The sequence below is a fragment of the Harpegnathos saltator genome, unplaced genomic scaffold (genome assembly GCF_003227715.2).
Source record: "Harpegnathos saltator strain DR-91 unplaced genomic scaffold, Hsal_v8.6 scaffold113, whole genome shotgun sequence".
NCBI lineage: Eukaryota > Metazoa > Arthropoda > Insecta > Hymenoptera > Formicidae > Harpegnathos > Harpegnathos saltator.
In genome coordinates, this window is record NW_020229888.1 from 224,463 (window position 1) to 296,551 (window position 72,089).

The 72,089-nt window shown below is 44.1% G+C and overlaps 3 protein-coding genes and 1 pseudogene across 5 annotated transcripts; 2 read left to right on the forward strand and 2 right to left on the reverse strand.

Annotated features, from left to right (window-relative positions):
* The first annotated feature begins 2,551 nt into the window (after positions 1 to 2,551).
* On the forward strand, positions 2,552 to 5,338 carry LOC112589190 (putative nuclease HARBI1; annotated as a pseudogene).
* A 1,779-nt stretch (positions 5,339 to 7,117) lies between these two features.
* On the reverse strand, positions 7,118 to 9,240 carry LOC112588043 (uncharacterized). Of its 3 annotated transcripts, none has more exons than XM_025301491.1 (3): positions 8,707 to 9,240; positions 8,331 to 8,381; positions 7,118 to 8,082 (listed from the first exon to the last, which is right to left on the reverse strand). In XM_025301491.1, the coding sequence occupies exons 2-3, from the start codon at positions 8,359 to 8,361 to the stop codon at positions 7,163 to 7,165; spliced, it is 951 nt and encodes a 316-aa protein (XP_025157276.1). In that variant the 5' UTR covers positions 8,362 to 8,381; positions 8,707 to 9,240; the 3' UTR covers positions 7,118 to 7,162. The 3 variants fall into 3 exon arrangements, with proteins under 3 accessions (XP_025157276.1, XP_025157264.1, XP_025157273.1); XM_025301479.1 differs by having other exon boundaries at positions 7,118 to 8,215; positions 8,707 to 9,239; XM_025301488.1 differs by lacking the exon at positions 8,707 to 9,240 and having other exon boundaries at positions 7,118 to 8,215; positions 8,331 to 8,700.
* Positions 7,412 to 11,822, forward strand: LOC105184203 (4-coumarate--CoA ligase 1). Its single transcript, XM_025301466.1, has 3 exons — positions 7,412 to 7,471; positions 9,255 to 9,680; positions 10,221 to 11,822. The coding sequence occupies exons 2-3, from the start codon at positions 9,564 to 9,566 to the stop codon at positions 11,721 to 11,723; spliced, it is 1,620 nt and encodes a 539-aa protein (XP_025157251.1). The 5' UTR covers positions 7,412 to 7,471; positions 9,255 to 9,563; the 3' UTR covers positions 11,724 to 11,822.
* A 1,858-nt stretch (positions 11,823 to 13,680) lies between these two features.
* On the reverse strand, positions 13,681 to 15,756 carry LOC112588028 (TATA-box-binding protein-like). Its single transcript, XM_025301497.1, is given in 7 exon segments — positions 13,681 to 13,774; positions 14,034 to 14,232; positions 14,348 to 14,374; positions 14,376 to 14,592; positions 14,676 to 14,806; positions 14,932 to 15,305; positions 15,501 to 15,756. Coding segments are annotated over 6 exon segments (915 nt in total). The 5' UTR covers positions 15,196 to 15,305; positions 15,501 to 15,756; the 3' UTR covers positions 13,681 to 13,697.
* Positions 15,757 to 72,089: the final 56,333 nt, after the last annotated feature.

The window sequence follows — 72,089 nt, forward strand, 5'->3', positions numbered from 1 at the left end:
ACCATTTTCGGATCTCATCCACTGATTGGAAGTGTATATCGGACAAGGTGTGTTGCATCGACCGGAACAAGTGATAATCAGATGGAGCAATGTCTGGTGAAACCGGATGCTGCAAGACGTTCCAGCCAAGACTCATTATGGTGTCTTTTGTATTGGAAGCAATGTGTGGCCTGGCATTGTCATGCAACAATTTCACTGGACGTTCTCCTATGCCAGTATACGTTTTCGTTCCAATTCTTGACTCAAGCAGATTAATTGACGTTGGTAGTAGTCCGCAGTAACTGTTTCACCCGATTCTAACAACTCATAATAAAGCACGCCCTTGATATCCCACCAAATGCAGAGAAGAACCTTTTTTCCGAAGCGATTGGGTTTTGCGACCGATTTTGATGATTCGCCGGGATTTACCCATGACTTTCTGCGTTTCGGATTGTCATAGAGTATCCATTTCTCATCGCCCGTAACGATTTTCCACAAGAAAGCTGCTTTCGATGCTGCTTATTGAGAAGAGAAAGACACGCTGCCACTCGTTGATTTTTGTTGGTTTCAGTGAGTTCATGCGGTTAGGCATCCATTTTCCTTCTTTCTGGATCTTTCCCATCTCATGTAGGCGTTTGGAAATCGTTTGCTGCGTTACTCCCAACTGCTCTGCAAGCTCTTTTTGTGTTTGTGCCGAATTCTCAGCGAGCAGTTGTTCTAAATCATCATTATCGCACTTCAGAGGGCCTCCAGGGCGTTGTTTGTCGATTAGACTGAAATTACCGTTTTTAAACCGCTTAAACCAAAATGCGCACACATCGTACGATACAACATCTTCGCCGAGAAAGGAACAAATCGATTCGCACGCTCTTGCAGCATTTTTTCCTTGTTGGAATTCGTAAAGAATGCAGTGTCGGATATGCACCTTATCTGTTGCCATTTTCGACTGTACTGAACTGAATACTTTTGAAAGTTATATTGGGCCTTTCGCCAAACTATATGTTCTTTTTAATAGCTATATGTCAACATTGCATAATCACAAAAGAGCGGGAAAATCTATTCAATTTAAAATTGATTTCATAACTGCTTAAAATAACACGTCGCTGCGATCTATGTTTCCTGAGTTATTTGCCGCTGAGTTAATTGACGCCATCTATCGGGAAAAACGTCACTTTTTCCCAGACCCAATATAACATAATTATATTACAACTATGAAACTAAATTATATAACCTCATTATATAACTAGAGTATAACATATGTTATATTATATGTTATTCTTATGTTATATAACAGTTATATTCTGTGTTTGCTGGGTTATTTCTTTGTACAATATTATATTACGCCAATGTTTTAGTAACATTTTAATATTATTAAAACATTAACGTCAATGTTATTAAAACATTGGTATAATATCAGGTGTAGTAAAAATAAATCCATTACTTTTCCAATAGATGGCTTTAGTTATCTGTATCTCGCGTTGTATAAGTCCGATCAGGTTCCACCAGATGGCGTTAGAGAGATGAGATTTCATACTAAAAAAACTTTTGTGACAGTTTTGTGATTAGTTGACTCAGTTTTGTTTGAGCGCGCGTCAAAGATGGACACTAGCAAAGAGAAAATACGCTATATTTTACAGTTTTTCTTCGATAAAGGCGAAAACGCAAGTCAGGCGGCTGAAAATGTGAATAGTGTTTATGGTCCTGATACTGTAACAGCCAATCACGCGCAATTTTGATTTCGTCGATTCCGTTCCGGTAATTTCGATGTCAAAGATGCACCACGCACTGGAAGGCCAATTGTCGAAAATATCGATAAAATCATGGACATTGTCGAGTCCAACCGTCATGTAAGCACTGTTTCGATTGCTCAAGAGCTAAAGATTGCACAAAAAACCGTTTGGAACCATTTGAATAAGGCTGGATACAAAAAGAAGCTCGATGTATGGGTGCCACACGAGTTAACGCAAAAAAACCTCATGGACCGAATTTCCATCTGCGAATCGCTGCTGAATCGCAACAAAATCGACCCATTTCTGAAGCGGTTGGTCACTGGTGATGAAAAGTGGATCACTTACGACAACGTCAAGCGAAAACGGTCGTGATCGAATCGCGGTGAGCCGGCGGAAACGGTGGCCAAACCAGGATTGACGGCCAGGAAGGTTTTGCTGTGTGTTTGGTGGGATTGGCAGAGAATTATCTACTATGAGCTGCTCCCCTACGGCAAAACTCTTAACTCGGAACTGTACTGTCAACAATTGGACCGTCTGAAGGAAGCAATCACCCAGAAGCGGCCAGCTTTGGCCAATAGGAGAGGAATTGTGTTCCATCAGGCCACACACATCGATAATGACTCGCCAGAAGCTCCGGGAACTTGGTTGGGAGGTTCTTATGCATCCACCTTATAGTCCGGATCTGGCACCAAGTGATTATCATCTGTTCTTGTCCATGGCGAACAATTTTGTTGGTGAAAAATTCGCTTCAAGAAAAGCTTGTGAAAATCGACTGTCTCAATTTTTTGCCAATAGGGACGAGGGCTTCTATGAGAGAGCAAAATGAAATTACCTTCAAAATGGCAACAAGTTATCGAACAAAACGGCGCATATTTGACCTAAATCGGATCATTCTAACTATGGTAATTAAAGCTTTCAATTTCATGCAAAAATAATGGATTTCTTTTTACTACACCTAATATAATGGGCACGATCCATTACACACTGCAAAATCTTTCAAGTGGCGTACGGACCAATCCTGGCTTTCCTTCGGGTGTCTCGAAGCATTCGCAGCATTTAATTAATCGCATCCATAATTATATCAAGAAGTAATGCTAAGGTCATAAAAACATTGCCATCATGTTTATAAACGTAACATTACAATGATCTTCCTATATTAAAGTTAATATTAGTGTAAAATGTTTTGTGCTATTTGGAGATATCCAAGAGACGTCTAAAATGTGTCGCTGTGTATGCTTCTTCGTTCTCAGGACGTTCTTAAAATATCTTGTGCTGTATGGATATTTATATTATTTATATTATTGAATTTATATTATTGAATAGAACTTACGATATACTTTATAACACTGATAATATTACTGTTAGTGCTTACTGGGACGTGTATTACTGAAATGTAAATTTTCTGTTTTTAGGTATTAACAACGCTACACTTTTTTGCAAGTGGTAGCTATCAAACAAGTATTGGACACAATTTATATCTTGCGATAAATCAAGCAGTATCTGTATCCAGATGCATTCATGAAGTAATACATGCATTAAATCAGCAGAATATAATGAATAAATGGATAAAATTTCCCAGTATTTTATATGAATTAAAATATGCATGACGAAAGTTAATATTTAAATGTATTTAAATTTATACATCGTAATATATCCCAGACAGGGACATAATGTGTATAATGTTAATATATTTCCAGATTTCATGAGAAGCACAGATTTCCTAGAGTAATTGGATGCATAGATTGCACTCACGTTGCTATTTTCCCACTATAAAGTCACGGTGACGTTAATGTTGAACATTTATATATTAATCGAAAGGGATACCATTCTATAAATGTGCAACTAGTAAGTATATGTAATATCTCTTTACATATTATTATTATGGGTTTTATTTGTATATTAATATTACACACAATATTTTGATAGGTATGCGATTGGCGTTTAAAAATTTTAAATGTTAATTCACGATATCCTGGGAGCACACATGATTCTTATATTTGGAATAATTCCAACCTAAAAATGGGAATGGAAAGAATTCATATACTATGGCCAAATGTGTCAATCTTTTTTTCTGAGTGAGTTGACCGTATTAATATTACACATATGCATAATATTCCAGCAAACACAGAATATAACTGTTATATAACATAGGAGTAACATGTAATATAACATATGTTATACTCTAGTTATATTGAGGTTATATAATTTGGTTTCATAGTTGTAATATAATTCTGTTATATATCTGTTACACTGTTTTGTTATAAACTAGAGATAACATTATAATAATAATATAATAGTAATGTAACACGTTATATAACAATAATTACGTTCATATTACATTGATGTTATACAACACAATTATTCATGCAATCTATTAAAAGCTGCAAATGCTTTCTATTGCGAATAAAGGTGCATTTCGATAGAGAAAGAAATAGCAAAGCGGAACAGTAACAAATAAAAGAAATGGTGGAAAGTTAATCAATCAGAAATTTCGTTCCGCTTTCTTGTAAATGCTTTATTTTGTAGTTCTATGTTTTTATGTATTTTTAATGCCTTCATCGCGCTTAAGCAGACCATATTGCCTATTTATATTGACGTTTATATGCATACTGGTATGTATATTCCCACAAAAAAGTACATCGATTCCACGTAGAACGCATTCGTTACATTCACATGGAATCCACAAAACTACATGGATTTCACATGGACACAACGTTCTTATTTTCGTGGAGATATCCGCACTCATACTACTTAAACGTTTAAGAACGCTTATATATCATACAAAACTCAAAAAAGAAATAGAGAAAAATTTCTTTAAGTTTAATATTCTTACTTGTTCGATTTTGAGTTGTTTCATTAAAATATATTTTTACAATATTATTTTTAGAAAAAAAAACTCTATTTCATTGAAGAAAATCATATTGATAAAAAATAGGATTTGAGATAATATTTTTCAAAAATTTTTTTTAGATTTAGTAATTAAAATTTCTTATTTAAACTTCCTTGAATTTGTTTCAAACTATTTCTTTTGTGGGTTAACCATTATAATACATTATAATAATAAATTAGTAATTTTGAAACATAGTCTATATTGATATTCGTCGCATATCGAATGTTGTTGCGTTGTTTTAATTTTTGACATGAAAGGTTATAATGTTCTGTGAATACTATAAGGATACATTATATAAATACAGGTTACAAGAACATCGTTGGAGTCATTGGGATAATTGCGTGCCACTCAATCGTCAGGTTAAGTAAAGCGTAGAGTGTGGTCAGCACACGGGAGGGGTGACCGCTTGGAATCGAAGCTACCGACGGGACGCAAGACGCGAGAAAATTAAAAGCAAATTTTTTACATAACAATATTACAGTTATATAACAGCTATATAACATTTTAGTAACATGTGATATTTCTGTTATATAACTGCAACTTTCTATGAGTGGGAAATTACAACTAACATGTATATTGCTTGTAACGTACACGTTATATTACGTGTTACATTTCGTTACATTACGACAATGTAACTGTTACATAACTATGTTTACTGGGATACTATTAATATCTACAAATTTTATTTACGCTTTTAACCATGTACATTAATATATAATAATTAAATTTTTTAAATATATTGTTAATCAACAATATTTTAGGTGACTCAGGCTACCCTTTACGTCCTTGGTTATTCACTCCAGTCGCAAATGCAGAAATAGATAGTCCAGAGGACAGATACAACAAGAGACAAATATCTTGTCGAAGTTTAATAGAAAGGTGCAACGGGTTGTTGAAAATGCGATTTTGTTGTTTGTTGAAACACAGAATATTACATTATGCACCTGAAGTGGCAAGCAAAATTACAAACAGTTGTGCTGTTTTACATAATATCTGCATAGAGAGCAACGTTCCACTACTATATGATGATAATGATGGTCAGCAAGATGAATGGCAAAATGATATGTTTAACCAAGAAGCACCTAATAATAACGAAGAAGTAGCGATTTTTTTTATTTTTAAAGGCAGCCAAAGTTCTCCAAGTATCACTAATATCCGAGTTTCTATTCAGTGATTCGCAAAATGATCTATATTTAAACTTTTTAATGTTCTTGAGTTTCTTATTGGTCTCCTTAGAGGCCCTGTTATAATGCTCCAAGTTCTCCAAAGTAGGAGCATCTTTGAATAAAAGAAAAGTCTTTTTTTTAGCTTTTAGGATGCTCCTACATTCTTCATCCCACCAAGGAGAAGGAGGTCTACGCAAAGATGGTTTGTCCCTCATGATGGAAGCACCTGAATTAATCAGCGAGGAGTGTATCTTTTCTAGAATGTTGTTGTAAATAAAAACAGGGTTTGCCGAAAGTATAGATGCACTATCCTTTTTGTCATGAAGAAGTGACAGTTGTGACTCAAAACTATTGGAAAAATGATCCCAATCAATTTTGGAAACATTATAGTGGGGTCTGCAACCAAATTTGTCAGGAGTGAGATCAAGAAACTCAATGATAATTGGGTAATGATCGCTTCCGTAAAGATAAGGGAGCGTATGCCATTTTTCACAGGTTGATAAGGAATTTGAGGTAAGCGTGATATCAATGGCACTGTAATGGAGTAGGTTTTTGGAAGACCATGTAGGGTTACCGTTATTTAAAATTACTAAATTAGAATTGGAGATAGCATCAGCAAATTTTTTGCTGGCATTAACCGGATTAAAAACGTTATCACACCAGAGAGGGTGTCTATAGTTAAAATCTCCGGTAATGATCAAGTTATAATTACTCTTAACTTTGCAAAAAAGTTATCCCAGAAGAGCGGATCGTTATCAACTAATGTATTGTTAGGTGGATTATATACTGAGATCAACTGGTGCGGAATTTGCTTAATATTAAATTCAACGCAGCAGAAATTCACGTTGTAACTGGAAAGAAGCTCTTCACCAAGCGCAGTGTGTGAGACCACAAAATTGATGTCCGATCTAACTGCTATGGCTGCACCTCCTCCCGGATCTTCTCTGTTGCTGGTAATAAGAATGTAATTGTTAAGATTCATCCTATTAGTGTCTTTCAGCCAGGTCTCCGAAAGACAAATAAAAGCTGGTAACCCTGGGTATTTGTCAAGAAGAGCAATAAGGTCGTTGAACCTAGCTTTCAAAGATCTACAATTCCATTGCACTATGGAAAGAAAACTGTCCCGATTATTCTGAACCATTTTCTTTTTTTTATAACTATTTCAACAATTTCAACAGTAGACCGTGTTATAATTTTTGTTTGTTATTTTGGAATTGCAATACAAATTAATTCGCTTCTTGATTTGTTCTAAGATATTCTTCCTGATGTTTGACTATTAGAGACGACAATAAAGAACATAAACCCGATATCACGTTATGGGGACCAGAAATAATTAATTGCGGCGCCGTATCTTCAGAGGTAGGGTCTATTTTTTCACCATCAACCTGGTGATTTCATCACCAATCTGTGATAAAGTTGTTAAATTCCGACAGCAAAATCTGCTCTGTATTAGGATCCTGGACAACAGAAGGAACTATCTCCATATTTGGAGAGGAGGGGTAATCCCCCTCCACCTCCCCCACCTCTCCCAATCCACCCTGAGGTGAGGAGAGGCAAGGCAAACTTGTTGTAAGGAAAAGAGTATTACGATCTCCCCGCCCAGCCAGGGGTAAAGTTGGAGGAGGGGCTCCCAGATTTGGAGGGATTGGATTGTCATTTACGGGAATATCCTCAGATGGGGAAGGTGTCATCTGCTCCGAAGGAAGGTTGAAGCTTATCGATCTTTTCCTCTTGCGTGGTAGTGAGGTTCTGCGAGATTTATTAGACTTATGTGGATTTATCTTGTTTTTAGGTAAGTTGTCTTCCGGATGGCTTTTCAGGATGTTCTCTCCGCTAGTCGACAGTCCGGGGTCCAAGTCCGAAAAGTAGTCGCTCTCCTTAAACCAAGGGATAAAGTCCGCAAACGTAGCAGATTCTTCAGCACTGTTAATTTCGAACCATTTGTCTGGTAGACGATGCCCAGTGGATTTATAGAACGCCATGGCATCAGATGGATTCAGACCCAACTTCGCCATGACAATCTTCGCTCTTCGATTTTCAATGAAAGTCGGGCATATGTCCGAGCTGGTTCTATGATTAGGGAAGGGAAGTTTCCTCCGCAGGCAGTTTATACAAGCCAGATGAGATGATGAGCAACTTTTCGAATGATGTCCCTTGCTCGCACAGGTTGCACACATCATGGCTCTCGATCCACCTCTGCATTGAGCCTCAATATGACCGAAACGTTGGCAATTGTTGCATCTCTTTACTTTCTGTATATATGGTGCAAATCTGATCTTTTTCCCAAAATAGATAGCTGCTTTGGGAGCGGATAGGCCTGCAAATGTTATCATTATCATATTGGATGGAATATAAACGAACTTGGATTTATCGGCAGGATCAACTATCCTCTTGTGAATATGCTTGACTTCGAGTATTTCCGGTAGCTGGGTTATGTAATGAGGAGGTGCCTGTAAAAATTGTTTAATTTCCTCCGTTTTCAGAATAATCAATATCTCTGGTAACAACCCTGGAAGTGATACGATAATCCGGTACGCAAGCTATCCAAATGGTATCCCTAATTACCTTCTCCTCCATGACGGACGTTTTCCACCATTTTATTGGCCGCTACCCCGTCTGGGAAGGAGACTGAGAATTTATATGTTCCAATAGATTTCAGATTGATCGCGGATCTCCACAATGTCGGAAAAAGTCTAGCCATTATTTTGCCAATTTTTATTTCGCTCCTGATAATGTTTTTATCGATACGGTTGTCTACTACTTTGGATATATATATTTCGAAAGGACCTTTGGACGGAGGTCCGTATCTATTCTGCATGAGTCTTCTATGTGTTTCGGTCAATGAGTTACTAGACTTTTCCTTCACTCCCAACGAGGGATCAGAGGTCCCATTCGAATATGAAAATGTAGATGTAGAAGAATTATTGCGTTGATCTCTCACCGATTCCGCGTATAAAGAATACTGCGATCTGTCATCAAGGGTATTTAGAGGAGATTACGTGTCCTTATCAGAATCGAGGTTTCCTTTGTCTATATCCATGGTATAAAATTCCGAAGTGAGCCTTGCAGTGCGTGACGAAAAACCTTTCGACTCGAATGAATGTAATCAACAGTGGGATTAGCGATAAAACTTTGTGAGAATGCCAGGTCTAAAATATAAAATGAGAGGAATAGGTTATATTGACAAGGAGTAACTGATCGTTCTCGTTCCGTGTCCAGAACCGAATTCACTCCGTTTAAAGCAAGTTGTGGAATTTGGCCTAAGGCTAATATTACATTTGTCGTACGACAATCTTTTCGAATACGTTGATTGGTTAATAAATAGAATATTTCTAGGATTGCTTCGCGTACGCCAATCAATGTATCCGAAAAGCTTATCGTACGACATATGTAATATTAGGCTAATATTGTTTTCCATACGGACTAAGGTTATATTCACAATTCACTGTTACTCCTAACAATCTATAATATAAGTGACGTGAATTATAGGTTTTCAGTACTGAAGGTTTCAGAACACGGCTTACAACGTTACCACCAGTTACCACATGTAATATTCGTTCAAAAGAAACGTATACATATTCTAATACGAATATTCGCAAATTATTCAGAGAATACATATTAGCGATTACTTGAGAAACGTATACGCTTTCCGACCACTCGTAAATTACGTATACGCAACGTTGCGAGTGAGTTACAGAATCGAGCCCCTGCTTCACCCTGCTTGTGGCGGCTGAGCGAAGACGAGCTCGCGGGCGTCGCGGTAGATAGCGGGAGAGGGTCGACCGCTACATTTTCACCATGTCAGAAAAAGGGAATATTTTATATGAAGATGATGTGACATCTGAATGGAAAGATTTATCATTAGGACAATTATTGTTAAAACAACTAACACTGCATGGTACTTGTGTAGCACAAGTAAGTATATGCTTATTAATATAATTACATGATTTCTCCTGTTTATTGTTTTATTAAAATAATATTTTTATAATTTTATCTTGTATATACGTAAATTCAAAATATTTTGTATCGTAAATATAAAACCTATGTATTGTTTCATCCCAGCAAACAATATTACATGTAACATGAATGTTGTAATTTCCTACTCAACAATATAACAGTTATATTGTTGAGTAGGAAATTACAACTAACATGCATATTAAATGTAATATTGTCTTTGCTGGGTTTTTATATTGCAATTTTTTCAATACAAGACATCTATTTAATTAAATCTTCAAAAAATCTTTTAGTTTATCCATACTAACTGACATTTATAATTATTTTTATGTATTGTAATTTGTAGTATTTTATACAACAATTACACAATACTTCATTTTTGTAATATTTTATACAATTCAAGTTTATATGTTGCTTTATGTTTATACATATATATATATATATATATGATATATATGTGCATACATATGTACATATAATAACAATAAATATTTTTAACAGATAAACGCCCATACAGGCAAGGAACAAACTTTCGAACATATCTTAAACACTAGTCGTAAGTTGGCAATTTTCTTTCAGAAAAAAGGAGTGAAAGTAAATGATACAATTGCCATATCTCGGAATAACTTGGAATTTCATATTGTTATATGTGCTATATTTTATGTGGGTGCTACAGTCTGTCCATTAAATCCACTATATTCAGAAAGAGAATTCAAACATGCACTTGCCATTTCTAAGCCAAAATATTTATTTATTTCTGCAATAGCATTTAATAATATAAAAATGATAATCAAGGATTTATACTGGTCACCAAAAATATTAATATTAACTGAACATCACAATATCAGTACAACATGGATGAATTTAAGCAAAGCAATATCAAATATATCAAACAGTGATATGAATATGTTCCGAGCTATTTCTGTTGATATAAATAACCATGTAGCAGCAATTTTATGCTCGAGTGGAACTACAGGACTACCTAAAGGTGTCATGTTGACAGACAAAAATTTCATTACAGTCATAAAACATGTAATGGATATATATATACAGATTAATGAAGGAAAACTTACAGGTTTAGCATTGCTACCATTTTTTCATGTATATTCATTTACTATATTGCTGGTTAGACTCATAACTGGAAACACGTCTATAATCTTTTCACATTTTGATGAGGAATTGTTCCTACAATGTATTGAGAAATACAGAATTGAGAATTTAATATTGGTGCCACCACTTATGGTGTTCTTGGCTAAACATCCACTTGTAGATAAATATGATTTATCATCTGTTAAGGTAATAGCATGCGGAGCAGCACCTTTGTCAGAAGAGATTTATGAGGCTGTTACCAAGCGATTGAATGTTCCTGTAATTAAGCAGGGTTATGGATTAACAGAAACTACTCTAAGTGTGCTATGGTCAACAGGTGATAAGGCAAAACCAGGCAGTTTTATGTTAGCTCCAGGCATGTCTGCAAAAATCATACCACTGGGAGAATTTGAAACAGATAAAACTTTAGGGCCAAATTGCAGAGGAGAATTATGTTTCAAGGGAGATTTAATAATGAAAGGTTATTGTAACGATGAAGAATCTACTAGAGCAACAATTGATAAAGATGGTTGGTTACATACAGGAGATGTAGGATACTATGACAAAGAAAGATACTTTTACATTGTTGATCGTGTAAAGGAACTTATTAAATATAAGGGTTATCAAGTTCCCCCAGCTGAGCTTGAAGCGATTTTATTAACATATCCTGGTGTGAGAGACGCAGCTGTAATTGGCATTCCAGAAGAAATAGCTGGAGAATTGCCAATGGCTTTTATTGTAAAACAAGATAATTCCAACGTACGTGAAGAGGATATAATTCAGTATGTTAACGAGCGTGTGTCAAATCCTAAGCGACTCAGAGGTGGTATAAGATTCATAAATAGCATACCAAAGACTGCGTCTGGTAAAATTCTGCGTCGACTACTGCGCGATTCTTTACAATCAAAATTATAAGCATGTCAAATATCTACCTTTTATAATGTGTATTATTTGCTATATTTTTTTTAGTGATATTTTGCATAAGCAAAATTCATGATTATTATGATTAAATACAATTAATATAATAATTAATTAATACAAATAATATAACTTAATTCTTTAATAAAGATATTTATATTCATATTATATACAACAATGAATTCTACACAGGATGTCTGAAAACATAATAACATGAAGTATTTAATTTGATTTACAGGTTCATATCATGCTTTGGATTTGTTTCCGATGTTTCATGAACATTCAATTTATTTTTTCAGAGGGAGGAACACCTAGAAACATTTCTTTCTGAAGAAATAAATTGAAATATTCATGAAATATTAAAAACAAATCAAAGATAGATGCTGTGTATACACACACATATATATATATAAGCTTGGAAATTAAATAAAATATTTCTTTGTACTGCTAAAGCTTAAAATATGACAGAATGATTACAGAATAATATATTAAAAGTAGAGTTTTTTCTAGATAAAAATTTATATTAAAACGAAAAGCATATTCTTTTTCTATTTTTAACATTAAATTTTTTGCAATTGATCCATGATTATAATGTCAAACTGTTCACAAGGTTCATCAAAAATTAAAGTTTTTTTTTTAATATATTTTGACAGCTCAATAATTATAGAGAAATTCTATTATGCTCTTACAATTTTTGTCAAACATTCTATATATTTTCTATATATTTTCAATAACAAGGAAATAAGTACAAATTAACTTCTATAATATATTGGAAAACTAATTATGATTTTTTCTCTTATATTATATACATTTAAAATAGACTTACAAAAGTAGAGTTTCAACAAGTTGACTTGAGTGTAATTTTTGAGTTAATTGTGAGATACTATATTTACTAAGTCAAGAAAACATTTTTGTTTTCTTTTATATCTATTCAATTATATATATGTTGCCATTATCTATAAGGGAGGTAAAAAGGAAAAGACCGAAAATTTTGTAAAATTAGGATATATAATTGGTTGTAAAATTTGCTCCTTGTTCCTTATGTAATATACTAAACCTGTTCCTAATATACTATATGTGTATTTCTTATGTTGTCACTAATTTAATAATAAGTATAGTTAAAATAACGATTAGTTAGATCAAAATAAGCAAAATTATAAAAGTTATAAAATTACATAAGTTGCATTTGTATACTAATTTTTTAACTCATATTTTCATTATATTAAAAATTAATATTACTTAGAAACAAATATTTATAAAATTCATATAATTGAATCCAGATTGTTTAATTGCTTTAAAAAACATCAATCATTAAACAACAGAATGCTTTGAAATACTTTATCTTATGCACATACATGCACATATATATACACGGGTATTTCAAAATAAACGAATATATATTTAACTATAGTGACTATATGAATATATATATAATATATACATAGATTGCTTGATCAATTTAGAAATTTTCTCTGCTTAGATATATCACTATAGTTTTCATATTTTCCTAAATTTAAATAATAAAATGATAAATTTAAATAATAAAATGTTTAATGTTGAGTTCTTGAAAAGATCAAATATATATATGCTAAAGAATTCGTGATAGAAAATCTTCCAGTCCGTTGTGTATGTATGTATGCATGTGTATATGTGTGTATATATGATATCTACGCGCGTGCGCATGCAGGTAAGCATAAGTTTCTTTTATTTATTTTTTTTTAATAAAACCGTTTAACCAATCGGAAATTGTTCCCAAAAATTCGTGCTAGTCAATACACATAATGTATTATATTTGCGCGCATGTGTGTATTGGATATATAAACAGATATTTAACAAAATTACATACAATTCAGTAACAGTCTCCAATATTTCAATTTGCCTTTATATATCATTTACAGAAAAAAAAGAAATCAGGTCTGTACATCTATTTTAATAATGGAAATTAGGAAACAAATAAATTTTATATAAATATCACTGTTTTTTAAAGCTTTTCAGGATTGGATAAATGTTGTCAAAGGCTTCATAAATTTCCTTTCGAACCTTTGCACCTGGAAAAAATTAAAATTTTTTTTTAATTCTCGATAAATATGAAGTTAAAATATAGAATTAAAAATATGAGGATATAGATTTTGATAGCAATATACTATAACTTTATATACTATAATTTTATATTATAATTTTGATAACATGTTAACAGTTTGAAAACTTTTGTAACAGAAAATTAAAAAGTATTTTTTAAAACATTATGTGAGCTTTGTTGAGGTTACTATGATGCTATAGAATCTGAAAACATGGATAGATACTCACCTGTCAATACTACTTTTCCTGAAACAAATATGAGTAATACAATCCGAGGTTTCACCATTCTATATATCAATCCAGGAAATAATTCTGGTTCATATGATGAGAATTGCCCATGAGAAAGCACTAAACCCTCTAATCTAATTGGAAACTTAACGTCACAGCTACCGACCATATTCTGGATCTTAAAGTCTAAAAACTTTGCCTATTTATCAAATAATAATAACCAAAATTAACAATGGAATAAATTTATATTATCAATTAACATAAAAATTTACCAAATATATTATATCTTAATTACACAAATTGATTATACTCACAGGAAAACCTAGTTTCTGTATAATTCTTGGCATACTTTCTAGCTGCAAGACGCGAATCTGCTTCACTTTTTGCACCAGTACAAACCATTTTACCACTACTAAATATTAGTGCAGTAGTTCTGGGTTCTCTTATTCGCATAATGACAGCTGCAAATCTTTTTGGGTTGTATTCAGCGTTCCTAGCATGAAGTGCTATTTTCTTCAAGTCAAGTTTACAATTTAAATTAACAGTAGATACGATATTCCTAAGATAAAACAGAAACATGATATGTAAAGAAATAAAGTAGGAAAAACACATGTTAATATGTTAATTTCTCTATAAAATTACTGTAATTGTGGCAATATTCCAGGGTCAGCTGAAGCTGGTGTCATTGGTGTCATTGGTCCTGGAGTTGAAGGACCTATTGATGCTGGTGCGATTTGACTATTTTGTGGTACTATTGGAGACATCATATTTTGCTAAAAAATAAAAAACAAAACTAATAGAGCAACATTAATATATAATATTATATTTTATATATGTATATATATATTACATCTTTTTTCTAAATTGAAAATAATTTAACATATTGATATTGAATTACTGGTGTTTGTGGTTGCATGAGACTCTGAGGTGTTGCAAATGTTGGAGTTGGTGCATAGGTATGCATAGTTTTCTGCGGTGTTATCATCAGCATACTGCTCTGCATGTTAGGACTCATCGAATGTAACTGTTGTAGTTGATATTGTTGCGATTGTTGTTGTTGCTGCAAAGCATTAGGAAGGATTTGTTGATCCTCTTCTGGCTGATGCAGAGGTGTACCAATACTGGGTATGCTAAAACCTGGACTAGGAAGCATCTGATCCATCTTGAATGTTTATTCAATCTATATACATGTAACTGCAATCTTAAAATTACAGTTGGATATCCATGAGGTAGTTGATGTTTAACTTATATAAGATGCATATAATATACTACCTAAAACAATGTTGATTATTAATTTCAAAGTTTAGTTATCTTCTCTCAATTTAACGAAACAATCACCAAAATTGATATATGATCGATGATTGATGAAAATGATATATAAAATATATAGAAATAAACCTCAAAAATTTTCCCATGCATCATATATATAAAAACTTTGTTTTATAAGTTTAATTCATACACACATACACAAGTTATTCGTTGTTTGTTTATAAATGTAAATATACTGTGTTTAGAATCTTTGACAATAGCTCATTTATAGCATAGTTTATATTCAATAAATGTTTATACTTTTATTAACAATTAACTTCAGGACATATAGTATTTATGAAGTCATTGCTATTGATTTTCTTCTCTTTTCAAGTAGTTCCTTCTTGACTTATTAAGGGTCTACTCCTGTAGAGACAAATCCAGCGTTGACTTTGGAGGCCTCGTGCGGCGAGATCGCGAACCAACACCGTGCGCGCGAGTGCAAGAGCAGGTAGGTTGGATCAAGTCAGTTTGACAAGGACGAACAATCGATTGCACCGTCCTTGTCTTACTCACTCGGGCTTTCGCCGGCCGATACACGGCGAGAAAATGCTTTTCAGGCTTTTGGGTGAGTGAGCTAAGTGTCGCAGCGACTCACGTGCAATACCATTTTACAAATTGACGTATTTTGTCTAGCTGAAGTTATATGTCACCGCCAAATTATTATAGCATGTTCCTTATATTATTCCCGAGATCCCCACAAAGCCAGATTTTGCAATCCGGCCGTCTAAAATTTATGAAAAATAAATGAAGCGTCTGCCGTACCAAGCATCGCAGCGAATCACTCCAAAAATTATTTTACAAGATGCAAAATTTCGCCTCGTTGACGATACGTATAATTGCTAAACTGTTACAGCATATTCCTTGAACTATCCCTGAAGACCTTACACAGCCAGATTTTACAATCCGGCCGTCCAAATTTATAATATATAAATAAAGTATCAGCCGTACCAGGAGTTGCAGCGAGTCAGGTGGAATACCATTTTACAAGAAGCAATATTTTGCCTTGTTGATGTAATATATGAACTTGTTATAGCATCTTCCTACGACTATTCCCGAGATCTCTACAGAGTTAGATCTTACAAACAGGCCGTCAACAATTTATTATACATAATTAAATCATCAGCTGTACCAAATATCGCAGCGAATCAGGCGGAATACAATTTTACAAGAACAAATATATTGCCACGTTGACAATATATATAACTGCCAAATTATTATGGTATCTTCCTTGAACTATCCCTGAGAACTCTATAGAGCCAGATTTTGCAATCCGGCCGTCAAAAATTTATCATACATTAATAAAGCGTTCGCTGTACCAAGCGTCGCTGCGAGTCACTCGAAATATCATTTTACGAGATGCAATATTTCGTCTCTTTGACGATACGTATTATTACCAAATTGTTGCAGCATCTTCTTCGTACTATACCCGAGATCGGTGCAAAGCCGGATTTTGCAATCCGGTCGTCAAAAATGTATAATATATAAATAAAGCGCCCGTCGTACCAGGCGTTGGAGCGAATCAGTTGAAAAATCATTATAGAAGATGCAAAATTTCACCTCCTTGACGATATGTTTCACCACCAAATTGTTATGCATCTTTTTTTAACTATCCCCGAGAAACCTACAGAGCCAGATTTTGCAGTGAGGCTGTGAGAAATGTATCATAAATAAATAAAGATTTATGAAGCGTCGGAGCGGATCTAATCCAAGCTGGTTTGACTTTGGAGGGCCTCATGCGGCGAGATCGCGAACCAAACCCGTGCGCCCGAGCGCAAGAGCAGGAAGGTTGGGTCAAGTCAGTTTGACAAGGACGAACAATCGATCGTACCGTCATTGTCTTACTCACTCGGCGATTCGCCGGCCGATACACAGCGAGAAAATGCTTTTCAGGCTTTGGGTGGATGAGCTAAGTGTCGGCGAGCGACTCACGTCATTTTACAAATTGACGTATTTGTCTAGCTAACGTTATATACACCGCCAAATTATTATAGCATGTTCCTTATATTATTCCCGAGATCCCCACAAAAGCCAGATTTTGCAATCCGGCCGTCTAAAATTTATGGAAAAATAAATGAAGCGTCTGCCGTACCAAGCATCGCAGCGAATCACGCCAAAAATTATTTTACAAGATGCAAAATTTCGCCTCGTTGACGATATATACGATACGTATAATTGCTAAACTGTTACAGTATCTTCCTTGAATATCCCTGAGGACAGCCAGATTTTACAATCTGGCCGTCCAAAATTTATAATAATTAAATAAAGTATCAGCCGTACCAGGTTGCAGCGAGTCAGGTGGAATACCATTTTACAAGAAGCAATATTTTGCCTTATTGACGTAATATATGACCATGAACTTGTTATAGCATCTTCCTACAACTATTTCCGAGATCTGTACAGAGTTAGATTTTACAAATAGGCTATCAACAATTTATTATACATAAATAAAATGTCAGCTGTACCAAATCGCAGCGAGTCAGGCGGAATATAATTTTACAAGAACAGATATATTGCCTCGTTGACAATATATTGGTAAGTGCAAAAGTTTCGTGCGGAGTTTGTGAGTAAAAGTCACACAGTGATTAAGCAAACAAAAATCTTTATTCAATCAATGATATATCTCCATCGTTTTCTATAATCTTTTCCCAACGTTCTGGCAGCATACGGATGCCTCGATCATAAAAACTGCGCGGTTTAGATTCGAAGAACGAAGAGACGCCGTTTTTTAAGCCTCCAAAGAGTCAAAGTTTTTTCCATTTAAATAATTTTGCAATGACCGGAACAAGTGATAGTCAGATGGTGCAAATCAGGAGAATACGGTGGTATGCTAAGACATCCCATTCAGGATCTTCAGTTTGCGCAGCGTCTTTTTCGAAACGTGTGATCTGGCGTTGTCGTGATGAAAGACGATTCCCTTGCGATTTGAAAATCGACGTTTCTCTTTTATTTTCTCGATTCAGATTGGTTAATTGGCGACAGTACTTGTCCGAATCAATCGTTTCGCCAGCGGGAGAAGCTCAAATAGATTATGCCCTTGCAATCCACCAAACAGAAGCATCACCTTCATCGGTGCAAACTGGCCTTTGGCATTGCGTCACCATGCTCACCTGATTGTTTCCATGTCCGTTTGCGCTGAACATTGTTGTAGAGGACCCATTCTCATCGCCCGTCACTAGTCGATCCAAAAACGACTCTTATTGAGCCGCCCGAGTAAAGAAACGGCTGCAGAAATTCGCTTTGTATTTTCTTCCCGGTCAGCAAATGGCACCCATATATCGAGCTTCAAATCGAATCCCATCTTTTTTAAACGCCGAAAAGCGGTTGATCGGTCAACGTTTAGTGCTGTAGCGAACTTCTTCTGTTGAAATCGCGGATTATTGAGCACTAAAGTACGCAAAACATCGTCATCAATGTCAGAAGGTCACCAGAGCGTGGCCGTCTTCAAGGTTAAAATCTCCGCCCGAAATTTAGCAAACCATTTTTCCACAGTTGTTTAGTGCTGGTGCTTCATCCTGATAAACATCCTGAATGTTTTTTACGGCTGCGGCAACGTTTATTCTCTTCCGAAACTCGTAAAGCATAACATGCCGTATAATGCACCTTATCGATACTCATTTTTAAAGTGATATTTCTCGAAGCAGTTTGTATGAAAACAAATGATTTTTTTTTTAATAACAGCTGAAGACGTCACCTTTCCAACGTTATATAATATGTAGATGATGAGTATTAATGACAACACTTTACGACGCTTATAACTCCATCTATTGAAACTCCGCACGAACTTTTCCTTCTTCCTTCGGTGGGGGGGAAGCCCTTCTCCTCCTCTCCTCAGGCTTGATGGGGTCCGGTCTTCCCCTGGCGGTGGTGGTTCGTGCCTCCCCCCGCCAGTAGTCCCCCCTTTTGTCTCTCTCCCTCTTTTTTCCTTCCCCCCTTTTCCTCCTGGGAGGGGGTTCGCAGGCAGGTCCTCCGATCTTATGACCGGAGGGCCTGCCCGCCTCAGCGCATACCGGGCACCTCACCGCCTCCTGGCATCCATTGGCGCGGTGGCCGGGGTTACCGCAGCGGTAGCACATACCGCTGCGGTCGACGGCGCTTGTGCACCGCTCGCGCACGTGCCCCCGCTCCAAGCAGCGGAAGCACAATGTTGCGCGAGCGGGCAGCGCCGTCACCCCGGCGCGGGTCCATCTGACTGGTACCCGCTCCGCGGTGGCGACCTCAGCGGCCGCCGCCAGCGGACACCGCACCACCATAGCTCTAATCCCTCGCTGGGAGACGCTCATCACGCCCGAGGAAACCTCCTCGGGCGTGCATCCCCCAGCGAGGGCCACCGCGGCCGCCACCTCTTCGGCCCCGGTCGTCGCGTCCAGCTCGGCGATTCGCAAAGCTGCGAACTTAGCCGGGCGTTGGACGCGATAACCTGGGCCTTTTACCGCCGCCAGCTTGCGGAGCTCCTCCGCAAGCCGGTCGGCGGACGCCCCGACATTGAGGCCAGGCACCTCAATTAACATTGCCCCGTTCAGAGCCCGGCGGATCCTCAGGGACTTGATCCCCAGATCCGCCGGCCTGATACGGCGCCTGGCCTCTATCATGAATTCATGATACTTTTTTTTGGGGCACGTCACGGTGACGGCCGCTGAGCGAGGCGGTTTAGGTTTTCCCTGTCCGGTCGCTGATGTCCCACTCCCGGGTCCCTTTTGTTTTGGGGCGATAGGGGCAGCAGAGGGGTTCGTCTTCTTCTCCTCTTCCCCTCTCCTCTGCTTTTCCCTCCGCCCCACCACCTGGGACCATAATTCCCCTTCCCCTTCCTCCTGGGTTCTGGGGTTTTGGCTCCTCATCACCTCCAAGAGAGTTTTGACCGGCGTCCCTTTTCCTTCCCATCGGGCTCTTCTCTCTTCCTCCTTCATCCGCCTAACCCTCTCCTTCCTCCTCCTCTTCTGCTCCTTTCTCCTTTCTTTCCTTCCCTTGCCTTTCTCCTTTTTTTCCAGCTTCCTTTGACGCCACGAGTGTTTTGGGCGTCAGGTCTTTCCTCCCCAAGGTCTCCTGTCCCTCCTTTCTCCCTTCCTGGTCTGCTACCGCCGGCTCCTTGGTGGTTCCTGGTGTTGCCACCGCCACAGCCGCCCCGCCCCTTCCGCCCGCTGCCATTAAGGAGTCAAGCTCCGCCCTTATGCGGCGGAGCTCTTCCTCGTGGTTGCAGGCATGGGCCGAGACGGCCATGGCGGCGTCCAGCTCCTCTTCTGCCTTGTCCGTCCTCCATGTTGGAGGTGGTGGGTGCTCCGGGGGGTTATCGTCGTAGGACGGTATGTTTACGAGCACCCCCACCTCTACTTCCTTCCTTCTCGAAGGAGGAGGGGGCGAGGGAGGGTTGGTTACCATCCTCCTCTTCTGCTTCTTCCTCCTCCTGTCTTCCCTCTTGCCCTTTTCTTCTTCCCCCTCCGTCGACGTGGTTGTAGTCATTGATCCCCCTGCTGCCTCCGCTAGCAGAGTTTCCTCCCCCTAGGTAGCAAAGAGGGAGGCAGAACAGGGGCCGAGGAGGTGGAGGCCTTTATAGCCTCCAATTCCTCTCCCAGCCTCCTGTTCTCCACCCTTAGTTTCCGGAGCTCAGCCCGGAGCTCCTCCGCCTCTTTCCTCGTCTCCGAGGCTTCCTCCCCCCTACTGTCGCGCTCCGCCGTCCTAGCCAACAGGGTGGCCATAACTGCCTCGGAAGTGGCCACTGCGCGGTTCAGCAGTCCCACGAAGGTTCCTTTAAATGTTCGGGACCTCCGTGAGACTAGCCGAACCGCACCCAGCGCTCGGCCCACTTCCGAGGCCAGTTCGGTCACTCCAGCCTCCCTTAAAAGGTTGATGGTGGCGTTGTCCCTGTAGACCTCCTCGACCGGGCGCTTATCTTCCAGGGACCTATGCATGCCCGTGTCGAGGAGTATCCGTATATCCTCCTCCAACCTCTTATTTTCTTCCTCCCTTTTCTTCTCCATCTCTGCTTCCTTTTTCTTTTTTACCCCGCCGGTGGTGGACATCCTTCCCGGCCCCCTTCTCGCGGGTTCCAGGGCGGGAGTCTCTCCGGTGACATATATAACTTTTACTATATTCTGTGTAGTAGCTCAGATATGAACCAAACTATTACAGACAAACCTCGTTACCGAGCGACATCGACGTAGTTGACGTCTATTTTCTCAGGGGGCGCGTCGAATTCAAAAAATTTCTGAACCTTCGCTGATGGCCGCTCTCAGGTTTCTCTTTGCTCCTGCAGATCCTTAAGGGTCTACAGGAGCCAGAGACAAATCCAGCGTTGACTTTGGAGGCCTCATGCGGCGAGATCGCGAACCAACACCGTGCGCGCGAGCGCAAGAGCAGGAAGGTTGGGTCAAGTCAGTTTGACAAGGACGAACAATCGATCGTACCGTCATTGTCTTACTCACTCGGGCATTCGCCGGCCGATACACAGCGAGAAAATGCTTTTCAGGCTTTTGGGTGAGTGAGCTAAGTGTCGCAGCGACTCACGTGCATTTTACAAATTGACGTATTTTGTCTAGCTAACGTTATATATCACCGCCAAATTATTATAGCATGTTCCTTATATTATTCCCGAGATCCCCACAAAGCCAGATTTTGCAATCCGGCCGTCTAAAATTTATGAAAAATAAATGAAGCGTCTGCCGTACCAAGCATCGCAGCGAATCACGCCAAAAATTATTTTACAAGATGCAAAATTTCGCCTCGTTGACGATATATACGATACGTATAATTGCTAAACTGTTACAGTATCTTCCTTGAACTATCCCTGAGGACAGCCAGATTTTACAATCTGGCCGTCCAAAATTTATAATATATAAATAAAGTATCAGCCGTACCAGGAGTTGCAGCGAGTCAGGTGGAATACCATTTTACAAGAAGCAATATTTTGCCTTATTGACGTAATATATGACCATGAACTTGTTATAGCATCTTCCTACAACTATTTCCGAGATCTGTACAGAGTTAGATTTTACAAATAGGCTATCAACAATTTATTATACATAAATAAAATGTCAGCTGTACCAAATCGCAGCGAGTCAGGCGGAATATAATTTTACAAGAACAGATATATTGCCTCGTTGACAATATATTGGGTAAGTGCAAAAGTTCGTGCGGAGTTTGTGAGTAAAAGTCACACAGTGATTAAGCAAACAAAAATCTTTATTCAATCAATGATATATTCTCCATCGTTTTCTATAATCTTTTCCCAACGTTCTGGCAGCATACGGATGCCTCGATCATAAAAACTGCGCGGTTTAGATTCGAAGAACGAAGAGACGCCGTTTTTTAAGGCCTCCAAAGAGTCAAAGTTTTTTCCATTTAAATAATTTTGCAATGACCGGAACAAGTGATAGTCAGATGGTGCGAAATCAGGAGAATACGGTGGATGCGTTAAGACATCCCATTTCAGGATCTTCAGTTTGCGCAGCGTCTTTTTCGAAACGTGTGATCTGGCGTTGTCGTGATGAAAGACGATTCCCTTGCGATTTGACAAAATCGGACGTTTCTCTTTTATTTCTCGATTCAGATTGGTTAATTGGCGACAGTACTTGTCCGAATCAATCGTTTCGCCAGCGGGGAGAAGCTCGAAATAGATTATGCCCTTGCAATCCCACCAAACAGAGAGCATCACCTTCATCGGGTGCAAACTGGCCTTTGGCATTGCGTCACCATGCTCACCTGATTGTTTCCATGTCCGTTTGCGCTGAACATTGTTGTAGAGGACCCATTTCTCATCGCCCGTCACTAGTCGATCCAAAAACGACTCGTTATTGAGCCGCCCGAGTAAAGAAACGGCTGCAGAAATTCGCTTGATTTTGTTCTTCTCGGTCAGCAAATGGGGCACCCATATATCGAGCTTCAAATCGAATCCCATCTTTTTTAAACGCCGAAAAGCGGTTGATCGGTCAACGTTTAGTGCTGTAGCAACTTCTTCTGTTGAAATTCGCGGATTATTGAGCACTAAAGTACGCAAAACATCGTCATCAATGTCAGAAGGTCGACCAGAGCGTGGCTCGTCTTCAAGGTTAAATTCTCCGCGCCGAAATTTAGCAAACCATTTTTCCACAGTTGGTTTAGCTGGTGCTTCATCCTGATAAACATCCTGAATGTTTTTTACGGCTGCGGCAACGTTTATTCTCTTCCGAAACTCGTAAAGCATAACATGCCGTAAATGCACCTTATCGATACTCATTTTTAAAGTGATATTTCTCGAAGCAGTTTGTATGAAAACAAATGATTTTTTTTTTAATAACAGCTGAAGACGTCACCTTTCCAACGTTATATAATATGTAGATGGAAGTATTAATGACAACACTTTACGACGCTTATAACTCCATCTATTGAAACTCCGCACGAACTTTTGCACTCACCCAATATATAATCGCCAAATTATAATGGTATTTTCCTTGAACTATCCCCGAGAATCCTACAAAGCCAGATTTTGCAATCCGGTCGTCAAAAATTTATCATACATTAATAAAGCGTTCGCTGTACCAAGCGTCACTGAGAGTCACTCGAAATTTTACGAGATGCAATATTTCGTCTTATTGACGATACGTATTATTACCAAATTGTTACAGCATCTTCTTCGTATTATTCCCGAGATCGGTACAAAGCCGGATTTTGCAATCCGGTCGTCAAAAATTTATAATATATAAATAAAGTGCCCGTCGTACCAGGCGTTGGAGCGAATCAATCAAAAAATCAATGTAGGAGATGCAAAATTTCACCTCGTTGACGATATGTTTCACCGCCAAATTGTTATAGCATCTTCTTTGAACTATCCCCGAGAAACCTACAGAACTAGATTTCGCAGTCAGGCCGTGAAAAATGTATCATAAATTAAGATGTATTAAGTGTCGGAGCGGATCGCGTACAATACCATTTTACAAAATGAGATATACAGGGTGCACGATTTATCTGAAGACATTGAAATATCTCGAGAACTATGCATTGGATAAAAAAAAGTGGTTAATGAAAGTTGTTAGTCTCGAAGGGGGACATCCAATGATACCAAACTCGACCTCCCACCCCACCTCCTGGGGTTGGGGGCAACTTTGAAATTTTAAATGGAAACCCCCATTTTTTATTGCAGATACGGATTCTACGCCACAAAATACGTAAATTTTGTCCGAAACTTTTTTTTGATTCGTAATAGATGGCGCTGTAATCGTAAAAAATTATATTTTCCGCAATTCTCCAGAAATGATCATTGGATTGAGAAATAAAAAATACCTGTTCAATATTTTTAAAGAACATAATAAAAGTTATTCCCCCCCATCCTCTCGGGGTAGGGTGGGTGATAACGTTCAAATCTCAAATGGGGACTCACATTTTTCATTGCAGAATTAGATTGTACGTGAAATTTTTATTGAAACAATTTTTTTCATTCGTGATAGATAACGTTGAATTTTTCCGAGAAACTACTTTTAGCGTTATACAGGAACAACGACGAGGACGTAGTAGTTTTATGTTCCCTTCGGATGCTTTTTTAATGTGAGTCCCCTTGCCTCTCACAGATCGGGGTGCTTTTTTAATGTGAGTCCCCTGCCTCTCACTGTTCAATTAATTAGAGTAAGAGTTCGAAATTTTTACCTTCAACTTCAATACACTTATTGATCCTTTTTTCAAATGACTGTACACAGGATAGAAGCATATCTGCGGGAGTTTCAGCACAAGCGTTTCTTATGCGTTCTACCATGTTTTCACGAGTTGTTGGCACTTGTTGATTTAAAAATATTGAACAGGTATTTTTTATTTCTCAATCCAATGATCATTTCTGGAGAATTGCGGAAAATATAATTTTTTGCGATTACAGCGTCATCTATCATGAATAAAAAGAAAAGTTTCGAACAAAATTTACGTATTTTGTGGCGTAGAATCCGTATCTGCAATAAAAATGGGGGTTTCCATTTAAGATTTCAAAGTTGCCCCCAACCCCCACCCCCAGGAGGTGGGATGGGAGGTCGAGTTTGGTATCATTGGATGTCCCTCTTCGAGACTAACAACTTTCATTAACCACTTTTTTTTATCCAATGCATAGTTCTCGAGATACTTCAATGTCTTCAGATAAATCGTGCACCCTGTATTACTTCACTGATGTAATATATCATCATCATAATGTTATAGCATATCTCTAAAACTATTCCCAAGATCCTCACAAAGCGGGATTTTGCAATCAGGCCGTCTAATTTTTATTATAAATAAATAAAGATGCATCAAGCGTTAAAGTGGATCATGCGAATACAATTTCACAAGAAGAGATATTCCGCCTTGTTGGCGTAATATATGTAATCGCCGAATTGATATGGAATATTCCTTGAACTATTATCGAGGTTGCTACAGAGCCAGATTTTGCATTCCGGCCGTCAAAAATTTATCATATATTAATAAAGCGTGTGTCGTACGAAACATTGCATCGAGTCCCGCGAAATACCATGTTACAAGAAAAAATATTTTGCCTCGTTGCTGTCATATATCAGTACCAAATTGTTATAACATATTCTTCGATCTATCCCCGAGGTCTCTACAAAGGTCGCCTAGATCGGCGACCGTCACCATCACCTGCCCCAAGGACTCGTATAAGGAGTTCATGGTTTAGGCCAGGCGCCGGATTAAACCGGCGGACGTGGGCATACCCGGGGCCCTCCGAACGACCCGAACGATCCGAACGGCCCGAACTGGGGCCTTATTGATCGAGGTGTCTGGTCTCAACACCGGGGCTTCCGCCGACCGGCTTGCGGAGGAGCTCGCAGCGATAATTGCTATCGCTGCGGTACACCTTTCTTTTTAACCCAGGAGAAACCCCTTATAGGTACCCCGACTCTTGGGGGAGGGTCGAGGTTATGTGGGACTCGCACCCACTAAAACTCCTAGGAAAGACCACCAGTTGGGCATGATGCAAAGGATGGGGAACTAGTTCCCCATTCCCTCCCATCCATCGCAGCCCACGGCCAAAGGCCGCCGACTACGCACCACCCGCCGCAGGGAATCAATGAGGGAGTGTGACCAGGAGAGGAAGGGAGAGCCTCCTCTACCTCGCAAGGTAAAAGTATGACTTAATCACCGTACCTGTGCTATTCCTAGTCACCTAGTCCCTTACGCCGACTCCGGAAGGGGAAGTACTAACCTCGCCTCGCAGGAGGGGAGAACAAGCTCTCCCCTGTTGTGCGAGACTTCCTTAACCACCGTTCCGGAGAGGATTATGCATCCCTGCTGCTGTTCGATGCAGGCGGAACGTGAATCAACGCACGCCCCGCCTTGACCGGCCAAAATTGCCTGGCCGGCATCGAGGGAGGGGAGGGTCTCCAACCCCCCTCCCTCGCCCCACCCCAGATGACCGGGGGTGGGGGGCGGAGAGGCAGGCCCGACCCTCACCGGGTTGTTCCCACCTCCCCTAGAGAGACGGCTCTCTCTCTGCGCCCAGGGCGGGAACATCCCACCCGAACTGGCTCAGAGAGAAATGCAACTCCCGAGCTCAAGAGAGAGCCAATCCGTCGACAGGCGGGCGGGGATACTGATCCTCCGCCGACGAGAGCAGCCTCTAACGGGTTGCCCTCTTGGGCTCGGATTTTACACTGGCCCTCCGCATTCTCGCAGGGGGGCAGTCCCTTCCCCTTCCGGCAGAGGGACAGGCCCCGCCCTTGCTCCGCGACGGAGACCCTTTTTCGCCCTACCGGATTGGCAATCATCCGGAGATACAGCGCAGGGTACAAGGAGGCTCGGGCCCCCCCTGCGGCACCTGGAAGGAGCCACACCGCCACCCCCCGGCAACTGGACCCCCGGTACCCACCCATCTCAAGTGCGCCTATCGGCGCACACCACCACCGTCTTTTCGACGGCTTCCTAAATCCCCCCCGTTGCGGGCGCGGAAACGCGCCCGTCCCCAACGAGTCCCACGTTGGGGGGCGGCCGCGAGAACGCCTAGTGCGTCCACCGCCCCCCTTCCGCGATGAGGCCAGCCAACATGATGGACCACCCATCCGATGGTTGGCCTCTCTCCCAGCCTCTCGACACACCGCGCAACTGGGAGCGTTTCCGCAATCCCGCGCGATGCTATCCCGGCCACACCGGTAGCAGAGGCCTCCACGATCCGTGGAGGCCTTGCACGCGTTCCGCGTGTGACCGAGGCCCCAGCATCTGTAATACTGGGCTGGCCGGGCCGTCAGCAACGAAATGCTGACGGTCGACCTGCCCAGCGGAAAGGCCCCCATTTAGAGGCCACAACTGCAGCCGCCAGCGGCAGTCGGACCCCAAGCCACTCCCCTGCCCCTGGGTTCCCACCGCAGCGGGCCCAGTTAGACGGCCTCGGGTTCGCAGCCAGCGCACCTCGCCAGGGCCGTCCTCACTTCATCCGGGAGAGCCGCCTCACTGAAACCAGTGAGGCGGACCTTTCCCCTCTGTACCGGGCGATTGATAATCGCCTCCGGCAGTACTACCTTAAGCCTTTCAGCTAAATCGTCGACCTTCTTTCCCCCTGGGCCGGGGTCCCGGACGCGGAGTAAAATCGCGCCATCAGCGCTCCTACCCACCTCCACGCCCGGGATTCCCATGTCATCCAGAGGGATTTTCTCCGCGCGACGGAGGGCCTCAGCATATGAGGCCCTCGTTCCAACCTCACAGTAACCGCGCCTGTATCCGGCAGCCGCAGCCATTTTCTGCCTCCTTGACCGGGGGAGGGAACCGGCGCCGGGGTAATCCCGCCACCTCCTCCTCCCCTCCGCCCCGTCACTCTACTTTCCCTGAATGGTCTGGGAACAGGAGGGGGAGAGTCACCTCGATCCCGCTCCTCCAACCTTCCACGTCCCTTTCTAGGAGTGGGAGGTGGGCCGTAAGGAGGCTCACTTTTCCCCGGGTCCACTCTCCCACGCTTCTTCCCTGGAGAATGGGGATGTCCATTCTCAGACTCAGGCTGTCCCGCAGTCTGCCCTCTCTCCTTGTTTCTCTTCCTCCTACGGAGTTGCATCTCCTCCCACTCCATAGCCTCTCTCAGGATGCCAAGGAGCGCATCCACCTCCTGGGCCAAGGAACCTGCCCGAGCAGCCTCTGTCACCGGAGGGGGGGTTTGCGCTCTTCGACCGACCAGGTCCATCCACCCCCACCACGTGATTCCTCCCTCATCATCCTTCTGAGTGGCAACGTCCTTCCGGAGGTGCCACTCACGAGCCCCTTCTGTCGTCACCCCAACTGATTTAAGTTGGGGTTTCTTCCTCATCCTCTCAGCTTCCAATTCATCCTTGACTCTGTCCAGTTGGCTCCGGAGAGTGCTATTTCCCCTTCATAACAGCCAAGTTGGACTCAGCCTTCTCCTTAGCCCTTATGGTCTTCTCCATAACTTTCTCCAGGCCTTCCATACCTTGGAGAAGAACCTCCCTGCTCTCATCACTGGCACGTGCACTCATTCTGGTTCTGTGCACATCATCCCTGCATAGTCTGAGCTCCTTTGTGAGCTCAGCTCTTTTCATATGTAGGGTCCTCGCCTCCTTGCACAGGCGCTGGACGTATTTCCTCGTGTTAATAAAGAATTCACGGGTCCGAGCGGCCGCCATCTCCTCGTACCCCTCGTCCCATATCTCGTCAGACCCATCAAACATGGATCTGACATCCTTCAGAGCCAATTCTCTCTCCTCACCCTACTTATTCCATGTTACCACGGAATAAGAGGCATCGTCCACAATCGCCGGATCTTCCTCCATCAACACCGTGGAAGTCACCGATGTGTCCGAAGGTGTCGGCGAAGCTCTGGACGGACCCGCCTCTTCCTCCCTCTTCCTGCGCTTCTTCTTTCCTTTAATAATAACCAGGGATTCTGGCATTTGAGTTTTGCACCCACAACTGCTGAGGGCTCGACCGGCCGGGCATGCCTGCACCACCGAAAACATGACTCGGTGGTGTCCCCGAGTTCCCCCGGGGAGCCGGTCTATACCACTGGACCAGGGAGGACATCTGGTCGCTGGGTTCCAGCCCCCTACTCCCGCCCTGACCCTATTGCTGGGGCCAGACCGGTTTCAGGGGCCCCCGTCTCCAACCCCGAGGGTACCCTCAGCAGCACCGTCACGCGGGGGGCCCCGTGGAAGGAGTTAGGTCACCGCCGTCGCATCCCGACGGGACTACTCCCCCACGGCAGCCAGCCTAACGTTGCCACCCGGTGGATGGGTTTAGGGATGATGCGATCTCCATCCACCGGACACACCGGGGGACACCGGCCCCGACTTCGGAATACGTCCGAGCGGCCCGGAATCCCCCCGCCACCATGGGTACCGTGAGAGGTCCCAAGCCCTCACGGTGTGCAGACCCAGGTGTGACTCGCTCCTTCGGGCTGCCGGAGCACCGGCGTGCAATGCCCTCAGGAGCGCTTCCACCAAAACGGGAGAGTAGGCCTGATCCACCCCAAAGGCTGCCGGAGCACCGGCGTGCAATGCCCTTGGGGTGAGGACCTCCCTCCCTAACCGGGACCATGTGCCAGACATGGCACAGAGGGTCTCGTAATTATCCTGGGATGCCCTTAGCGGGTGTACCTCCCCATCGGGCCCTCCCTTCAGTTAAACCGAAGGTACTGCCCCAGTGGATCATGGGAACGCCCGAGCCTCTCCACGACGACAAGGTGACATCCCTCGGAGGGGCGCTGCGGTACCCCCGGTCACCGCGCCAACCAGTGCCAGGCGGCAGCGGCGCACTGTCTGGTGTGTGCGGATATAGGCAGAAGGGCTGACCACAAAGTCGGCGGTCGTGCCTGCAAAGCCCTCATGGGCCGGGAGAAGAGAAGGGACGCGAGAAGAAGGAAGCAGGCTGGGCTCAACCCCAAGGGAGAGACGGCGAGCGTTCCCCCTTCTCTCACGGAGGATAAAGAGGAAGACGGACTGGCCTTCTCACTAAGAGTGGAGGTAGAAGACAGAGGGGAGGTCGAGTCGGCCTCCCTTCCAACGAGGGAAGAGGAACCGATGGCGGTGAAGGCGGCGGAAGATCACGACCTGGACCCCACCGCAAAGGACATCTCGGAGAAGCCACGGCCCCAGAGGGAGAAGAGGAAGAGGGGGGCCATGGAGGCGACGACCCCAGAAGCTGGACCGAGGGAGACGATGACGGCGGCAGAGGAGACGACACCCCACCGGCAGCTGTATTGGAGAAGGTGAAGAGGGTAGAAGTAATCGCTCCATCCCCAACAGCCCTAGTAGAGGGTGAATCCGGGGACGCACCATCCTCGGTTCCCTCAACAGGTGACCCCCCCTCGTACTCCCGAGAGGAGGGGGTTTCACAGGTAGGGACCCGCTAAGTAGACTCCGAGGAGGCGCTCGAGCTGGACGCCACCACGGAGGCACCCGTTCCGGAGGCCACCATGGCTGATGGTCTCCCCGGGGAGACTGAGGCGGCGTTGACGCTGCCTGATGTCTCCCCGAGGGGACCGGAGGTGGAGCGCCCGGAGGAGGCGTGAAAGGCTTCGCCTTCACGCTACTCCGGGTCTCCCAAGCCAACCTCTGCCGCAGCGCCCGGGCCCAAGACCTGTGAATTCACGGGCTTGCGGAACTGGGCACCGGACTGGGGTGATCTCTGAGCCGCACTTCGTTCCACCCGTAAGTCCAACTGGGTGGATAGCAAGTACGGCTCGGTAGCTGTGGTGGCCAATCCCGCTGCGGGTTACCCCCTATAAAGTCAGGAAGGGGGGACTCGTACGTGGCTGTCGACTGTGGGGCCGTCACTGTGGTGGGGATGTACCTCCCCCACTACAGAAACAAGGCCGGCTCGGTAACCTTGTCCGCATACCTCGGTAACCTTGTCCTAGACAGGGTCGGGGAAGTGGTACGTCAGTGCCACCCCCGACCCGTAGTCGTTGCCGGGGACTCCAATGCCCACTCCGAGGAGTGGGGTTGCAGTCCCCGGCAGAGGGGCTGTCGGGGCAAGGCCGTGGCCGACTGGGCGACGAGATTGGGCCTCGTGTTAATGAACACGGGGTCTACCAGCACCTGTGTGCGGCCGAGGGGAGGTGGGTCGGTCATAGACTTGACGTGAGCCGCCCCCGATTGACCGGGAGCTTCCTCGGTCTCTTCGGACGCGCGGTGGAGGGGGACAGGAGGGGCGTGAGCCCTTCCGCCTCCCCGAGCGTCGGTAGTGGAAGGAAGGGGGAACGAAGGCTCTCTGGGAAAGGGCCTCACTCCCCCGCCCCCCTTGACTACTTAAGAGTCGAGAGGGTGGTGCGGAGGGAGGGTAGGTATGTCCCTTCCCTCTGAGTTGAAACCAGAAGGCCAACATGGCCGGACGTAATCTGACTGGGATACTGCGCCCCGACCTCCTTTGAAGAAAGGGAACGCGGTAATTGGGCGTGGGGCTCTTTGTATGAGCCCTGGGGCCGGGGTGTCGGGGAGGGAATGTTGGCGCAGTTCCCCTGACGCCCCCATCTTGGTCCGACCGGTAGACATCCCGCAGAGGTTTTAGTGAGTAAGAGTATCACATAACCCCCTGCCTCTCCCAGGAGGCCGGGAGGGGTACCCATGATGGGTTTCCTCTGCATTGACAAAAAAGGTGTCGCGGAGAAAGAACGAAAAAGTACGTATCGCTCGTTGTTCATGATCGCTAAATGCTACGGTTTCAGCACCGCGAAGTCGCGAAAGTACGGAATTATTGACCGTATCGCGCGAGCGATCGCGTTGCCCAGTAACTCGTCGCGTGCGTCGTCGTACCACGCGAACGTTTTCAACAAGAACGAGCCGCCTGCGCGCAATACCGAACGAGCCACGATCCATTGAGCGATCATCAGATTCGAGGAGGAATCCTTCGCTCCGTCGCCCAAATTGACTCTGCGACACAATCGACGCAGGTGTTTCACGGCGATCAAAACAGCAACATCGTCACCGGTGAAACCGTCGTCGATGAATACTCGCTTCCCGGCGCTGGAACGTGGAAGCTCGCGCTGTAATCGCGTCGCTACTCGTTCAACGTCGCAGCAAAGCACTAGCATATCCTTGACAGATGATCGCAATCGACGTCGCGACATATCGACGCCTCTTTGTCTCTCGGACAGACTCACGCCGATACCACTGGCCGACCAACGTTTTCGCAGAAAATCGTAGTCCAGAAAGCCTCCAGGTGCGCAGCATAGATCCACAAATTTTACTTCCGCGTCGCGAGGCACGAGGTATGAGCGCGTCCATTTCGGCCAATTTCACGTAAGACCGATTCAGTACGTCAACCACGGTTTCCAAACGCGCGAAGCCGTTCTCGATGTGAATCAATCGATGAACGAGCGAGTCGACAGCCGCTGCGTCCGGCACCAGAGTCGAATGTTTCTCTCCGAGGACAATGTCCAACTCGTCGCGCAGCGAGTCGACGCGTCGAGACAGATTCTTCGTTAACGACGCGAGAATCGCGATCGCCTCGAACGAATCGCGATCATCGGTACGATTCGTCGAGAGCACCGATATCGATCAATTCGCTCGTACGTTGGTCAGCACGCGCGCGATATCATCGATCATGTCGAGTCGACACGTCGTGACGATCGAGCGTGGAACGATGGGTGGGGTGAACCGAATAAAGAGCGGTTAAAAAGAGCGTACCGCGTCGACGATCGACATGTTTATGATCAACACGAACGATGTCTTCGTGGCTAGTTCATTCGGTAAGTTTCTCGTCTCCGACGATCGCCGTCGACCATCGGCGAACTCGTTACTGCGCGACGTTCGACTGAAATTGCCGTTGGTGTTGGTTTTCGCGACCGCGAGACGAGCGACCGAATGCAAAGAATTGCTGTGTCTTCGTATGCACTCATGGATCTCCGCGGTCATCGTTGACGACGTTCTAACCGCTCCGCTGTATTACGGCGACACTCGCATCGTACGAGGTCTCGCCGCTGCCATACGAACGGTGCTCAAACGAGACGCTGTGATCGCGATAAATCACTGCGTCACAGTGACCGACATTTCCGAGTTTGTGGGTCGTCCCGTCGCTACCTCGGATCATCGACGGTCGACCATCCCTCAACGAAGACGCAAATACTGGCTGTTGCATCCTCGCAAACCTCTCGACGCCAACGACGATCGTCATCGCGGTCGAACATCGTTCGATCTCGGACCGACGGTCTCATTCGCGACGACGAACACCGTACGCGCTGAAAATCCGTCCGACGACAGTGAATCGATCGCGATCGTTCGTGCATTCGATATACGAGAGAAGAGCGACCCGTCGCTGAATCGCGATCTCAGACATATCTGTTACAACGAACGAGACGACGACCGCGTCATCGATGGATCAACAACGACGATTTCACGTTCGGACCACGCCACCGTTGTTCCAGGACCCAGCGCGCCGAAGCGTGTCCACAGCGACGATCGAGATGATCAAATCCCGCCGTTGCGCGAACAGACGAGCCGTGTACTGTGACATCGCGGACTGGACAATCGCTGAAGTGAATTGCGAGAAACGAACATCTCGCCGTAAACGACGACGTCATCGCGATTTGATCGCCTCGTCAAAATCCTCGAACGCTTCGTCGTCTTGTTCGTCCCTTGGTGTCGATAGCGACGATGAAGCGAAATCGTTGTTATCGACATTGCGGCAGCGCTCGTCATCGTTCGTCGAAGAGCATGGACGACGCGTGAATTCGCCGATATCGGAAGAGAACATCGTCGCCGACGATTACGAGTTCACACCGACAGACCTGGAACTAGTGCGCAAACTGCGAGCGAGACGACGAATCACGCGACTCAACGTCGCGATGCATCGACAGATCGGCGAGTAGGAGAAGGCGATCGAGCTGTCTCGCATGTTCGCCCGACTGATGCTCACGCGCTCGACCGTGCCGGAGCATCGACGCGTTGTCGATCGATTGATTCGCATAGTGAATCGACGCAACGCACCTTTGAGCGATTGCTATCATCGCATGTTGATTGTTTACGTCGATCACGTGAACCTGTACCGACGAATATGCCCGGAATTTTTGGATTTTCTGTTGGACGCTAATGTTATGAGCGGGATACCGAATCGACACAGACACGTGTCGCGCATGTCTCTCGTGTTATTGCATATGATCAACGCTATACCCTCACATGTGACATTGTCACAATTTTACTTCTATGTGTTCGGCAAGAACTTCTGTTTCGGCGAAGTGTGTGAATTTTTTCTCGTGGCCTGTAACGACATCGCGGATTCTCTCTTCGCTCTGCGCACGCGTTTCCTGCTCTATCGCTATCAATGTCTGGGCGATGGACGAGCCACTTCTATACTCGACAAGATGTGCGTTTCAGAAATGGTGCTGTTCCCGTTGCTACTGCGACGCGTGCCGTTGAACGATCGCTTGGAACTCATGTGTCGTACGAACGCTTGCTGCAAAATGGCGCGTGTGTAATCGGTAATGTCCTCTGACGAACGTCTGTATACGCGTACAGACGTGTTGGAGATCACGTTCGATTTCGCGCATCAGAGGGCGATCGCGCGACGACGAAACGCCGCGGATCGAGATAACGCCGTGGCCAACGGTGCCGACGACGAATCGTTACGTCCGCGGCTGGACGCTCGAGATCTCTACCGCGAACTGTTACGATCTCGCGACGTGCTGGAGCTCGCGAATTTCCTGCACTGGCATTACGACGGCACCTGTTACCTGGATCAGACCAACGACGCACTGATGTTTTCGCGCAATTTCGACGCTATCGCCAAGTATCTTATGGCAAAGAGCATCTCTTTGATGAACGAGCGATTGCATCGTGACATCGACGAATCGCGCAATCTCGCCCGTGACGAACCGATATATTCGCCGCAACCATCGCACCTCAATGCTCGCGATCGTCGATCGAAACGAACAGCACCGGTTGACAACAGCGGCAAAAGCAAGGGCCCCACTGTAAAAAAAAATTCAGCAATGAGACGTCATCGGCCGCCGCAGTCGCGTTTCGAACGGGTCTGAACGAAGCTATGGACATTGTCAGCAAAGCGTATCGAAGTAGCGCACTGGGCGGCATCGCGAAATCTCTCGTCGGAAACGGTAACGAAAACGCATCGCACGACAGCGGCCAGATCACGATGGTGTGCGGACAGACCCTGGACAAATTTGTTTGCTGCATGGACAAGGGCACGTCGCATCATATCGTATTGAACCTATATCTCAACAGATTCGAACTGAACACACCATCCGTTTCGCGCACGCTCACGATAAACTAGGAGGACTGCAATCCGCCGCAGAGGTATCGCTTCAACGAAGTGCTCGTTCGACAATTGAATCGATTCGTGCACCATGCCATCGAACACGTGAATGATTACTTCGCGCAGGTGTGTTCGCGAGACACAATGAAACATTACTTGCACTCGTATGTGGTAGCGGAGCGAGCATCGAGTGAAACGTCCATGACACAATCCGCGTCTTCCTCTCTGTCGCGATCAATCCCGTACGGCATCGAGACCGCAATGACACGTCGGAAAAACGCAGACGCGACTGTCGTTACGGTCACCGACGACCGCTCGAACGACGATAACGATGAGACCACCGTTCGCTCGTCGTCGATGTTGCGTCAGTTCGATCATCCGTTCATGTGCCAAGTGGCCGATCTGACGAATCTGTTACCGCGGACACTGAGCCCGAACGATGCGCGAAACGTTTTGCTAAACTCGCATCGTTTTGCGCGAGTGTTCGCGATCACGATGTTGAATCTGGCTCACGCTTTCGATCATTTGCTGCGCGATTCCGACAGCGCGCGACGAATTATGTGCGTACTGTTGGAATCACCGTCGCGCAACACTAGTGGCGCGACTGCGCAAATGATGCACGTTCTCTACGCCACGTTGGGTTGCAAATCTATACTCTCGGAAAGAGAGAACGAACGGAGCGACGGCGCATCGACGAACTCGGTCGAATGTTTAACTCGGGATTCCTTCGCAGCGAGTTGTGGCTTCTTGCGTCGTCAGCAACGCGACACCGTCGACTCCGCGCGCGACTTAGTCCTTGATGGTTCGCGACGCTCGTTCTCCTCCACGGATCGAAGGAATCGCGTAGCGGACGGGTATCGCGATTCCATTGCGACAACTGCGATTACCGTCAATCGTCGCCTAACTGATCAGTAGGTGCTGCTGAATGAACTGCGAAAGTATCGTCGAAAGTTGACGTTCGATATCGACAATAACGTTCGTGATGACGAATGCGAGATGACGCACAGTGTAACAAACATATAGGAAATTAGTCTAAAAATCATATTTCTAAGTTTAACGAAACTAAATGTTATTTCTTTTTATTTTTTAATATGTTGACCTAAATGCTACATGTTTACAAACGTAACTTATTTTCACATAATATAATATTGTATTACAAATATTTAATAGCGCTTAATCCTCTATTGCCCTCGTATGAGGCAAACGCTCGTTTACATTTCTTTTTTTTTAATTAGATGTGGCATAAAAATTGACTCTGAAACTTTCTGACCTTTTACTTATAACCATTTAGAATATATCTGTATAGTTATTTTCTCAATTATGTTAATACAATTTTTTTAATACGTGAAAACTAAAATTCGTTTTTTTAAACGAGGGCAATGGAGGGTTAAAAAGGGATGTTCTCTCTCTCTCTCTTTCTCTTATCGGTAGTAATAATAGTTATTAAAGTGTTGTATGTCATTGTTTCAACATAAACATTATATTTATTTCAGCATAAACATAAACATAAATTATTAAATACTATAGAACACTTAAAAATAAAATATAATACTTTAATTATTGTCACTTTCTGGTACAGATAATGTTACATCTGTATCTAAATCTGTAGGCATAACAGATTCCAAAAAACTTTCGCGATCATCAATAATTAAATACTCCAATATATTATGATTTAATTTTATCCTTTCATTGAATTCACTTTTTCATAGAGAAGAAAGTTTAGGATCTGATGATAAAGAAGCATTTTCATCAGATCTTTATTCGTGTCAACACGAGAAGTTTTTCTTGTGTGATGTTCTCGAAAATGTCTAATATCTTTGTGTCTAACTTCCAATGCTTCCTCCGATAGCTTGCCTATTGGCATTATAAAAGATGAAATGATATCAGGACCATGCACTAATAATTTATGTAATGAAATAGGCATATAGTACCATGAGTAATTCGCTAAATAAATTTTCTTTGTTTCTTCCACCAAATTGGTAAATTTAGTGATATTAATTTGCGTAGAGACCACTAGAGATAATCTTAAGGATAATGCTTAACTTTTTAATTAAAGAAACATTAAAACCTGTAATAGCACCGTTTAATTCAGGTTTCTAAACAAATCTCCTAGCAGTGTTACCGTCATTAGTAGATCCGAATCCTGGTTTTGGTTTATCAATAATTAAGCCCATATCCTTTTTTAATTTTTTAATTGTTGTATATTGCTTTTAGTGGCAGCAAAAATTTTTTTTGCATTATCTCCTCGTACTTGCCAAGTTTTTAAAGGCAATATATATGCAATGTGCAACAAACATTCAAAAGATCTTATCCATAAATGTAGAGTTAATAAACCATATCTGTATACTGACTCATTTGGTAATCGATTTTATATTCCTCTTCTATTCATTTATTTAGGGGTAGCCCCGCAAATATAGCATGTTTGAGTTGAATTAGTTCCACTAATGACATTACAAATGCTGCCGTCAATCATTGTAAATAACATGTTATGTGACACTTGCAAGGAATCACTGCTGAATTGTATGATACTGTGCTTTAAGTTCTTAATCAATTGTTCGATTCTCATATGCTCATCTTTAATTAATGAGGATGATTCTTTCGTAAACATAAATTTGATCGGGCGACAATAGAGTATGGACGATGGTGTTGGGTTGTCCCATACAATACTTCCTGTAGCGGTATCCATCAAACGGATAGGAACAAATGCAATTAAAAACATGAATTCATCTGTATTGCTTGAATTAAAAAATTTTTGTTTATAGATACTATGACCCGAACTGCCATCGAATCCCCATTTACAAAGTAAAGTCAAACATGAAAATTGAGAAATCTTATCTTCAACAAAGTCGATTAATGACTGCAGTTTTATTCAGTATGTCCTGTAGACTTATTTCTGCATGAATGTCAGAAACATCTTGAATTTTAGGCAAACGTTGACTTTCTGTTTTCTTTTAAACATAATAGCTGGGAAGCATGTCGGGATGTAGTCCGTTCATAGTGGATCGTAATATATTATATTTTCTAAACGTAAGACCTAAATCTAAATATAACGCTAAAGCGCGTAATGGTGACAGATTCTTTATTTTTGCATGATCCTTTTTTACTTTGTCTAAGAAGTAATTCAGTAGCAAACGCTAACTCATCACATGTCCTTGTTGTAACTAAATCTGCTACTCTTCGCTTTTTTGTTTTCAAAGTTACTTCTTCGAAAGGTTTATGCGGTCTTCCACGTTGCTTTTCACTAGGCCCAGTTTGATTACTTTATAGATATTCAAGAACGTTTGCATCTAATTTCATGTCTTTATCGAGTCAAGCTTCGTGCTTTCCTAAGAATATGTTGTACGTCCTATTGCATTCTTTCCATTTTCTTCGAATTTCAAGCCAAAGCAATCTTGCAGATTTCTAAATGCTTCTTTTAATATTTTCTGGAGAGTCGTGTAAATTAAGAACATCCAGAATATGTTTATACACAGCTGATAACTTCTGTTCTTTAAATGAATTTTTCCAAACTTCGAAAATGGCATAGTTCGACATTTTTCGGCCGGGATCTTAACCCAGCAATGACAATTTACGATCATTGGGACTTTAATCACAAGGTGGAGTACGGTCGCACCTCATACAATCACCTCACAACTTTTCTCAACAATTCCGTGTTTGTAACGTGTAGGGATTCCACTTCTGAAAATTTTTTATAAGGATCTAGGGGATCAGGAGTCTCGTAAATCAAGTATATAAAGAATAACCGTCAATATTTCATAGAAAGAAATATTTCACGCACAGTGTTTTAATTATAAATATTTAATTTCGTAACAATAAGATACTGCATAAAAAAATAACGAACTAGGCTCGAACACGTAACCTACAGACTCGTAGTGCAGCGCCAAACAAGAGCTGCTGCCACTTACTTACAATGTATGGAAATTTATGAGATGGGAGAGGGATAACGCTTTCTTGAGAATGTGTGTGAGTCGTATGAGAGTAACGCAATAATCGAAAATCTCGTATAAGTGCGCTCTAGACTTCGGCAAGCTTGTATATGTAAGCGGCTATTACTTATGTGTGTTACCAACATTTACACTAGTTTCCGCGTAGCTGCCAGTGTTGTCAACTTTATTAAATAAAATCTCCACGTTCAGTAGAACATTTATTTTACGACTGTTGGAGGTTTTCTGAGCTGAGGCCCTATTCCGTAACTGTGATTGCGTCGTACCAATAATTGTCGGCGTCGTTAAGAGCGAATCAGCCAATCAGCAAGCGGTGGCTCGCTTGCTGATTGGCTGATTCGCTCTTAACGATGCTAATAACGAAGACAACGACTCGACGACGATCGCGTCGGGAGTTTGGACGCTACTCGCAATTTCTGTGCGTTGTGGCGATTGTACGAGTTTGCGCGAGATCACGCCGATGATCCGAAACTTGCACTATGGATATCGTCGTCGCGCGAAAATAACAGCGACAGCGACGACGCGATAGTGAATATCGCGGCTGCGTATTTGTTTTTCTTGGTACGAGAGAGAGAACGACGCATCGCGTTCATTCGCCTCGACAACGATGAAACAGCGATCGAACGAAACGACGTTTGTTATGGTCTAACGGATAGAGCGAATCGTCGTATGAACGTTCGCTCAATTGACCGATCCTCGATGCGATCTGTTCGACGAGTGTTACGATTCTCTATGTCGTATGTATCCCGAGCGAAACATACGTTCGTACGATACCAATTCGCTGGCGAACGGTCTAGCGGCCTACGTGACGTCCACACCAGAGGATCGCTACGTACCGAATGACAGCGTACAGTATGAGCATTGCTATCGTGACTCAGCATATTCGCTCGAGGTGACACCAACGTGTTGTTGTTCTTTCTGTGATACGTTATGGCGATTCGATTTCCCGGCTAGTTTTTGAAAACCGTGCTACTGCTGCAAGGGACCAGCGACAGCGGCAAGAGCGAATTCGTGTCCGAGGTGCTGAGCGTCGTTAAGAGCGAATCAGCGATATTCTCCAGTGTGCTCATCGGCACTCTGAGCAACGCTACGCTGCGCCAGGGGATAAAGGACGAGGTGAATACCGATCTGATGAGCATGATGCGCTCGCACGTCTGTCAAGCCGACGAGCCCGAGCGAATGAACGTGGAACTGTTCAAAAACCTAATATCCACCACCATGATGAAGAGCCGCTACTTTCATCAGCAGCAGATGCAGTATCTGCGCAATCTAGCCAAAATTATTCTGACCGTGAACGATGCGATATCGCTGCGCAGCGACGCCGGTATGATCACTCGACTGAAATTCTGTCTGCGAATGGTTCATCGTTTCAAAGCTCTGCACAGCTGTCAGCATGACACCGCGGTGGATTTCGTCAAGACGAACGCCACATCGAGCGTGTCGTATTAGTTCGCTACTCGCTGTTTTGCCAAAGGATTCAACTTTCCGGAATTTCGCACTGGACTGTTTCTCACCATGGAGCACTACGGTACTGATACGTGCACGCACAACAATGCCATATACGTGCTACACGACGCTATAGACGCGCGTCAGGCCGAGGTGAGATGTCACAGCGAACGAACCGGACTGAACGATGAATCCAGGGCGCGATGAGTTTCGAGTCGATGATGAACGGTTTGATGATAGCCTTGTTTCGTCGTTTCATCTGAGCGACCGTGTCGGTGTAATGTACGCCAGAGCGAACAAACATCGAACGAACAATGCTCGCGATTGCGACGACATGAGCGAATCATCAGCGTCGTCTTTGACATCATCCGAGGAAGAATTAGCGTAGGACGGGGACGGATTCGACAGTGCGGACTGTGTCAATGCGGTACATTGAACGCACCGACGATGTCGCAAATCGACAGTGTTCCGCCCAGTTGTCTGCTAATGCCCGCTTCCAACGATCCGACGTCGTCGCGCGATCACGCCGACGAAACGGCGATGAGACGCGATGCCAAAAATGTGCCGACGATCGGTGCGTATCTTTCGTGAAACAGCCGGCGAAAAATTGGAGGATCCGGTGCTGATTGACGAACTGCCGGACACCATGGTGCGAGGTGCTCGAAATCTGCACGTGATGATCGATCCGTTCGAGTCTCTGCTGCAACGATACAGCATTCGTGAGGATTCCACCGTCATGATGCGCGATAGCGATCTGTATCGGTTTCTGCGCGAATTCGGGGAAACCGGATACATCGTGTCGCGAACAAATTTTGGCGATATAGTCGTGATCAAGGAAGATCAAGGAACGCATCAAAACGGACTATCCGAACGTGTTCGACGACAAGACGCAGGTTTCATCTGATATTCTCGCCGCGTTGACGCGCTCCCGACGATGCTGAGACATCGTCGAAACGCGACACGAACCGCTTTAACGAAGGAACGATCCGTCGCGATTCAACGCTGCCTCTCCAAAATGACCAGAGCCCCGCGATTTCATCGTACCGAGAAAGGGGGAAGACTCGCGAATCGGTATATAAAGCATCGGTAAAGCACTATGAATCAGTCATCGCGATCGTCAGTCGCAATGATGGACTTCTCACCATCGACCGACGCGTCGATGCCGTCGCGACAGCAACCGCGAGACAGCGGTCGCAATATGCCGTCGTTGTTCGCCGGTGATTCGATCGACATCGAGGACAACGCCCAACATCGGGCCGAGGACGCGCATACCGCCCAATTGTTTCGCGAAGGTTACGACATGCAAAACGCTGTGGACATGCTGAATCTGTTGCGCTACGGCACCATGTTCGCCGATACCAGCGCGACCGCAACGTATCAACATCAAGACAGTGCCCAACAAACATTGTCGCAACGAAGACAACCCCGGTACACAACGAAGCGATCAACACCACCGCGATCTACGACTACGACAGCGGGACCAATTCGTTCGTAGCGAAACAAGCGCTCGTAATGACAAACGGCGCAATGCTCTTACGTTTGCAAACGTCCTTTCACAGTTTCGTCAAACTAATGAACGCGTACAACGTGCTCCCGCTCGAATTTCAATCGCAATCGTCCGAACAGTTTCGCCATGCTCTGACCGTCGACCAAGCCAATTTGTACTCGGGACAGACGCTCGTTAGGCGCAACATGCACGATCAATTTCATATGATATATCAGGGCGCTGATATCAATCCGGAATGTGCGAAACGCCGTTTGTTGACGACTCTGAACGTGTTTGACGCATTTCGCAACGTGACCGAAGTGACCGACAAATTGATGCTGCGATTCGTGGACTATTGGTACTCGTATATCGACGACGCGACGTGCTCTCTTCGCAACCTGAGCGTAACCGACTTCACGAACGTGATACGCAATCAAAGAGTGGACGCGTCGTTGGGTCATGCGTGCTACATGTGCATGATTCAATTTTTGCATATCAACAGCATCGGAAAACTCTGTCCGAAGTTGCATCAGATGCAATCGTCGCGACTCTACGAGTCGAAATATTTCACGGAAACGCCATCGGCGATCACGAAGAGAAGCACGGAACGCGTCGACGAGCGTAACGGAATGTCATCGAAGAGAAAAAGACCAAGTGCTACAGCGGTGTCTTCGTCCGTCGTCGCACCGTCGAACAAATCAGTCAACGACACGAGATTCTCGCGCGCTAAAACCGGGATCGATGCAGCTCGCAAGAAGATTTCCACTACCAACGAAGAACATCGAAGATCGTCATCGACTAACTCCTCGCGTTCGTCTCGACAACGATTGCCCGCGCAACGCCAGCACCGTTCCTCGCAGCGAAATCCCGATCGCATATCAGATACCGATGAATCGGATCGTGACGAATACGACGATGCGTACGATAACGCGATGAATGATGATTACATGATAAACGCTGATCCTCGACGCGATCGTCGCAAAAAAAACTGACACTGGTGTACAAATGCGCCGTCGCGTACGACTTTCCTCTGTTAACTGAGATAACGAGAGGTACGTTTTATTTTTTGCGCGTTAACTTTCACTTGATTGTTTCGAGGGCACACGACAAACTCGCTCGCCGCGTCGTACGTCACCCGATCGAAGTCAATCCGTGCGCCGGAACATTGGGGTGTACCGTGCCGCGTATCGGCAGTATCGAGCGATACTCACGATGCGGAATGTTTCAATTGGATATCGATTCGACGAATCTAGTATATTATCATTTTACAAATAAAAATGATTACATGTAAAATTTATCCTTTTTTTAAGATACATATTATGTACATACATAACTTTTTATAAGTAAAAATGATATCATGTTGTAAAAATTTAACACGTTTATTAGTAGTGTCCAATATTTAATTTATCATTATTTATTAGAACACTGAACTATATGATTGTTTTACTTGTTATTATAATGTACTTAACATAACTTTTTACAAGTAAAAATGATTACATGTAACATTTATTATAATAACATTTTTAAACAAAAAGGGAAAAAAAGGCGCCAAGTACAAGCGCAACACGTATTGTGCTATTTTTAGAAATTTCAAATTTAAATTATTTTTTTAAGTAGATATGTGTACATAACATAAGTTTTTAAAAGTAAAACTTATACAAAAAAGTGATATATTGAAACAGTAGCGCCAACTGAGAAATCGTATACTTAATATTTTTAGAAATCTCAAATTCAAATTATTTCCTTTTTTTAAGATATACACTCAAACGCAAAAAACCCGGTACACTAAAAATTTGGGAAAAAATTACAAAATTTCAAATGATCATAACTTGGTAAATAATGAAGATATAGATATGCGCAGAAATGCAAAATGAAGCTTGAAACGTCCTCTTTAAGAATATCTGAATGGCAATTATGCTCGGCCATTTTTTTCAAAATGGCGGATGATAAAGTGAGAGGATGCAAAATTGATAATCAAAGGTCCGTGTTTGCGATGGTGCATGGTGTGCATCAGGTATCGCAGCGTAATGGGACCAAATGCACATGAAAGTATAGAGTGTTATCTTTAAAATGCTACTTTACCGAGCTCGATGTGATCATTTTTCACTGAGTTGTTCCAAATTTTGCTAAAAATGCGGTTTTCTTGTTAAATTTGCATAATTCAGTGAATAAGTATCGTATCAAGCTCTATAACGAAGTATTTTAAAGAAAACGTTCTATACTTTTAGGTACTTTTCGTCCCATTGAGCTGCGACACTTACTCTGCTCCATGCGCCGTCGCACACTCGAACCTTTTTTTAGCAACTTTTCATGTTCTCCTTTTTATCACCCGCCATTTTGAAAAAATATCGTTGCGCACAATTTCGATAGATCTTTCGAAAAGTACGGTTACAAAGCTTTCAAACTGTTTTTGAAATTTGCTGCTAGGATATTTAGGTGTCGAGATATTCAATTTCGAATTTGCAACAAATGTCGATTCAGCGAGGCTTAAGGGGCTAAGAGGCTCTGCGGTTCGTTTGGCTCTTTCATAATTTCAATAGCCGCGTTCATTATTCTCTATACAATAATTTACACAATTTTGCGAATTGGAAATTTAATTTTCATCAAAAGTTATCATTCTTTACCCTTCAGTTACGCATGATCACTGTGGTATACACTTTAGTTCGCGAAGCTGTCCCTAGCTCTCTACCTTCTGCGTACGATTGGCCATTATGGTACACAGCTTGAATATGCTGTTCAGGATCGCGTCTGAGTTCGCGGTGACCCGGCGCGCGGGATGCCGAGTCGCTGGACGCCACCTGAACGTCGAAATTCCCTGGCGCTCCTAGTCCATGGAGCCGCCGCGACGCGGCGATCTGGGTTGTCGCGCGCGTGAGCCCCTCGGCTCGCACGCGAGTTCGAGCTGCCCAGGGCATATAAGAGTGTCCGCGGAGACGATCAGAGATTGCCTTCGTACAGCTTTTGGCTTTCGTACGGTCCACCGCCGATAGTGGCACTATCTCTTGTACGCTGGACTTCGCGAGTTTGTCAGTACGCCGGGCTTACGTTCTGGCTTGACTGAGATTCTGTTGGTGCGCCGGGCTTTAACGCCTGGTTTGACTGGATTTATCTTAAATGTATGTGCCAAGACAATAAACAAAGACAAACAATTTTCCTTTTCCGAACGTGTTCACTCCGATAAGCGCTGCCTCGTGCGACTTTTCTTTTTCCGTGATCTTTTCCTTTCGAGGCGCGTTGCTTCGTGCAACTTCATCAATTTAAACCATAATTGATTGTTTCGCATCGAAATTATTGCGTCGATTATGGCGACGATAAATCCTAAAAAGGCTGCTCAAGTTATTGCTTTAATTGAAGATGGCAGAAGTCGAAGGTACGTTGTTCAGGCACTTGATTTGTCAGTGTCAACTGTGCAACGTGCTTATGCCAGGTACTTACAAACCAATTCTTTCCATAGAAGGCCTGGTTCGGGATGTCCTCGATGTACCAATCACAATGATGACCGATTTATTGTTTCAAATTCGTTAAGAGACAGACATCGAACATCTGTTCAAATTAGAAACAATTTAAGGGATGTCCGCAACATTAATGTATCCGTTAACACCGTTCGGAGAAGATTAAAGGAACAAAATCTGCTTTCGCGCAGGCCAGCAGCTGTACCTTTGCTTAAATGTCACCATCGCGTAGCTCGACTCAATTTTGCAGTTGAGCATAGAGACTGGACTTACGCAGACTGGAGCAAAGTACTCTTTAGCGATGAATCTCGTTTTTGTGTCTATTCTCCAGATGGACGAGAACGAGTTTATCGTCGCGGTGGAGAACGATTTGCAGACTGTACGGTAAGTGAGAGGCATAGCTACAATGGAGGCTCTGTAATGATTTGGGCAGGAATTTCAGCTAATGCTCATACAGATCTGCACTTTTTTGACAAGAATATGAACGCAGATGTATACGTGGAAGACATACTCATTCCGTATGTTGTTCCATACGCACCGGAGAGAACTTCTTGTTTATGCAAGACAATGCTCGACCACACACTGCGAGAAGAGTGCTTGATTTCTTCGATGAAGTTGGCATAAATCGACTCGATTGGCCAGCAAATAGTCCAGATTTAAATCCAATCGAACACTTATGGGACAACCTCGGCAGGAAAGTACGAAATCACGTACCTGCTCCTCAGTCACTGCGAGAACTGCGAATAATTCTTCAAAACGAATGGAATACAATTACGCAGGATGAAATTAAAAGACTAATAAGGAGTATGCCTGATCGTATGAATGAGGTAATACGCGCACGAGGCAGTCATACCCACTATTAGTACACACACACCACACACACACATAGCAGAGAGGGTTTGGAGTCATTAATTACTGCAGGAGTGACGAACTGCGGGGTCCTTATCTCTGCTGTAACACCACACACACACACACACACACCACAAGGAGGGTGTGAAATCTTGAAATACTGTGGAGCTGACGAACCACGGGGTCCTTATCCTTGTGGTATACAAACACACACACACACACACTACATACAATGGGACTTTTCCTATCAGTAAAACTCCATGCGGTTTATATTGGGAAGACTTACAACCATAATTTGAGCTAATGACAGCGGTATCTTAAAACGCAATTCATCTTTATTACGTAATATCGATTACGCAAAATGAAGAACCTAAATTGAATTTTACTTTCATTTCCCTGGCTTTCAAAATAATAAATGCAAATCATTGAATATATTGTGCAGGTTATGTAAATTATTATATAGAGAAACATGAACACAGCTATTGAAATTATGAAAGAGCCAAACGAACCGCAGAGCCTCTTAGCCCCTTAAGCCTCGCTGAATCGACATTTGTTGCAAATTCGAAATTGAATATCTCGACACCTAAATATCCTAGCAGCAAATTTCAAAAACGGTTTGAAAGCTTTGAAACAGTACTTTTCGAAAGATCTATCGAAATTGTGCGCAACGATATTTTTTCAAAATGGCGGGTGATAAAAAGGAGAACATGAAAAGTTGCTAAAAAAAGGTTCGAGCGTGCGACGGCGCATGGAGCAAAGTGTCGCAGCTCAATGGGACGAAAAGTACTTAAAAGTATAGAATGTTTTCTTTAAAATACTTCGTTATAGAGCTTGATGCGATACTTATTCACTGAATTATGCAAATTTAACAAGAAAACCGCATTTTTAGCAAAATTTGGAACAACTCAGTGAAAAATGATCACATCGAGCTCGGTAAAGTAGCATTTTAAAGATAACACTCTATACTTTCATGTGCATTTGGTCCCATTACGCTGCGATACCTGATGCACACCATGCACCATCGCAAACACGGACTTTTGATTATCAATTTTGCATCCTCTCACTTTATCATCCGCCATTTTGAAATAAATGGCCGAGCATAATTGCCATTCAGATATTCTTAAAGACATATTCTTAAAGAGGACGTTTCAAGCTTCATTTTGCATTTCTGCGCATATTTGTATCTTCATTATTTACCAAGTTATGATCATTTGAAATTTTGTAATTTTTTCCCAAATTTTTAGTGTACCGGGTTTTTTGCGTTTAAGTGTATATTATGTACATAACATAAGTTTTTACAAGTAAAAATGATATGTTATAAAAATTTAACACGTTTATTAGTAGTGTCCAATATTTAATTTATCATTATTTATTATAACACTGAGTTACATGATTGTTTTACTTGTTATTATAATGTACTTAACAATTTTTTACAAGTAAAAATGATATCGTGTCATAAAATTTTAACACGTTTATTAATAGTGTTCAATATTTAAAAAAGATATCCTTTTAAAAGTTATTATTACAAATTCAAATTATTTTTTTTAAGTATATATGTGTACATAACATAAGTTTTGACAAGTAAAACTTATACAAAAGAAGTGATATATTAAAACAGTAACGCCAACTGAGAAATCATATACTTAATATTTTTAGAAATCTCAAATTCAAATTATTTTCTTTTTTTAAGATATATATTAATTATGTACATAACATAAGTTTTTACAAGTAAAAATGATATTTAATAGAACACTGAGTTATATAATTATTTATATAAGTTATATTATATATAATTATTTTACTTGTTATTATAATGTACATAACATAAGCATTTACAAGTAAAAATTATATCGTGTTATAAAAATTTAACACGTTTATTAATAGTGTCCAATATTTTGAAAAGATATCTTTTTAAAGGTTATTATTATTCAAGAAAATTCAAGAAAAACTAAGTACAAAAGATGTCAATAACATAAATTTTTACAAAATTTATCATTATTTATTAGAACACTGAGTTATATGATTATTTTACTTGTTATTATTACAAATTAATTATTATAACAATGCAATAAAAAATATTTAATACAAGAAATCTTGGCGCGGCTGCACCATAAACTATATACAATATATCGAAGATGTATATACATAAAAGTCAAATTAGATATAAAACATTACACCGTATATATAGACAGAGAATTAAAAGTACATTTTATTATAATAAAAATGCTGTTATGTATGTATTAAACAAGTTTTAGTTCGATTTTGAAAAGATATCTTTTTGAAGGTTATTATTCAAGAAAATTCAAGAAAAACTAAGTACAAAAGATGTCAATAACATAAATTTTTACAAAATAAATAGTTTTTGGTGTAGCCGCGCCAAGATTTCTTGTATTAAATATTTTTTATTGCATTGTTATAATAATTAATTTGTTATAATAGCAAGTAAAATAATCATATAACTCAGTGTTCTAATAAATAATGATAAATTTTGTAGAAATTTATGTTATTGACATCTTTTGTAGTTAGTTTTTCTTGAATTTCCTTGAATAATAATAACCGTTAAAAACATATCTTTTTAAAATGCTGGACACTATTAATAAACGAGTTAAATTTTTATAACACGATATAATTTTTACTTGTAAAAACTTATATTATGTACATGATAATAATAACAAGTAAAATAATCATATAACACAGTGTTCAAATAAATATCATTTTTACTTGTAAAAACTTATGTTATGTACATAATATATATCTTAAAAAAAGGAAATAATTTGAATTTGAGATTTCTAAAAATATTAAATATATGATTTCTCAGTTGGCGTTACTGTTTTAATATATCACTTCTTTTGTATAAGTTTTACTTGTCAAAACTTATGTTATATACACATATATACTTAAAAAAAATAATTTGAATTTGTAATAATAACCTTTAAAAAGATATCTCTTTTAAATATTGAACACTATTAATAAACGTGTTAAAATTTTATAACACGATATCATTTTTACTTGTAAAAAGTTATGTTAAGTACATTATAATAACAAGTAAAACAATCCTATAACTCAGTGTTATAATAAATAATGATAAATTAAATATTGGACACTACTAATAAACGTGTTAAATTTTTATAACATATCATTTTTACTTGTAAAAACTTATGTTATATACATAATATATATCTTAAAAAAAGGTAATAATTTGAATTTGAGATTTCTAAAAATATTAAGTATACGATTTTTCAGTTGGCGCTACTGTTTCAATATATCACTTTTTTTGTATAAGTTTTACTTTTATAAACTTATGTTATGTACATATATATACTTAAAAAAAAATAATTTGAATTTGAAATTTCTAAAAATAGCACAATACGTGTTGCGCTTGTACTTGGCGCCTATTTTTACCTTTTTGTTTAAAAAGGTTATTATAATAAATTTTACATGTAATCATTGTTGCTTGTAAAAAGTTATGTTAAGTACATTATAATAACAAGTAAAACAATATAACTCAGTGTTCTAATAAATAATAATAAATTAAATATTGGACACTACTAATAAACGTGTTAAATTTTTATAACATGATATCATTTTTACTTGTAAAAAGTTATGTATGTACATAATATGTATCTTAAAAAAAAGATAAATTTTACATGTAATCATTTTTATTTGTAAAAAGTTATGTTATGTACATTATAATAATCATTTTTACTTGTAGAAACTTATGTTATGTACATAATATATATCTTAAAAAAAGGAAATAATTTGAATTTGAGATTTCTAAAAATATTAAATATACGATTTCTCAGTTGGCGCTACTGTTTTAATATAAATTTTACATATAATCATTTTACTTGTAAAAAGTTATGTTAATATTATGAACATAAGTTTTTACAAGTAAAAATGATATCGTGTTATAAAAATATGCTTGTAAAAACTTATGTTATGTACACGTAGCGCTTGTACTTGGCGCCTTTTTTTACCTTTTTGTTTAAAAAGGTAAGTTTTATATAATAAATGTTACTTGTAAAAATGTATGGTAATATATATAAGGTTTCTCAGTTGGCGCTATTGTCTAATATATCACTTCTTTTGTACAGTAGAATAGTGTTATAGAGTTTTATTATAGTTATAAGTTTTACTTGTAAAAACTTATGTTATGTACACATAGCGCTTGTACTTGGCGCTTTTTTTTACCTCTTTGTTTAAGAAGGTAAGTGTTATAATATTATATATACAGGGTAATTCAGACCACTCGTATAGCCCCTTTATTTCGAAAATAGAACATTTTAGAGAAAAATATTTCAGACAAAAGTTGTAAGGCTTGAAAGGTTCTATTTACTGATGCTATGAATTTAACCTTGAGATAACCTTGAAAAGTCCAGTCAAGATCAACATGAAAATCTTATAAATGGATACCCGAATTTTTTATTACATCGTCTTTTCCTACCAATTAATTTAAACAACTTTTGTCTGAAACATTATTTTATTTAACTAATATTTTGACATTTAAGGAAAACTGAATAACTTTTTCAATATTTAACTCACGATATTTAGTTAATTATTTGTCAGAAGAAAAAATGGTACTAAATTTTTTTCCTCTAGTCTCAAGAATATATTGTTCCAATAGCACCATGAATTTGGTTAATTTGATGATTTTGAAATTTCAAAAAATCAGCAAACAAAAGTCAAGCGCTATTGTAAAAATATATTCTTGAGACTAAATAGAGTAAAAAACTCTAGTACCACTTTTTCTTCTGGCAAATAGTTAGCGAGATATCGTGAGTTAAATATTGAAAGTTATTAAATTTTCCTTAAATAAAATTAAAAAATGTTTCAGAAAAGTTGTTCAAATTAATTACTAGAAAAAGATGATATAATAAAAAATTGGGATATCCATCTAAGACCAAGTTTAAATTCATAACGTCAGTAAATAGATCCTTTGAAGCCCTACAACTTTTGTCTGAAATATTTATCTCTAAAATGTTCTATTTCCGAAATAAAAGGGCTGTACGAATGGTTTGAATCACTCTGTATATATAATAATTTATACGTGTATGATATATTAACATGTTTCCAATATTTATCAAGAGGCATTATCTTATACAGGAATTTAATACCTCGCCTGTAATAAAATTGGATATCTGAGGTATATAGTCATCGACAAGTTTCAAAGTCTGCAAAAAACAGTAAATACCATATAATAATAATATATAATATATAAGTGAATATTATAATCCGTAACCTTTGAATCTGCATCTGCTTCTGTATAATCAATTGCAGTAGTAAACATTACATTTGCTGTATTATTATCTGAAAATAAATACAATTCATTAATTATATTATAAAGATTCAATTTGTTTTAGTGTGATATAAATAAAATATACTAACATCAAAGCTGAATCTGTATCATTCAGAGGATCAGATATATCCAATCAATTACTTGCATTTATTCCTGTTTTCTCAGTCATAACATCTGTTGTTTCGACACCTCATCGTGTGAAATATTGTAACATGCTTTAGCCTTAGAGAAATTTTTGTAATTATTAGTATCTGATATACAATAACTAATGCATATAAAACTTCGTTCTGTATGCCAGATTCAGGAATTACTCTAACTATAAGAATAAGATTGTAAGTTAATTACATACAAATAATATTAATGAATAAACGCATAAAACCTATTTCAACTAAAAATATATTAAAAGTTAAGTATAAAACTTTATATCAGGTGTAGTAAAAAGAAGAATTATTTTTCCAATAGATGACTTTAGTTATCTGTATCTCGCGTTGTATAAGTCCGATCGGGATTCCACTAGATGGCGTTAGAAAGATGAGATTTCGTACTAAAAAAACTTTTGTGACAGTTTTGTGATTAGTTGACTCAGTTTTGTTTGAGCGCGCGTCAAAGATGGACACTAGCAAAGAGAAAATACGCTATATTTCACAGTTTTTCTTCGATAAAGGCGAAAACGCAAGCCAGGCGGCTGAAAATGTGAATAGTGTTTATGGTGGTGATATTGTAACAGCCAATCACGCGCAATTTTGGTTTCGTCGATTCCGTTCCGGTAATTTCGATGTCAAAGATGCACCACGCACTGGAAGGCCAATTGTCGAAAATATCGATAAAATCATGGACATTGTCGAGTCCGACCTTCATGTAAGCACTGTTTCGATTGCCCAAGAGCTAAAGATTGCACAAAAAACCGTTTGGAACCATTTGAATAAGGCTAGATACAAAAAGAAGCTCGATGTATGGGTGCGACACGAGTTAACGCAAAAAATCTTATGGACCGAATTTCCATCTGCGAATCGCTGCTAAATCGCAACAAAATCGACCCATTTCTGAAGCGGTTGGTCACTGGTGATGAAAAGTGGATCACTTACGACAACGTCAAGCGAAAACGGTCGTGGTCGAATCGCGGTGAGCCGGCGGAAACGGTGGCCAAGCCAGGATTGACGGCCAGGAAGGTTTTGCTGTGTGTTTGGTGGGATTGGCAGGGAATTATCTACTATGAGCTGTTCTCCTACGGCAAAACTCTTAACTCGGAACTGTACCGTCAACAATTGGACCGTCTGAAGGAAGCAATCGCCCAGAAGCGGCCAGCTTTGGCCAATAGGAGACGAATTGTGTTCCATCAGGACAACGCCAGGCCATACACATTGATAGTGACTCGCCAGAAGCTCCGGGAGCTTGGTTGGGAGGTTCTTATGCATCCACCTTATAGTCCGGACCTGGCACCAAGTGATTACCATCTGTTCCTGTCCATGGCGAACAATTTTGCTGGTGAAAAATTCGCTTCAAGAGATGCTTGTGAAAATCGACTGTCTCAATTTTTTGCCAATAGGGACGAGGGCTTCTATGAGAGAGGCATAATGAAATTACCTTCAAAATGGCAACAAGTTATCGAACAAAATATTTGTTCGATAACTTATTGCCGCATATTTGACCTAAATCGGATCATTCTAACTATGGTAATTAAAGCCTTCAATTTCATGCAAAAATAATGGATTTCTTTTTACTACACTTGATATTAAAAAAATTATACTTACTTGATCGTCTTGTTTTCGATGAGAATGTGAATATTTTCCATCGGCGACAGATATCGCAGATACAAACTATATTATCTGTTATACAAGCAATTGGAAAATGCCCAGATATAGCGCATGAAGAGGAAAAAGGGGCCGACGACCTTATTGAAATATTTTTTTTTTATCTTTTATTTATTCTTAATATTCTTTCATATAATTAGTTTTTAGTAATTTGAATGTATTACAACTTTCATTTATATTACTTTAATCCGTAACCTTTGAATCTGCATCTGCTTCTGTATAATTAATTGCAGTAGTAAACATAACATTTCTTGTATTATTATCCAAAAATAAATATAATTCATTAATTATATTATAAAGATTATTATATTTGTTTTAGTGCAATATAAATAAAATATACTAACATATGAAAGCTGAATTTGTATCATTCAAAGGATCGTCAGATATATGCAATCCATTACTTGCATTTATTCCTATTTTCTCAGTCATAACATCTGTTGTTTCGACAACCTTATCGTGTGAAATATTGTTACATGCTTTAGCCTTAGAGAAATTTTTGTAATTATTAGTCTTATATACAGTAATTAATGCATTTAAAACTTTGTTCTGTATGCCAGATCCAGGAATTACTCTATAAGAATAAGATTATAAGATAATTATATACAAATAATATTCATGAGTAAACGTATAAAACCTATTTGAACTAAAAATATATCAAAAATTAAGTTTAAAACTTTATATTAAAAAAAATTATACTTACTTGATCATCTCGTTTTTGATGAGAATGTGAATATCCTCCATCGGTGGCAGATATCGCAGACAAACTATATTATCTGTTATATAAGCAATTGGAAAATTGTCCAGATATAGCGCATGAAGAGAAAGAAGGGGCCGACGACCTTATTGAAATATATATTTCTTTATCTTTTATTTATTTTTAATATTCTTTCATATAATTTGTTTTTTGTAATTTGAATGTATTACAACTTTCATTTATATTACTGTAATCTGTAACCTTTGAAGAGATGAATCTGTATCTGCTTCTGTATAATCAATTGTAGTTGTAAACATTACATTTCTTGTATTATAAAATATACTAACATATCAAAGCTGAATCTGTATCATTCAAAGGATCGTCAGATATATCCAATCCATTACTTGTATTTATTCTTATTTTCTCAGTCATAATATTTGTTGTTTCGACAATCTTACCGTGTGAAATATTGTGACATGCTTTAACCTTAGAGAAGTTTTTGTAATTATCTGACATACAGTAACTAATGCATTTAAAACTTCGTTCTATATGCCAGATCCAGGGATCTGATATACAGTAACTAATGCATTTAAAACTTCGTTCTACATGGTGGTCCAAAGGTTTCAACCGTTGTCGATCGCCGCGATCGTTTGCCACCATTAATATTATTCGTATTCTGTATTGCTCCAGCCTAATTCGTTTAATTGCTTTCTGTTATCCGCAACATACACTACTCAAAAGAATTATGGCACAGATAATTTTATTACCGAAAATTGGCCCACTTTAACTGGCGATTACTTCGTGAAAAATTATTGTTAGACTAATGATTTTTCTTCAAAATGAAGTTTGAAGTCTCTACTTTAAGAATGCATCTCCATTTCTTGCATGCGATACACCCCCCCTTCCCCTATAACCCCTGACATCTGAGGGCATGTTTGATATACTGAAAAGTGCAAAGTTTGATGGAATGCACGGACGTGGACAATTTTTTTCGGGGACGCCGTTTGTATCGTCATAAAGTTCAAATTTTCCCCTTCAATTTTTAAAAAATGGAATCTTTACAATTTTTTTGCAAAGTTATAACCCTTCAAAAATATCGTTGTTTTCGACCTTCGGGCCAAGTACCGGCCGGCGAATTAAATGACTGGAAATCATAGTGGCGCAACAGCAAAAGTGTTTGTTAACATACATACGCAAGCACACGCGCATATTTCTCAGCTCCTGGCTCGTGTTTTGACCACAGCCAACATTCCTGGCATCGGCAAACAAACTCTGCGTATTCTCCACGGTCCCGTACGATATTTTTGAAGGGCTGTAACTTTGCGAAAAAAAATTGTAGCGACTCCATTTTTTTAAATTGAAGAGGAAGATTTGAACTTTATGACGCTGTCTCCGATGACGCCGAAACGGCATCCCCAAAAAAAAATTGTTCACGTTGGTGCATTCCGTCAAACTTCGTAATTTTCAGTATATCAAACATGCCCTCAGATGTCAGGGGTTACAGGGGAAGGGGGGGTGTATCGCATGCAAAAAATGGAGATAATTTTAAAGTAGAGACTTCAAGCTTCATTTTGAAGAAAAAATCATTAGTCTAACAATAATTTTTCGCGAAGTAATCGCTAGTCGAAGTTGGCCAATTTTCGACAATAAAATTATCTATGCCATAATTCTTCTGAGCAGTTTACATACGGTTGATCCTCCGCCGTAGCTGAACGTGACATCACTCAGCGTGAGCTCAGCTGTCCTCGCGGAGAACCAAAGTGTCAATTTGTGAGAATCGCGCTTTTAAAGTCTATCACATGTTTATACGTTCAAATTTTTTCGGACATTTAGCTTTAGCTTTCGACCCGACTGTGGCCATTGAATAAAAAATTGGTACAAGTGCAATCTGTGTGTTTATTTCATCACGTTTATCATTCGCACCATGGGTATGAAGCAATATACACACAATTTGTTCGATCGGCAGTTTTTATTATCATCACATTGTAACGAGGCGCAGATGCACCTCGTTACTACCGGCCCGACCGACCACCTGTCGGGCCGAAGAACGGCGCTTTGCGCCACCATAAATTAACGAAGACGATCGCGCCGCCGTTATCACGCGCCGCCGCTATCGCGCGCCGCGGCGATCACGCGCTGCCGCTAGCGCGCGCGGCCGCGATCACGCACCGCCATCGTGCCTCGCGCCGATAGGCGCGCCGCTCGATCGCCGCCGTATCAATCATAGCGCGAACAACTATAAAACGGCGGCGATCGAGCTCCTAGAGACCAGACCGATCCGTACCGCCGATTCGATCTAGACGCTTCATGCCGAAAGAGAGAATATCCGGACCGTTTCGCTCTGCCTTCCGCTTTCCGACTACCCGACCGGCGACTAAGAACACGGGATTGTGCGTCCGCAGTCTCGATCGAGCGTTCTCGATACTTGGCCGTCTCCCGTCTTCCTGGGCTCGTGTGTACGCGTGCTCAGTCGAGCGTACTCGACAGTATCTCGCCTTTACCCGCCGCCTCGAGTCAGGGGTTCGTCCGTCGGCGAACTCCGCTGAGCGTACTCAGCCTTTAGGCGATCCGTCTAGCGACCAGGAACCCGGGACGGTGTGTTCGCCGTCTCCGCTGAGTGTCCGCAGCACTTGGTCGCTTTCCTCCACGAACGTAGGGAAAAGGGAAGGTGCGTACGCCTTCTCTGTCGAGAGTCCTCGGCCCCGACGGACGAAATCATCTCGCGCCTCCCGCGACTCGCGTGCGTGCGTTCGACCGAGAATCGAAATCTCCGGTCCGGCGACCATTCTTACGCGAGCAATTCCGAAGCGAGTATTGGGCGATAATTGTCCGAGACGCCCAGCGTCGCGAAGCGAGACCGAACACCGCGCCGTTACCGTCGACACGCGTCGCGCAATAGGCCCCGCCTTCCGCACGGCCTATCCGTTCGTACGAGCACTCGCACCGCTCACCGCACCGCACCGTACCGTACCGACGCGCCTTACAAACGCAACCCGCGACATCGCCTTCGGGGCCGACCTCTTGTATCAAATTAAATATAGAATAAAGCTAACGTACTACTCTCGAACGTCTCGCTGCTTTCCTCCTCACCGAACCCGGACTCCGACGAGCCTTATCCGCGCGAAACGCGTAGCAGCGACCGAACCGCGGAGTTCGGCCGTTACATTTGGCGCCCGAACAAAGGACCTTAGGAGGAGAAAAGCGGCAAGAGGGATTACGGGCCCGAGCGCGATGGCATGGGTGCATAAATTGTCTAAACAGGAGCTGACCGAGCAGTTGTCCCGTCACGACTTGCACACGGACGGGACATTCGAAGAATTGCGAAGGCGGCTCGGTCAGTTCGTGCGACGGCATCCGGAAGTGTTCAAAGAGGACAACGGGACGGCGACCCCCGCAGCAAAGGCCGAGGAAGGGACAGTGGAAGTTCGCGACGAGACACCCGAACTGTCCATAATCCCCGAGGGGTCCGGGCCCCCGATAGCCAAGGCGATGAACCAAATTAGAAAATGGGGTTGTTTCTTCGACGGACGGAGTCCTCACGAATTTTTAGAACGGGTCGAGGAACTCAGCGACGTCTATGGCTATACGGGGGAACACGTCCTTCGGGGGTTGCCGGAAATGCTGCGGGGCGAGGCCCTCGCGTGGTACCGTCTCAGCCGGCACACATGGGCAACGTGGGAGGATTTCCGAAGGGACTTCCGCGCGGAATACCTCCCGCGCAAAATGCTAGCGCAACTTCGCCGCGAAGCACGGGGCCGCGTACAACAGGATGGAGAATCCTTCCGGGCGTTCTCCAATGACGTGTTAACGCTCATGCGGCGCGCGGGGGGATGGAGTCCCGAGGAGCAGCTCGAGTTGCTATATGAAAATATGCACCCAGAATACAAGAGGGGCATTCGCATCGACGACGTTACGAGCATCGGGGACCTCCGTGCGCGGGCCGCAGAGCACGAAGACATCGAGCGGCAGATACGCGACCGCCGGCGAGATCCTGCAGCGGACCGACCTCCTCGACCACCGCGCGCCGCGCCGACCACCGCCAGCACATACAGCAAGGACGAGTGCTGCTGGCGGTGCAAACAAAGGGGGCACACTCGGGTAGACTGTAAGCGCCCCCCGAAGAAATTCTGCTCGCAATGCGGAAAGGACGGCGTGTTGACCCGGGAGTGCCACCCGCGGCCGGGAAACGACCGACGGGCCGAGATCTGCCGCCCAGAGTCTCGGCCCTGAGGGACCAACGCGTCCGATTCACACCGCGGCCCCACATAACCGTACGACTGAACGGACGTGACGTCAACGCGCTCCTCGACTCCGGGTCGGAGGCGTCGTTTATACGCCCCGACATTGCCCAGCAAGTAGGGGCCCCGATCCGGAAGTCGAGGCGAGCCGAAGCGATAAGACTAGCTGACGGAACACTCGTACAGACGACCGGAACCATGACGACAGACGTACAAACGGAGGACAGAAACGTAAGACACGGCCTGCGAGTCCTGCCAAAGCTCGGCAGCCCCATGCTGATTGGGGTGGACTTGTGGGCCAAGCTACAGGTGACCCTGCCACCGCCACCGACGCACGCGACACGGACCGAACCGTCGATCTGTACGATCGAGGACGGACTAACGCCACGAACCCCGGACGAGACCATGCGACTGGAACGGTTCCTGAAACGGGAATTCCGCCTCTTCGACAAAGTACAGGGACCGACGGACCGGGCGTACCACGACATTCGACTGACAGACCCACGCCCCATTAAGCAGCGGTATCGGCCCCGGAACCCCGCGATGCAGCGAGTAATCGACGAGGAGGTCGAGAAGATGCTGCAGGAGCGCATAATCGAGCCCTCTCACAGCGCGTGGAGCTCACCGGTGGTGGTGGTGCGGAAAAAGGATGGGACGCGAAGATTTTGCGTGGATTTCCGAAAACTGAATAGCGTCTCGGAACCTGATGCCTACCCGTTGCCGCAGGTCGCCGCTACCCTCGACAAACTCCGCGGGGCAAAATATCTGTCCACGCTGGACCTGCGGAGCGGGTATTGGCAGGTTCCCCTGTCGGCCGCAAGCCGCCCCTTGACTGCGTTTGCCGTGCCGGGGCGAGGATTAATGCAGTTTCGAGTAATGCCCTTCGGTCTGCACTCCGCACCCGCCACGTTCCAACGGCTGCTGGATGGCATACTCGGCCCTGAGCTCGAGCCCCACGTACTCGTCTATCTAGACGATATCATTATCGTGAGCCGGACCTTCGAGGAACATATCGCGCGGCTCGGGGAGGTCTTCCGGCGACTCCGGGAAGCGCGACTGCGCCTCAATACGGAGAAGTGCCGTTTCTGTGTGGGCCGCCTGCGGTACCTGGGGCATATCGTGGACCGAGAGGGTATCCGCACCGACCCAGAAAAAGTGAGCGCGATATCGGAATGGCCGGCGCCCACGACCGTGCGAAAGGTGCGGCAGTTCCTCGGGCTCGCGTCGTGGTACAGGCGGTTCATCCCCGGGTTCTCCGCGCTAGCCGCCCCGCTCACGCGACTCACCCGGAAGGATGTGAAGTGGAGGTGGGGCGCGGACGAGGACGCCGCGATGACCGCACTGAAGAAGCGGCTGACCACGGCACCGGTACTCGCGTGCCCCGATTTTCGGGAGCCCTTCCAGCTGCAGACGGACGCAAGCGCGGAGGGGCTGGGAGCCGTCCTCACGCAGCGGCTGGAGGGGGCCGAACGCGTGATCGCGTACGCGAGCCGAACGTTAAATCGCGCCGAGAAAAATTACAGCGCGACCGAGTTGGAGTGCCTCGCCGTAGTCTGGGGAATAAGGCGAATGCGCGACTACCTGGAGGGCTATCGTTTCACGGTGATCACAGATCACCAGGCCCTCCGGTGGCTGCGCAGCCTGGAGACACCCATCGGGCGACTGGCCCGCTGGGCCCTCGAACTACAACAGTACGAGTTCGAGGTGCAATACCGGCGAGGCGCTCTCAACACGGTCGCCGACGCGTTGTCTCGACGACCCGAGGTAAGCGCCATCGTCTCGGAAAACGGCTGCCCTTGGTACCGCCGTATGAGGGCACGGGTAGCCGCAGATCCCGCCGCCTGGCCGGACTACGCCATCCAGCAAGGCCAGCTCCTCCGCCACATCCTGCACGAGCTGGATTTCCGCGAAACACCGGCGGAGGAGCAGTGGAAGGTATGCGTGCCTCGAGAGCAACGCGCCGAAATCCTTCGCCAGCTCCACGACGAACCCACCGCCGGCCACTTGGGGATAGCGAAGACGATCGCCCGCGCGGCCCGCCGGTATTATTGGCCCGGAATGTTCCGGGATGTAGCCCGACATGTCCGGGCCTGTGAGACCTGCCTCGCCTATAAGGCGACACAGGTCAAACCCGCGGGCCTTCTGCACGCCACCGCGGTCAAGGGCCCGTGGGAGCAGGCCACCATAGACCTGATGGGCCCTCTGCCGCGGTCGACCGGCGGCCACGCGTGGGTCATCGCTATGCAGGATCGCTTCTCCAAGTGGCTAGAGATGCGACCGCTCCGAAAAGCGACAACGGGGGCAGTGGAGCAGGCGATCACCGAGGGCATCATGCACCGACACGGCTGCCCCCAAACAATAGTGTCCGATAACGGGAAGCAATTTCGGTCCGAGCAATTCGCAAGATTCTGCGGGGCTCACGGCATCCGTCACCGCACCACCCCCATCTACGCACCGCATTGTAATCCGGTGGAGCGGACAAACCGTGTAATAAAGACCATGATCGCTCAGTTTGTGGGGAAAAACCACCGCAAGTGGGATACCCACCTCTCCGCGCTGCAGTTCGCGTACAACTCGGCCGTCCAGGACTCAACGGGATACAGCCCGGCCTTCCTGCTCAGCGGGCGGGAGTTGAGTTCCTGGCCGGAGATCCGTACCGCCGCTCCACCGGAAAGTCGCCGCCGACAGCTCGAGGACGCTTACGAGGTCGTCCGTGTAAATTTGGCGCGAGCTTTTCAACGCCAGGAGCGCTATTATAATTTGCGACGGCGCTCCTGGCGGCCTACGATAGGGGAGACAGTATGGCGACGCGAGCATCCCCTATCGGATAAAGCGCGAGGCTTTAACGCCAAGCTCGCGCCAAAATACTCCGGGCCGTACGAAATCCGGAAGATAATCTCGCCGGTAATCGTCGATCTCCGCGCTAAAAACGGCAAGTGGCTGCGAAATATACATATACAAGATTTGAAGTCGGGTAACAATAACGAAAAGCCACAGGACGCGGAGGTCGACAACCCGGAAGGGGAAACCGAAACAACGGCCCGGGGTATAAAACGACGGCCTCGAGCAGCAAAGCTCACATCTTCTCGAGCTGTCGCCGCGCGATAAGCCGAGAAGTTTTTGGCAAGCGCAAACGCAAGCACAATAGCTAGCAATGAGCGAGCCCCGAGGAATCGAGATCGAGGATCTCACCGTCCTTTGGACGGATCTCGCCCTCTCCGACGACGAGGAGAGGGCCCCGGCCGCCCCGCCGCCGTCGACGTCGCCACCACCAGCGACGCCACCGCCGACGTCACCGCCAACGTCACCGCCGACGTCACTGCCGACGTCACCGCCGCTACCACCAGCGAGCACACCGCCGCCGTCGCCGAGGCCACCGAACCCCCAAGTTCCGGCAAGGGGGACCCGGATACAGCGGTCCGACACGACGCAGCGCCGTAAGGCAATTATCCTTACGGCTCCGTTGCCCCCACCACCCGGGCGCCGAGGACGCCAGCCCAAGACGCTGGCAGCAACGACAAGGGCTACCACCCGCCCCACACGGCCGCCGACGACTCCGCCGCCGCAACGACCGCCGCCGCAGCAACGGCCACCGCCGCAACGACCGCCGCCGCAGCAACGACCACCGCCGCAACGGCCGCCGCCACCGCCACAACGGCCGCCACCACCGCCGCAACGGACGCCGCCGCCGCAACGAGCAGCAGGGACGCCTCTCCTCCCGACGACGCGACCACCCTCGGGTCCGACCCCCGTCCGACCGCCGAGAATACTCCGACCGGTCGGCCCGAGGCCACCGCCGCCGGTCCTCGTCGAGGTGGAGCCCGGAGTCCGCAAACTCGTCCCGCACGCGGCCGTCCATATTAGCCGTCGATACCGCCTCAGAACACCCGAGGGACGCTGGATGTTGCGTTTTCACGCGGACGGCCAGCTCCGGTCCAGCCGCCGCCTACCGGACGACCCCTCTGCTAGGGGGGTGATGTAACGAGGCGCAGATGCACCTCGTTACTACCGGCCCGACCGACCACCTGTCGGGCCGAAGAACGGCGCTTTGCGCCACCATAAATTAACGAAGACGATCGCGCCGCCGTTATCACGCGCCGCCGCTATCGCGCGCCGCGGCGATCACGCGCTGCCGCTAGCGCGCGCGGCCGCGATCACGCACCGCCATCGTGCCTCGCGCCGATAGGCGCGCCGCTCGATCGCCGCCGTATCAATCATAGCGCGAACAACTATAAAACGGCGGCGATCGAGCTCCTAGAGACCAGACCGATCCGTACCGCCGATTCGATCTAGACGCTTCATGCCGAAAGAGAGAATATCCGGACCGTTTCGCTCTGCCTTCCGCTTTCCGACTACCCGACCGGCGACTAAGAACACGGGATTGTGCGTCCGCAGTCTCGATCGAGCGTTCTCGATACTTGGCCGTCTCCCGTCTTCCTGGGCTCGTGTGTACGCGTGCTCAGTCGAGCGTACTCGACAGTATCTCGCCTTTACCCGCCGCCTCGAGTCAGGGGTTCGTCCGTCGGCGAACTCCGCTGAGCGTACTCAGCCTTTAGGCGATCCGTCTAGCGACCAGGAACCCGGGACGGTGTGTTCGCCGTCTCCGCTGAGTGTCCGCAGCACTTGGTCGCTTTCCTCCACGAACGTAGGGAAAAGGGAAGGTGCGTACGCCTTCTCTGTCGAGAGTCCTCGGCCCCGACGGACGAAATCATCTCGCGCCTCCCGCGACTCGCGTGCGTGCGTTCGACCGAGAATCGAAATCTCCGGTCCGGCGACCATTCTTACGCGAGCAATTCCGAAGCGAGTATTGGGCGATAATTGTCCGAGACGCCCAGCGTCGCGAAGCGAGACCGAACACCGCGCCGTTACCGTCGACACGCGTCGCGCAATAGGCCCCGCCTTCCGCACGGCCTATCCGTTCGTACGAGCACTCGCACCGCTCACCGCACCGCACCGTACCGTACCGACGCGCCTTACAAACGCAACCCGCGACATCGCCTTCGGGGCCGACCTCTTGTATCAAATTAAATATAGAATAAAGCTAACGTACTACTCTCGAACGTCTCGCTGCTTTCCTCCTCACCGAACCCGGACTCCGACGAGCCTTATCCGCGCGAAACGCGTAGCAGCGACCGAACCGCGGAGTTCGGCCGTTACAACATAACTTATTGTCATACATCGTTTTCAGTTCGAATGGATACGCAAATGCATACTCGCGCTTTAGAATTGTGGCATGAAAACGGCGGAGACGCTAGGCGCACGATGCGAGCGTGGCGAACTTACGCTCGCTCAGAGAGGGACGCGGAACGGCGCGCTCGAGCGTTGAAGGTATCGGCTCGCACGATACGTGCAATAGCGAACAAGTTTCACGAATTGGGCAGCGTCAACGATTGTCGTCGCATCGGTCGTTATCGTTCGGTTACAGGTGACTTGGTAAAGATCGAACTGGTCAGGTCGAGCGTGAACCGAGACCCCATGATGTCACTTCGACGTCGTGCAAGAGAACTGAATATGTCTCGTTCATCGGTGGCGCGCATACAGCATCGTAAACTGCACCTGCGACCGTACAAATTACAAGTCGTCCACGCGCTCAAGTTGCCAGATGCGCGTACCAGACTGACTTTTTGTCACATGTTCGAGCGAATATTACGTGTCGAACCGACGCTGACAAAGCGACTGCTCATGGGAGACGAAGCGCACTTCGATCTCAGTGGTGGCGTTTACAACCGACAGAACGTTCGCTTCTGGGGCACGCAACAGCCACACATTATACGCGAGCGACATACACATGCACCGAGGGTGACTGTTTGGTGCAGCATAACAGTGTTGGGTATCATAGGTCTCTACTTTTTTGAGAACGAACAAGGCAAAACCGTATCTGTGACGGGAGAATGATATCGAACGATGGTAACCGACTACGTTATTCCCGCTTTGCGAAAGCAACCGTTTCGCAGGGTCGCATTGAAGCGTTGGTGGTGGCAGCAAGACGGCGCGACTGCTCACACCGCGAGACAGACGATACAGTTGTTGAACAAAACATTCGATCCTAAGCGAATAATTTCGCGTAACTCGCGGCTCGTCGATTGGCCGGCGCGTTCTCCGGATCTAAATGCTACTGATTACTTTTTATGGGAATATTTGAAAGAGCGCGTATACAATGTAGCCAAACCGCCCGCTACGATCAATCAACTCAAGCGTGCTATTATCACTCAAGTGAACCACTTGAACACGCGAGGCAACGAGATTCTCCAGGCCGTTATGGACTCATTGATTCGTCGCGTTCGATTGTGCATAGAACGCAACGGTCATCATTTATTGGACATTGTGTTTCACACGTAAATCGTCATTCGCGCCTCGCGTGTTCATACAATAATATGTTGTTCGTGCGTTCGCCGCTCGCGCATTTCCTCCTCGTCGTGCTGTCGCGGTGGCGAAAGAAACGCAAGTACACTTGAGGCGTAACGCCAAATAAATACCGCGACGACAAATAAAACAAAAAATCCGTACTACCAAATACTCAAGGCGCCCATTTTACACTCAAGGCGAAACTGTCTTTGGCGACTTTGACTACATCAGATCCAGCGTTCCATGCGTCGTCTATTGTTCCGCCGATAATTTCGCTCAACGCATCGAATGCGTTTATACTTTCGCATTGCACGTAAGCGTTGTCCGGTAGGGCTTCTTTATCGACAAAGTCCAAACTCTTCGGGTCGTTTTGCTTCCAATTGCAATGTACGCAGAAAGGTTCTTCTCTGCCTTCTTCGGTACCAAAATTACATTCAGAGTTACGGATTTGCATTTTTTCCCAGAGGTCTCCGTCAGCGCAGGCTGTTGGAACGTCGCGCACTTTGTCAGAGTCGCCACTTTGTGACATGGGACAAGAACAACCGTATACGACATTTGCGCACGCCGGTATTATCGCATGTATACATGAAACATCCAGTATTATCGCGAGCATGTTTGGCCGCTGTGCTGGCCAAGTATGATATACCGACTGATGTAACGGTAATCACACCATCCAAATACAAGAGTTTCTTCGTACGCGATGCCACTCTGTTCAGTTTATTAGCTCTATCCAACAATTTTTGATCAGATCTGATCATTTGTTCCAAGCGTGCCGCATCGTACACGAGTTCTAATTTGCCCAACTTTCCGCTCTGTATTGCGTAATTACGACATTTTGACATATACTCAGTACGCTTGAACACGCTCAACTCAGGAAAGTGCAGGCGCGCCATATCATCTAAGTTGCGAAAAGCATTGCGTGCTACCGGAGATAGCACCGTGTCAGCCGCGGCTTCGAAAGCCTGAACCGAGCGAGCGGTACGTAGCATTGTGGTGAACCTACGACTCTCAACCTTGCCCAGCATAACCAATTCAGATCCATTGCTCGCTACTCGTCGAGTAATCTTGAGTGACGAAAACTTGGACGCCAAGTTTCGAGCGTCTTTGGCCAAAGTCGCGATAGTTGCTCGCCAACGAGCTACTGCGCCAGTAAATGCTCGCCCGGTCAAAAATGCGACGGTTATATCATGTACAAATTTGCGAAGAGCTCTCGTAGCCATTACTTTTTTATTCGGTGTACTGTGTGTACATTTTTCGCATCACTCTACTCTTCGCAGCTTACTGAGATTCGCGGTATTGACGCTTATGACGTTTGTTGCCTTTGTTCGGTTTCGATCGTTCACGTAGGTCGTCGTTGACGATTGTACTCTCTTCAATCAATTCGTTGCTAGGTAATGATTGTTCGTTTTCCTTTTCCGTCTCTTTTTCCTGAACTTCGTCGTACATTTTGTTGTTTTCTTGGTTATCTCGTTTGGCTTGCTCGTTATGTGACCATGGCTCCTTTTCGTGATACTCGTTATACGACCATGGCGAAACAGCATTTTCACCGTCTAGCACTGATGCTATAGGTGGCAAAGTTGGCCAAACTATTCGCTGTATTTCGTTCGATGCAACTTCTTCTTCCATTTCGTCATTGGTGATCGACGTCGATCGCAAGGATTTTGTAGAACTCGTCTCGTTTTTCCGCGTCAATAGCATCTCCTGATCCCATACACTCAAATTGCTGCTATTACTGTCCTCACTTGTTGTACGTCGTATGTCGTCTTGCTCGCTCTGGCGTTCGACATGGTGTTCGACATGGTCCAGCAATGTATTGTCGTTCGCGAAATGATATGCATCACTTTCACTTGGTTCATTATATTCTTCAAAATTGCCTCATATATTGTCGGCGGTATCAACATTGTCACCTTTCGTTCTTTCGTTCTCACTTTTACGTTCTTCAGACTGGTGAGCCGTATTGTCACCAGATCTGCGCATCATGCTATCATCAAATTTGTACGTTGTATCATTGAACTTATCAGTCATGTTATCGGGCACGGTATCATTAAACTTATCAGTCATGTTATCGGGCACAGTGTCATTGAACTTATCAGTCATGTTATCGGGCACAGTGTGTGTGATTGTTACCGAACTTGCGTATAGATTCAGAAGGCTATCAGTGTCATCGTACGTTGGTTTATAACTGAATAACTCACGATATCCGTGCCCCACGTACTCGCGCACAATCATTATTATCGTCGTGCGAAGTATTCGAATATACGGATTTTCGTATGTAGATTCACCGTTGCGTGTTATCATGCTAATATCACTACCGTTCAATTGGTAAGCAACATCATTGAAAACGTCGTCGATCGTTATGTCGACCGAACGTATCCCTCGATCCAGCGGAATGCATTAAGAGACTTGAGCCGCGATCATGCCCGTAGTCAGGGCGATCGCGTCTTTCCAAAATAACAGACGACTGGCCGAACGGTGAACCAAATTTAGCACTACGCTCATATCTCGACAAATTTGTGCATTCTTGGAAAGTAGAAAAGCTTTGTACAAATCACGAAGTATCTTCGGTAACCTTTTGTCGTGACAATAGAGCATGTCGCAAGAAGTGGTGTAAATGTACTCGAACGCGTCAATTACCGGAAATTTGTCTTGTATTCCGAATGCTGATGCGACGCCTTCCTCGAGCACGCGCGGAAAAGTTCCCGGGGCCAAGTTGTGGAGATGTTGAAATATGCGCGAATTCACAAACGGTGTCGCATTCAAGTCCATTGCGCTACTATTGTCACGAATGGTACGATTCATCGCTGTTCGCACACGCTATTGTGGCTTCTCGTCCGGCCGATGATTACTGTCGAACTTGGTAAGAGCAGTTAAATCGGAGTATAATAGTTCTTATGTGCTCAATATGACCGACGAGCGCGACTACAGCGATAACATTACGCCAAAAGATCCCACCCAGATCGAACGCGAGGACGATTCAATCGAACGGACTCGCGCAGTTCGACGAATGCTCAAAGTTTCCAAGGATGTAGCAGATGCGATTTTGGCAACGATAAACAACGAGACGAAGGAGAACGACGACGTAACACGCCGGCGCATGACAGCTTCAAAGGTTCGACGACCAGTCGACGATTCGGATACAGCTGCTGCCAGCTCTTTTGTCCATGCTGCGCCACAATTACCAATGTCGCGTACCAGGCCAGTTTTTGTTACGGCATCGTATCGCCATAATGCCAAGAGTGGGCCAATTTTGTGTGACGAAACAGATGAATTTGTTTCTCACAAGTTTGTTAGATCGCTACTCGTTTGCGTCATTATTGTGCTTGTCATATACATCGTAGCGCGCATGTTTTCGCATCAATGCTCGAAAATGAGGCAAACCGAGATTGGCTATATCTTCGCGAGAGCGTACTCAACGATCTCTTCGCAGCTCAGCCATATCTGCATGATGCTCGATACTTTGATATCGTTCTGTTATCGCATAATAGCGAGCCAATGCAACGTGATGTCGCCGAGCAGCAACGCTCGGGATGAACACATCAAAAAGCTGACGAAGCGTGATTTCAGAATTGCTCCGTACTGTAGGCAGTCCCGGCATACACTTTTCACATCACTTGCGTTCGCTCGCGCTTCATTCGACCGAGTCGAGTCGATCGAACGAAGCGCGAGATCGCGCAAAAAACCGACCGTTCTATATATGTTACGGAAAATACCAGAGTACAGAGCAGTAGCCCCTGGTCCTATTGTACCTCTGACTGCTCTGTACTACGGTACGTACAATAGTACCGGCGCGCGCACGGAACGGCTCGTCACGTACCGAAAAATTGTACAACTTGTACAGTAGAGGGGGAAGGTTCTTATGTTCATTGGTCGAAAATCAGAGTGGTGGGAGAAATTCCTCCAATCAGATTACAATGTACCCCCACCACGGCGCCAATTGACGACTTTAACGGAAGGTGCGCAATATGTTGCTGTGACCTGCTGTGATCGCGGTATTGACGACTTTTTTTGGTACATTTGGTACACGGTGATAGCTAATCTGTGGCGACCACGGCGACAAAACGATAAGAATGGCAAGAAAGCAACATGACAGTGGCAGCGTTAACACCTCACTGACTCACTCATCGTACAGAGGGCATTATCGCAAATATTCATTATCATACGAGGGCAGTCTGAAAAGTTCTCGGCCTAGCAATGAAAGAAAATTTTTTTGCCGTGAAATATGTTTTATTTTTCAATATAATCTCCTGAAACTTCAATACATTCATTTCAACATTTTTCCCAATAATTCAATACCAACATTAAAGTGATGTGATTCCGGAAGGCATCATTTTTCGCTCTGGTATATAGTGGTGGATTCAAGTTTCATCAACAGTTATGAAACGACGCTTGAAATCCATTTTATTTTGCTTAAAACGATTAAAATGTACCAAACACGCTTGAGAAATACGCATTCGAATGCATTTTTGGTTAATTGTTAGCAAATGCGGCACCCATCTTGCACAAAGCTTTTTTCAACTGGTGCTACTGCTCGAATGACTTGACAGATTGAATAAAATTTTACATGGGTTCATATCAGGGATGTCACTTTCCAATACAATTATAGTTTGACAGTTTCTAATGTCATGTATGTGTCAGGTCGAGAATTTTTCAGACTGCCTGCGTAGATCAAACGCTATCGCGTTATTGTAACACTGGGCATGTTACTACCACTCGTAAAGGGGTGTCAAGGTTGTTTACGAAATAAACAGATTTTATCAAAAGAGTTCTTTATCTCTTTCGACTTTTTTTATCCATAATACCTACCCAGTCTGACATTCAACATGCGTTGATGTGTAGAATGCATACGGAATACGAGTGGTGCGATGAATTTTCAAGACGAGCCGTTTGTTTGCCGATATGTCAACAGTTGATCCACAGACGGTCATCTACGAATCGTGGAATAACGATGGCCACGACAGCGACGTTGAGGTGCACAACGGCCACCGCTTCGATCATCTGTTGCACTTCATTGAGAGCTCAAAGGTGGCCGCTTTGTATTTTACGCATCTTGAGAAGCACGAAACATTCATCGGTCATCGTACAGCAGTTCGCCGTCGTACCGACTTGACGACTGCCACCGCTAACTACTAGACGACGCGTGCACAGCCGATACGGGGAGTATCGTGTCATTGTCGCTCTCATTGTTATCCGAGACCATTATTGTGCGACTCAGGCCCTTGTTCTCGTGGTCTACCTTGGCGTTCACACAAAAACTCTCGTGGCAATTGGCCGCGCTGTCAAAGTGCAGAGTTGGGGTCTCGCACGCATCGTAGCGGAGGATAGGCAGAGTGGCCAGATTGCCGCAGGCGTGTATACCACTTTCGGTGGTCGTACCGTTTGAACACATATTATCTTGGTAGGCCAAATGGCCGCGTACCAGGATGCCGTAATTGGACGGAAGGCTGTAGAAGCGACCATCGTTGATTCGTGTGTGACACGTCGAGAAGAGGCGCACTATCATTTGCGTAATAGTTGTGCACGCATGTACCGGTATATTGACAATGTCCGAGCCGTTCGAGTACGCCAGGCCCAATTGTGCCGGATGTTTCACGAGAAGCCAGCTATAATATTCGTTCCACAGGTTCCAGTGCATGATGAGCTGACTGTCAAACTGTTGGTCCTCGCGAGTCGGTGGTAACGCGAGCGCAAAGTTACCGTGCAACGTGATCAACCGATGCAGAAAATTTACGTGCATCGAGTAGACTCGTTGCCAGTCCGGTCGCTTGACGGACAGTAAATAGCGATGCAAGTTACTCAGGTGAATATCGTTCGCCGTGGGCTCTCGATCAAATAGTTCGAAAATCGGAAACACCCGCGGTGAATCGATCGTCGATCGGTCGTGGANCGTGATCACGGAAAAAAAATATAGTAAAGAAACCCTGAGCGAAAATAATCGATAATTCTTGCACCGCGACAAACGATCTCGCACGTGCCGAAATCCCACCGAAAAAAAAACGAAAACACGGAAAGTCGTGCTTAGCGTCGGCAACCCGGAACCCGAAAAACCGTAAACACGAGTCGAGCAAAAAAAACGAGCTGAGACGTGTCGTCGTTTTCGCGACTTTCAGTTAATTTAAATTATCCTCTTTTGTCTCGACCAAATAGCGGAAATTATCTCGCCGACATCGGGCCCCACGTTGGGCGCCAAAAATTTGCGACCCGATTATCGCTCGCCGTCGGCAAACTGCCGTCGGTCCACGCGTCTCGGCCAACCTAGCTCTCACAAAATCGGTTGGGCGCCAGGTGCAGCGGGCTGCACCGTTCACCAACGCTACGCGACACTTCACCAAAGGGCCGAGACACTCGAAGTCGACGGGACCGGTAGCTCTTCGATATTTAAATCGGTAGACGGGAAGGGTTCGTCGGGAGTCGGGAATGACCGGGAAAACACAAGAATTACGAGGCGCGTTTCGACTATCTTTAGCTTTATTATTTCGGGAATCGGAACGGTCCGACCCCTCGATACGATACACTCCGCTTGGCTCTCGCGAATTCGAGATTGTTCGCTACGCCGATAACTTTGACGAGACTCTTTACTCTCACGACACCGAAACGATAATGCAGGTGGAAGGTCTTACAAAATCGGGAACCTCCCGGCGACGTGGTCCTCCTCTCTTCTCCCTCTCACGCTCGCTCTGGCACACGCTGCCACTGACGTCCCCTCCTAGGCGAGCGGTACGTTCGGAGCCCTCCGCTTGCTGACGCCAAAAACTTCACTAATTCTCTTGCTTTTATTCTCCTTCGCGGTAGTCGATATCTCTCCGGTACTATTCGGAAGCCGGTCGGCGATATTAGAGAGCGACAATGGGAGTCTCCTCTTTTTATTTCCTTCTCCCCTGACAGACTTTCTTGTCCGTTGGTGTTGTCTCGTGCTACCCGTCTCTCCCCGTTCCTCGGTAAATCTCCCTATACGGGAATCCTTCCGCAGATCTTTGTTTTTCGATCCGCGGGACGGGTGCTCGGTCTCACTCTCTTGCTCACTCTCTCTCTCTCTCTCTTGCTC

Excerpts from the sequence above, each read along its gene's own strand:
- LOC105184203 (XM_025301466.1), top strand. The coding sequence starts at position 9,564 with ATGTCAGAAAAAGGGAATATTTTATATGAAGATGATGTGACATCTGAA. Across the intron at positions 9,681-10,220 it reads ATGGTACTTGTGTAGCACAA|ATAAACGCCCATACAGGCAA; the intron begins GTAAGTATATGC and ends TATTTTTAACAG.